This window comes from Helianthus annuus, chromosome 17 (genome assembly GCF_002127325.2).
Source record: "Helianthus annuus cultivar XRQ/B chromosome 17, HanXRQr2.0-SUNRISE, whole genome shotgun sequence".
NCBI classification, from domain to species: Eukaryota; Viridiplantae; Streptophyta; class Magnoliopsida; order Asterales; family Asteraceae; genus Helianthus; species Helianthus annuus.
In genome coordinates, this window is record NC_035449.2 from 121,660,326 (window position 1) to 121,723,652 (window position 63,327).

At 37.1% G+C, this 63,327-nt stretch overlaps 3 protein-coding genes and 2 long non-coding RNA genes across 19 annotated transcripts; all 5 read right to left on the reverse strand.

Moving 5' to 3' along the window:
• Positions 1-20,451: 20,451 nt before the first annotated feature.
• Positions 20,452-23,149, reverse strand: LOC110924868. 2 transcript variants are annotated; one of them, XR_002584405.2, is made up of 7 exons: positions 22,914-23,149; positions 22,158-22,218; positions 21,578-21,662; positions 21,404-21,464; positions 21,153-21,290; positions 20,849-20,953; positions 20,452-20,734 (listed from the first exon to the last, which is right to left on the reverse strand). It is a non-coding gene; the product is annotated as an uncharacterized LOC110924868 (long non-coding RNA). The 2 variants fall into 2 exon arrangements; XR_002584406.2 differs by lacking the exon at positions 21,153-21,290 and having other exon boundaries at positions 22,914-23,146.
• A 2,950-nt stretch (positions 23,150-26,099) lies between these two features.
• On the reverse strand, positions 26,100-30,768 carry LOC110921267 (glycerol-3-phosphate acyltransferase, chloroplastic-like). 14 transcript variants are annotated; one of them, XR_002582321.2, is made up of 11 exons: positions 30,467-30,768; positions 30,316-30,396; positions 29,811-29,871; positions 29,575-29,638; positions 28,200-28,253; positions 27,865-27,909; positions 27,677-27,792; positions 27,445-27,553; positions 26,739-26,817; positions 26,541-26,622; positions 26,100-26,352 (listed from the first exon to the last, which is right to left on the reverse strand). XR_002582321.2 is itself a non-coding variant. In XM_022165557.1 (5 exons), the coding sequence occupies exons 2-5, from the start codon at positions 27,522-27,524 to the stop codon at positions 26,312-26,314; spliced, it is 318 nt and encodes a 105-aa protein (XP_022021249.1). In that variant the 5' UTR covers positions 27,525-27,553; positions 27,677-27,777; the 3' UTR covers positions 26,100-26,311. The 14 variants fall into 14 exon arrangements, 1 of the variants encoding a protein (XP_022021249.1); XR_002582325.2 differs by having other exon boundaries at positions 26,100-26,622; positions 27,865-27,869; positions 28,236-28,253; XR_002582318.2 differs by having other exon boundaries at positions 26,100-26,622; positions 27,677-27,777.
• Positions 30,769-34,526: 3,758 nt separating this feature from the next.
• On the reverse strand, positions 34,527-35,389 carry LOC110924903 (autophagy protein 5-like). The gene is made up of 5 exons (XM_022168877.1): positions 35,315-35,389; positions 35,195-35,224; positions 34,994-35,081; positions 34,755-34,898; positions 34,527-34,657 (listed from the first exon to the last, which is right to left on the reverse strand). Exons 1-5 carry the CDS (start codon positions 35,387-35,389, stop codon positions 34,527-34,529), a joined length of 468 nt encoding a protein of 155 aa, XP_022024569.1.
• A 192-nt stretch (positions 35,390-35,581) lies between these two features.
• On the reverse strand, positions 35,582-37,889 carry LOC110924902 (glutathione reductase, cytosolic-like). The gene is made up of 6 exons (XM_035986305.1): positions 37,801-37,889; positions 37,628-37,709; positions 36,242-36,315; positions 36,059-36,157; positions 35,748-35,863; positions 35,582-35,672 (listed from the first exon to the last, which is right to left on the reverse strand). Exons 1-6 carry the CDS (start codon positions 37,870-37,872, stop codon positions 35,582-35,584), a joined length of 534 nt encoding a protein of 177 aa, XP_035842198.1. The 5' UTR covers positions 37,873-37,889.
• A 427-nt stretch (positions 37,890-38,316) lies between these two features.
• LOC118489182 lies at positions 38,317-39,138 on the reverse strand. Its single transcript, XR_004886634.1, has 3 exons — positions 38,937-39,138; positions 38,762-38,834; positions 38,317-38,358 (listed from the first exon to the last, which is right to left on the reverse strand). It is a non-coding gene; the product is annotated as an uncharacterized LOC118489182 (long non-coding RNA).
• Positions 39,139-63,327: the final 24,189 nt, after the last annotated feature.

Consider the following 63,327-nt stretch of genomic DNA (forward strand, 5'->3'; position numbering starts at 1 on the left):
GTACCAAGTAGCACCAATGCAACACAATTGCCGGCGACCCCAACATTGGAAAATTTCGTAAAAATAAAATAAATAAAAAAGGAAAAAAATAATAGGGAACGAAAAGCAGACGTAAAATCGTTGAACCACACACGCCCGTTGTTGTGTGTTAATGCGAAGAAATGAGACCGAAACATAAAACGTAGAAAAGAATAGCTAAGTCAAACGGGGAAAATAAACGTATTGTGACGAACATGTCAAATAGAAAAAAATATACCAAAAAACGGTGAACCCACACACATATTGCGGCGTGTTAACTTGCAAAATATAGAACGAAACGTAAAATGAATAATTTGTAAAAGATGAAACTTTTAAGGGGCCAAAGATAAAAACAAAAAGTGTTAGGGTTAAAATGCAAAAGAAGAAAAGCATTGTGTTAAAAATGAAAAATCAACTTTTTTTTTGAAAATTTTCCATGCATGAGGTACAACTCTATAAAGCAACATTTTGTTGCTAATTTATAGTTTATAATTTATAGTTTATAATTTATATTTTATAATATGTTTGTATTTAAAAGTATGAATCATCCAAGATTCTTGGAGTGTTTTTGTTGGGCTAAACACAGATTGATTATTTAAGAACGAGGCCTACTTGTTTACTTGTTCATAAAATTGGGCAAGGCTTGGAACAGTTCTTTGGCTAGCGACTTTGAAAGACTCCATCATTTTTATTAGCTTTTCACATTGGGTCTAGTTTTATTTTATCATTTTAAGAGGGTCTGGGTTTAAACGGGCTGTTTCTATCGATCACTTTATGGCCCGGGCCTTAAAAGTTCAGTTGTGGGCAATTTTTAATATTTATAAAAGGGCCGGGAGTACAAGATTATTATATGGGCCAAAAGAAAATATTACAAAGAATAAGGGTAGTGTTGGTGATCAGTGTCAGACGCTGTGAAGGTGACATCAATATCATCTGGTAATCCATCGATAGACTCGGATTTCAGATTCAGATTGAGTGCTTCAGCCACCTTTTCAAAGTGTCGGGGGGTATAGCCATCCCACATTGGATTTGGTACTCTGTTATAATTCAAACCAATTTTCTTACCGGAATTTTCTTCATCTTCTGCATACTTATGAGCTGCAACGGTAGGATAGATGCGATCAATAACATACTCCGAACTTTGATAACTTCGAAGTAAAGTATTCACTTTTTCTGTTTCGATCGTCATTGCTGCCAATTCTTGTTTCAGCCCTGCAATAATCTCAATGTATTTGTTGATTGCAGTTTGCTTTTGAAGAACTGTTGCTTTCAGAAGATTTTTCATCTGGATATCCTCATCACTAGCTCATTTGTACAAGTTCACTTTGCTGCTTAGGAGATCATATAATTCCTTTATGCTTCTCACATTATGCAATAAGTTCTCTTTGAGCTTCTCCAATTCAGCATACTTTGTATCTTTTTACAGCACAATTTTTGCAAGGTACTAAACACTTTGCACAAGGTTTTTCAACCTCTACAATCTTTTCAACTTCAACAATTTTTTCAACTTTGACAATTTTTTCAACTATTTTCTCCACCACCTTTTCAATCACAATCGGTTCTTTTTCAACTTCTATCTTCACTTCATTCTCTTCAACCTCGACCTTCTCTGTCGGTTTTTCTTCAACTTTTGCCTTATCAGCTTCTATCTTAACTTCATTCTTTTCTTCAGCAACCTTTCTTGCTTCCATTTCTCTCTTCAGTCTAGCAGCCCTTTTCTCTTTTAATATCTCGATTTTATCTGCAAAAAACAAATTAAAACTATGAGGATCCAATTGTTTTCTATCTTTATTAATATACTCTTCCTCATCATCAGTGTCTTCATCACTTCCTGAAGATTTAAAAATCGGTTGTCTTCTAGGACTATTCTTAGATTTGATTGATTCTTCTTCCGAGGTTGAATCTTCAAATATTCGAGCAACAAATGCTTTAGAAACTGAAGGTCTAGAAGGATCATAATCATCCCAATTGAACTCTTTCAGAATCATTTCATCTTCTTGGTCTACCAGACCAAAACAAGCTTTACCCTTTGATTCTTCAATAGTACATGAGTGTAAAGATTGTTGTTGAGCAACCTGATGATAAATTGCTTTTCTATGATAATCATTGTTTCCGAAAGGATCTTGTCTTCCGGTTGCTTCTCTGTTTGTACACTCTCGTTTAAAATGCCCTTTTTCTCGGCAACGAAAACAAGTAACCTTCGATTTGTCAAAACCTAGCTGAGATGTTGCAGCTTCACGAAGATCATCTCTTCCAGTGATCTGTTTGAACTTTTATGCTCTTCTCAAAACGCTAGCTAAACACCACTTGATATGCATCAACTCAAGTTCTTCAGAATCAATCTGATAATAATCCTCTTTAGTAAGCATTGGATTTCCGATTCGTCCAGCAACTAAGCTTTCATACGATTCTAACACACTAACAAGAGATGCCATGTGTTGCTTCGCAATATCTGGAGAAAAATTTTGACCATTTTGAATATGTAATGCAACATTACATTACAATACTTGACCAGTAAAATTTGTTGAACTTTGTTGTTGAGAACTCGGTGTCGAGAAATTTGGTTCAAAACTTGAATAAGACGAACAATATCCACTGCTCTGATTTGTATTGTTTGCATTTGTTCCGGAAGAATTTTCAGCACTGAACACAGTTTGAATCTTTGGACTCGGAGTAGTCTCAATCTTGTTTTCTCTGTAGTACAGACTAACATCCTGTAGAGCACCTGGACTTCTCATTGTAGCAGTTTTTCGAATTGATAGCTCATGTTCTTCCAACTTCTAGATAAACATACTCAAATTCATATATTCAAATTGTCGGTTATGCTTTAAAATCAACAGATATGTTCCCCATTCATTCTGTGGTAGCGCATCGGCTAGCTTATCAACCCATTCTTCATCTTCTTTCTTGATGTCCAATCTTTTCATCTCCATGACTAGATGACAATACCTCTCGATAATCTTTCTTGTTGTTTCACCTTCAAAAGCTGTAAACATATCAAATGATTTCTCTAGTAATGCTCGTTTATTTTTGATCATATCTGCACTACCCCTAAACTTTTTAATCAATGCTCTCCAAATTGATCTAGCAATTCCCTCATGTTGAAGCAAAACAAAAATATCTTCTTTTACCGCTTGTTGGAGAATGCTAATCATCAATTTTTCTCTTGTGTATTTTAATTTTTCATCCGGTAAAAATTGACTTAATTGTTTTTCATTTCCAAGTTCATCTTTCGGTAAAGTATAATCTTTCTCTAAAGACACCCATGCATCAAACTTGTTTGCTTGCACCCAGTTTTCAAAACAGTCTTGCCACCCTTTAAAGTCCTCAATGTACATAAGTTTTGGAGGCTTTTGGAAAGTTCCCGTTTCATTCTCGATACCAACAGTTTCAGCAACTGTAACTGGAGCAGCCGGAGCAGTAGCAAAAGCGTTGTAAAATTCGTTGTCCATGTTTCGATGTGAAAGGTATACAAAAACACAATGTTCACGCGAGCTGGAGTTTCAAACGAGCTGAGATCAAACGAACTGGTACTTCACACGAGTTGAGATTTCACACCGTGCGAGCTGGTTCTTTAAAATCTTGGTTCAAACGACCTGGTTCAAACGACCTGAGTCAAACGACTTGGCCCAAACGACTTGATTCAAATGACTTGGCCCAAACGACTTGAACTCAAGCGACCTGGTATTCCTTGTGCGATCTAATACAACAAATTCAAACGACCTAGTTGACAAATTTTGTTCATATAATTCTCCTATTGGTCCTTCATTTCAAAACATTAAATTCAATCAACATTTAATGTGCATCACATGCAATGTATTGATTTATGTAATCAATGGCCGACAATCAATATTACTCAATGAATTCTATTGGACCTCAATATCCACTTAATCAACAACAGCAATCAATTTCAATAAAGCCAAAGTAATCACGTGATGTAATGAATGGAATTTCAACTCGTGCGATCTGATCTAAGTTTCACGTGTCCTGATAAGATTTCAAACGACCTGGCTAATTTTCAAACGACCTGACTCAAATCGTACAACCTGCTATTCAGCTCGTGCGGCCTGAATATTTCTTGAACGATCTGAATGTTTTTCACACGATTTAGTTCAAAATTCAAACGATTTGAATGAATATCCACCTCGTTTGAGAATTCTAAGTCCAAAAGTTCACGATTTTGTCAATTTTTATTAATTTTTAGGTTGAATTTGGTTCTGATTTGTTCACGGATTGTTTAAAACTCAGGTTTACGTGTTATTTGTCAAGATCAGATCATTTTAGCCGTGAAAACATTTTGATTTTGAAGAAAAAGTGTAGAAGAATGAGTAGAAAGCAGTTTTTATCCGTGAAATCAATAAGAAGTCTTCCTCCTGAGCTCTGATACCACTTGTAGGATTGGGATTCGATCAAACGAGTCATTCAGAAGAGTTCTCGATCAATACGAAAGGCGAAATCAGACGTATTAATGTTATAGCAGCTAGATTTGCACTTAGAATCACTTTAACTGTCGATTGTATTGATTTGATAGTGTTTACACGACACTTCGGCAGAGCTTCGCTACCGGAATCAGATTGTTACAAATGAAGACCTGGACTCACTTATTTATAGGAAATCCAGACAGCACGAACCAGACATGCCAGACCGCACGAGCTGGCCAGAAAGCACGAACTGGCCAGACCCCATGAAATTGTCACCTCGTGCGAGATGGCCTAGCCACTTCGTGAGGGGTGGCTGGTTCAGGTCTGTTTCCCGTTTCTTTCGTACAACGCATCCTGGTCTATCTATACTAATTACATGACTCGATACAAGACGAAGTCAACAGACATATGCACTAGCATATGATAAAACCATTGATTCATCATCCATTAAGTAAGTTTGAAAACATCACAACATCATTGTTTTAACATAAACTTCAAATTCAAGTTTTACAAACCATACGAATTGTTTACAAGTTCACTAAGGACTCATCAAAAGATATTAAATAAGACCAAGGTTTGGAAGACGTGTCTCGTCCAGGAATAAGACACCCAACCCAAACCTCAAAACCATGGATGACATCTTTATTCACAATGCAGCATGAAACTTCCAACGCCCGCCAGATCCACTTACTAATTCCCTGAAATACATGTATTTTGAAAACATCAACAAAAGTTGAGCGAGTTTGTGTGTTTGTTTGTGTGTATGTATAAACCTTTGAAACCATCATAAGTATGTAAGTTTGTAAATCCCGGTATGAAAGCAACAAGGAAAAAAAAGAGATCACCAATGGTCTGCAAGGCCATTGATATGTGTGAGGTGATGCAGGAAAGCTCAAACCTAGCAGAGTTGCACCGGGCTTCCGGCTGTAAGACATAGTCTACCCATGGGCCAAACCCTGGTCCAACATGGGCGGGGCTCGTTACACCCAAATAGATCTATCACTCATGTCCCTCGGTCCTATAACGAGGATTGATGGCCTTAAGCGTTGTACCCACCACTCACATGATCTAAGTGTACCCTTCCTTAGCTAACCATACCAAATAATAAGCTTTGTAAACAGTTGTAACATGTACTTCACCCCCGAAGTTATAAAACTGAAAACAGTTAAAAAGAAAGGGGGAACACGAAACTCACAGTCTTGCGTCTTCAACAATTGTAACTCGAACTTCTTCGATGAACACGGCTACCTATAACGTACTAATGTCTATTAGACGAACGGGCCGTGCCTTGACTTAGTATTAGCGTTTCTGAGTTACGTTTCTTTTGATATTATCCCAAGTCACATAATTATTTGTTAAAATAATTAATATTTTAACTTAAATTATATTTATAAATTTTGGAACAATTGTTAAACAATATTTTTATAATAATACTTCCCAAGTATTTATACTTTTATTTCCTTCCCAAGGATGGGGTATCTTATACATGTGTATTTTTGCCAAGTTTTGGTGTCGTATTCCGGTGCTTATTTATACGTACGAGAATACATATTTTTATTGTATTTATTAAGTATCCTCATACTTAATTAATTATTAAACTTTTCGGGATATTATTTCTAATAAAAGTCCACCAACATATATATATTTCCAAAATATATATTTAAGGAGTATTACTTAGAAAAATTATTTATAATTTTTCTTTTGGCAAAAATATTTGTAGTTCCAAAATAATATATTTTCATGTCTAACTTAGAAAATATTTATAAACTTATTTTTATCCAAGAATAATGTATTTCAAGTTTACTCAAGAAAATATATATTTTTCCCAAAAATATTATATCTTCTAGTATTGTCAAAAATGCTATATTTTTCCTTTGTCAAAATATGATATACTCTTGAAGTAATTTGTGAAAATCATATTTTCATTCCTTTGTATCCAAAATATTATTTACCAAAATATACTTTGTGAACATATTTTCCGGAATATTTTGTAAGTTACATTTCTTGTTCAGTTCGCCAATATTTTGTGTGTAACTTGTACGCTTATTCATTGGGATTTTGGTAATATTTTGGATTATAATTCTTGGTGTTTTTGTGAGTTATATTATTTTAAGTCCTAAAATAACATAATTATTACACAAAGTATACAAATAATCACACACATGTGTCTTCTATGTATCTACATATATTCTAAATATATATTTAGCCATTTTTATTTTATAAAACCAACCTCCAATATTTGTATTTTTGTAACCAAAATTTATGGCAAAGTTTATGTAACAATTTATGGTTTAAAATACACTTTGTAGATATTTGTTTGAAAATATTTTTCTAAGTGGTTATATTTTTAGAAAATTTTGCCATAGTTTCCCCTAAAAATGGAGGTTTCCATGCATTCAAGCATATCATTTTCTTTTGTAAAATCATCACAATCAATTCTAAACAACTTATACTTACCAATTTGCCAAAACCATGCTTAATCTACCACCGCATGAACTTGAAAGTGTCACACCCCCAAAATCCACCCGCGGAGTACCACCGCTTGGGAGCGTGACTGACCAGGATCAAGCCATCAATCATATCAAACATAGCATTTAATAATAAAAGTAATTAATGTACATCATCATGACATGATTGATGTTTCAAAACCAACATTGTTTAAGTAGCGGAAGCATAGTATGTAATCTCAAAATAATTATAAGTTCGAATAACATTCATGAATCCAAATCCCACAACGACCTGCTCCTCCCTGTGCAAGCTCCCAGTATACCTAAGGTCCTGCAAGGCATGCAGCAAATAATCAACAAACTAGTTGAGCGAGTTCACAGAAAGTAAGTTCATAACGCAATGTATAAGTATAGCTAGTGGGGGCTTCCCATACTAGTGTGTACTAAAGGTGGGGGCTTCCCAAACCTTGTGTTCATATTACTGGTGGGGGCTTCCCATGTTAATCCTGGCTAATGAGGGCTTCTCATTAACGGTAGTTACTAGACTAACTTCCGACCATGTGTTCTTCTTTACCGAGAACAGGAAAACGTACAGGGTCACGTAGGCTTTACGTGACGTGCCCTTCCCCGAGGACAGTGGTACGCGTGGGGGCTACGTAGGCTTTACGCAGCGTGGCCTTCCGACCTGGAAGCCAGTAGATGGTATTGGGTTACGTAGGCTTTACGTAACGTGTCCTCCCGACCCGGGAGACAAATGGCAAAATACTGGGTTACGTAGGCTTTACGTAACGTGTCCTGACTAACCTGAGGACGATGGTCTATAGTCTAGAGAATGCGTAAGTACGAGTAACTCTTTCAATATTAACATATCCAACCCAATTCCCAACCCGGGAATCCCATGCCTTGGCTGTGTGAACTCACCTTGGTTTGCTCGGCAGATACACAAAGAGTACAGGTAGCAAGTAAATGGTCAACCACGTCCTATCATGGTTATTATGCAAGTCAGGTTCGTATATAGCACGTTTGTATCACTTATGGTATCAAGTATGATCGTGGCAAATCACATAACGTATCAGCAGTTCATATCATGTAACGAGTCCAAGTAGTCGGCCCAATTAACATAAGCAGTCCAATTAGCAGTCAAGAGCACACTTGTGCGTGTTAACCCTGGCCCAACATAACCCGACCCAAATAGTAAACACATGCTGGTCCAATTATCAAACAGTCCACAAATCCAAATCGTTGGGCCCAAATGATTGGACCCGTGACAGTGAAGGCCCAACAGTGTACGTGCATTAACTCGTCTCGAGTCGCAACCGGCGATTACGAGTCGCAACAGCTGGTTGCGAGTCGCAATGGTGATCTCGGTTCATCATGGTCTGGTTACGAGTCGCAACGGGACTCGCAACCGTGGTCTCGGCTGGTGCTGTTTGTGGTCTCGAGTCGAGACGGGGAGGTTTCGACTCGCAATCTGAGTCGCAACCGGCTGTGTAACCTGTTTCCATAAATCCTGTAACAATCACTCCTTGATTCTAGCAAACAACTTAGGCAGTTTCACAATTCAGATCAATTAACAGTTTTTAACAATTTCATAACATCTTTCAAGCATGTTCATATCATCAGTTCATATATTCGACCTTAGTTCACAATAATTACATAAACCTAACCCGTAATCTAATTATAACCGAATTCTAGATCAACCATGCCTTCCCCTAAACATGTTTGCACATTAGAATCATCACAGCCGATTACAAGCACAAGTATACAAACCGATCCAGGGTTACAACAAGAACAATTAGAAACATACCATTCGGTTATCATGCATTCATACAACATATAACCAAATACAAAATATCATCAATCGATCCAACTAGCATGTGATCCGGTTACTAACAAAATCATATAAACACGTCATCATGAACATCATACTAACCGAGATGGGAAGAGAGGAATTCAGATTCAAAAGCTTCGAAGGGTGTTCGGCAGTCTTCGGTTCCGAGCCGAGAGAGAGAGAGAGAGAGCTTGGTGTTTGTGTGTGTTCTTGGTTGCCAAGATTGTGAAAACAAAACCCTAATGAGATACATGTACGTATGGAAAGGAAGTGGGCCGAAACCCCACTTGGGCTATCTCATGGTCTCGAGTCCACTAAATGGACCGAGTGGGTTTGTGTTCGGTTAGGCATTCGGTTCAAGTAGTAACATACACATTCTTATGAAATTATATAGCACATAACATTCGATCACACAACTTAATCACATAATTCACATTAGTTCAATGGTTACACGTAATGTACGAGACGGTAAAGTTCGAGTTGTCACATTATCCCCAACTAATTGGAAATTTCGTCCCGAAATTTGGTATGCACTCACTGAGGAAGCTAGGTAAGTTATAGCGTTCACTGGTTTTCCTGGGGTGTCACATCCTCCCCCCGTTGATCTGGAATTTCGTCCCGAAATTCCGAAGTAGTAGCTTCGGCCTCAGTAGTGGTAGCATTGGTTTCGAATAACTGGGGGTACTTTTCTGTCATCCTGTCTTCGCGTTCCCAGGTGTACTCTGGACCACGCTTGGAGTTCCAACGAACTCGGACAAGAGGGATTCTCTTGTGTTTGAGGACCTTCACATCCCGGTCCGTGATTTCAACTAGTTCCTCGACGAACTGCAACCGCTCGTCGATAGTGAGTTCCTTAAAAGGAATGATGAGGTTTTCATCTGATAGGCACTTCTTTAAGTTCGATACGTGAAATACATTGTGAACTGCCCCGAGTTCAGCTGGTAGGTTCAACTTGTAGGCTACCTTGCCAATCTTTTCTATAATTTCGAATGGTCCGACGTATCGCGGATTCAGTTTACCCCGTTTGCCAAAACGAACCACACCCTTCCAGGGTGAAACTTTCAATAAAACCCGGTCCCCGACCTCAAATTCCAATGGCTTTCTACGCTTGTCCGCGTAGGCTTTCTGACGGTCGCGTGCTGCCGCCATGCGTTGTCGTATCTGTGCAATCTTTTCCGTGGCGTCCACAACAATCTCTGGACCCGTGATCTGACTATCTCCCACCTCTGCCCAACAGAGAGGTGACCGGCATTTACGCCCGTACAATGCCTCGAATGGAGCGGCTTGAATGCTGGTATGGTAACTGTTATTGTATGAGAACTCCACTAAAGGGAGGTGCTTTTCCCAGCCGTTGCCGAAGTCAATAACGCATGCCCGAAGCATGTCTTCAAGCGTTTGGATCGTTCGCTCAGACTGCCCATCCGTCTGAGGGTGGTATGCTGTGCTCATGTCTAACCTTGAGCCGAAAGATCTATGCATTGCTTGCCATAGTTCTGACGTGAATCGTGCGTCGCGATCTGAAATGATGGATGTGGGCACCCCGTGCCTCGAGACAACTTCTTTGAGATATACGTCTGCGAGAGTGGAGAACTTATCCGTTTCCTTTATAGGTAGGAAGTGTGCAGACTTAGTGAGTCGATCCACGATCACCCATATCGTATCGTTCCCACGCTGGGATCTAGGTAGGCCTGTAACGAAATCCATGGAAATTTCTTCCCATTTCCATTGCGGTATCTTAGGCTGCTGAAGTAGGCCAGCTGGTTTCTGATATTCGACCTTGACTCTCGCACAGGTCAAACATTTTCCAACGTACGTAGCAATGTGGGCCTTCATACTAGGCCACCAATAAGTAGTGCTGATGTCGTGGTACATTTTATCCGACCCTGGATGTACCGAATAGCGAGAATTGTGTGCTTCGTCCATCACAAGTTCGCGTAGACCGCCATAAAGTGGGACCCAAATACGCCCCGTTACATAGTAGGCGCCGTCTGCCTTCTGTTCCATCTGTTGTCGTGAGCCGCGTAAGGCTTCAGCCTTGACGTTTTCGGGCTTCAATGCTTCTATCTGAGCATTTCGTATCTGTGCAGGGAGGCTAGACTGAATCGTAAGCTGTAGCGCTCGCACGCGCTTCGGTAAAGTGTCCTTTCGACTAAGGGCATCAGCCACAACATTGGCTTTGCCTGGATGATACTTGATAGCGCATTCGTAGTCGTTAAGTAACTCGACCCATCGTCGTTGACGCATATTCAAATCCTTTTGCTTAAGAATATGCTCGAGACTCCTGTGATCGGTGTAAATCGTGCACCTGGTACCGTACAGGTAGTGTCGCCATATCTTAAGCGCGAAAACAACAGCTCCCAGCTCTAAATCGTGCGTCGTGTAGTTCCGTTCATGAACCTTGAGTTGACGAGAGGCGTAAGCGATAACCTTGTCGCGCTGCATTAACACACATCCAAGTCCCCGAATGGATGCATCACAATATACCACGAATTCGTCTGTGCCCTCCGGCAATGAGAGGATAGGTGCACTGCAAAGTCTATCCTTTAAGTGCTGAAAAGCAGTCTCCTGGGGCTCTCCCCAGCGATAGGTAACACCCTTCTGTGTCAGTAACGTAAGCGGCTGAGCAATCTTCGAAAAGTCTTTGATAAACCGTCTGTAGTAACCTGCCAGACCCAAGAATTGGCGTATTTCTGTCGGCGTACGCGGTGCAGGCCAGTTTCTGATCGAATCTATCTTGGATGGATCGACATGGATCCCATCCTTGTTCACTACGTGGCCTAAGAAGTGGACTTCACGAAGCCAGAAGTCGCATTTAGAAAGCTTGGCGTACAACTGTTCCTTCCGAAGGAGTTCCAATATAAGGCGAAGATGCTGCTCGTGTTCCTCCTGACTCTTGGAGTAAATCAGAATGTCGTCGATGAAAACAATGACGAACTTGTCAAGGTAGGGTTTGCACACCCTGTTCATAAGATCCATGAATACAGCAGGCGCGTTCGTTAACCCGAACGGCATGACAAGAAACTCGTAGTGACCATAACGAGTTCTGAATGCTGTCTTAGAGACGTCCTCCTCCCGGACTCTCAGCTGATGATACCCAGACCTCAAGTCTATCTTCGAATAGTAACACGACCCTTGCAACTGGTCGAACAAGTCGTCTATGCGCGGAAGAGGATAACGGTTCTTCACCGTCACCTTGTTGAGTTCACGGTAGTCGATACACATCCTGAACGTACCGTCTTTCTTTTTCACGAAAAGTACTGGAGCTCCCCAAGGCGAAGAGCTTGGTCGTATGAAACCCTTTTCCAAGAGTTCTTGCAGCTGTTTTGACAGTTCCTCCAATTCTGATGGAGCTAGACGATATGGTGCGCGAGCTATGGGTGCTGCTCCTGGAGCGAGTTCGATCTGAAATTCGACCTGACGATGAGGCGGTAAGCCAGGTAAGTCTTCAGGAAACACCTGAGGGTAATCACGTACGATTGGAATATCCTCCAATTTCTTTTCCTTCGTCGATGCATCCGAAACAAGAGCCAAAATGGCTGTGTGACCCTTACGTAAGCATTTCTGAGCCTTCAAGAAAGAGATGATGCCGACCACTGCACCACTCTTGTCACCTTGAACTTCGAGAGATTCTTGACCCGAACGAGGAATGCGAATAACCTTCTCGCTGCATAAGATTTCTGCCTGGTGTTGGGATAACCAGTCCATCCCAATCACGACATCGAAGCTACCCAAAACTATGGGAATGAGATCGATAGAGAAGACTTGGCCAGCTAAGATAAGATTACAACCCTGAACTACGTGCGTGGCTTCTAGACTTTTACCGTTAGCTAACTCTACTACATGTTTGGTGGGTAAAAGTGTTGGTGCACGTTTTAGCAGTTGACACATTTTCACAGACATATAGCTTGTATCCGCACCCGAATCAAACAAAACAGTAACGTAAATATTGTCGAGAAGAAACTTACCCATAACAACGTTGGGATCGTTCACTGCGTCACCTCGACCTAGCACGAATGCACGACCACGAGCTTCATTGCCGTTGTTTCCCCCGTTGTTGTTATTCCCGTTGCCCTGATTGTTGTTGTTGCGATTCTGGTTCTGGTTCAATTGAGGGCAATCGCGTTTGAAATGACCTTCAGCCCCACACTGGAAACATCCTCGGTTTCCACGCTGTGGCTGCTGTTGCTGCTGCTGGTTCTGTGGAGCGGGTTGCTGAGGCTGCTGATTCCGATTCGCAGGCCGTGGACTCCTACAGTCTTTGGCCTCGTGCCCCATCTTAAGACACCTTTGACAACGACCCTTGTTACACGGGCCGTGGTGATGCCTGTTACAGTTGTGGCACCTAGGTTGACTACCCTGATATCTCCTCTGTTTGTGACTGCCAGAGGATTGCTGACTAGGACTCTGGTAGTGGTCAATCTTCTGCTGCTGAGCTTGAGACTGAACGGATGCTGAGCCTCTGCTGGAATCTCCATCCCACTTTCTTTTACTGTCTCCTGATGTAGCAGGAGTAACTGAGGTGGTGACGTTAGCAGTAGCATTAACACGCTTGGGCAGCTTATTCTGATCCACTGCCTGATCGGCGATGCGATGAGCGAGACGCTGAATTTCCTGGATGTTTTCGAGGTTAGCAGACGTCACGTGGCTCTGAATTTCTGGCGCCAATCCCTTGAGATACAACTCAATGCGCTTGTATGGAGGGTCCACCATAGTTGGACACAGAACGGCCAGCTCGTTCGACCGTTTAGTATACGCTTCGATCTCTGATCCAACCATTCTCAGATTATACAACTCGTCTTCCAGCTTGTGAATGTCTTCACGCGTACAGTACTCACGCTTGATGAGTTCCTTGAAATCGTTCCATGGGGTGGCGTTAGCAGCTGCCAACCCTAAGATTTGAACTTGGGCGTTCCACCAAGTCAGTGCTATTCCTTCCAAAGTGCCGGTGGCAAACTTGACCTTGCGAGCCTCAGGGCACTCGCACATTTCGAATACTGATTCTAGCTTTTCAAACCAATGGAGGAGTCCCACTGCCCCCTCTGTGCCGCTGAACGAGTTTGGACGACAGTCCATGAAGTTCTTAAAAGTGCAAACTTGCTGCGCTGGTTGACCTATTGTGTACGAATAGGACGAAGTTAAATACGAGAGTTAATGTAGGATCTAAAGATCCTAGTGTGTGCCTATACTGCAGGATATACTACCTGCTTGAGCTGCTGCAACTGCCGCAGCAACTTGAGCTTGAACGAGAGCCTCTAACTGGGCTTGTGTCATGTTGATTCGTCCAGACATGATCTTCATTGTAACAAGTAGCATACGTAAGAATGGTTCGCGAGTAGGGCGATGACAGAAAAGTGTAAGCACGTAGGGATTCTCATGTTATAGTATCGTGTGTATCTAATCGTAATGCGAGCAATGTTCTAAGCAGTTCTAGCAAACAGGCAATAAACATAAACCTTATTACCTAGGATGTCGAGTCTTGCACGTGGAGCGAAGCGTCGTTGTGGATCGTTGAGAGCACTGTTCTGGTTATAGTCCGGTTTTAATAAAAACGTTTTCCCATATTAAAACCAAGTTCTCTATAACCAATGGCTCTGATACCAATCTGTCACACCCCCAAAATCCACCCGCGGAGTACCACCGCTTGGGAGCGTGACTGACCAGGATCAAGCCCTCAATCATATCAAACATAGCATTTAATAATAAAAGTAATTAATGTACATCATCATGACATGATTGATGTTTCAAAACCAACATTGTTTAAGTAGCGGAAGCATAGTATGTAATCTCAAAATAATTATAAGTTCGAATAACATTCATGAATCCAAATCCCACAACGACCTGCTCCTCCCTGTGCAAGCTCCCAGTATACCTAAGGTCCTGCAAGGCATGCAGCAAATAATCAACAAACTAGTTGAGCGAGTTCACAGAAAGTAAGTTCATAACGCAATGTATAAGTATAGCTAGTGGGGGCTTCCCATACTAGTGTGTACTAAAGGTGGGGGCTTCCCAAACCTTGTGTTCATATTACTGGTGGGGGCTTCCCATGTTAATCCTGGCTAATGAGGGCTTCTCATTAACGGTAGTTACTAGACTAACTTCCGACCATGTGTTCTTCTTTACCGAGAACAGGAAAACGTACAGGGTCACGTAGGCTTTACGTGACGTGCCCTTCCCCGAGGACAGTGGTACGCGTGGGGGCTACGTAGGCTTTACGCAGCGTGGCCTTCCGACCTGGAAGCCAGTAGATGGTATTGGGTTACGTAGGCTTTACGTAACGTGTCCTCCCGACCCGGGAGACAAATGGCAAAATACTGGGTTACGTAGGCTTTACGTAACGTGTCCTGACTAACCTGAGGACGATGGTCTATAGTCTAGAGAATGCGTAAGTACGAGTAACTCTTTCAATATTAACATATCCAACCCAATTCCCAACCCGGGAATCCCATGCCTTGGCTGTGTGAACTCACCTTGGTTTGCTCGGCAGATACACAAAGAGTACAGGTAGCAAGTAAATGGTCAACCACGTCCTATCATGGTTATTATGCAAGTCAGGTTCGTATATAGCACGTTTGTATCACTTATGGTATCAAGTATGATCATGGCAAATCACATAACGTATCAGCAGTTCATATCATGTAACGAGTCCAAGTAGTCGGCCCAATTAACATAAGCAGTCCAATTAGCAGTCAAGAGCACACTTGTGCGTGTTAACCCTGGCCCAACATAACCCGGCCCAAATAGTAAACACATGCTGGTCCAATTATCAAACAGTCCACAAATCCAAATCGTTGGGCCCAAATGATTGGACCCGTGACAGTGAAGGCCCAACAGTGTACGTGCATTAACTCGTCTCGAGTCGCAACCGGCGATTACGAGTCGCAACAGCTGGTTGCGAGTCGCAATGGTGATCTCGGTTCATCATGGTCTGGTTACGAGTCGCAACGGGACTCGCAACCGTGGTCTCGGCTGGTGCTGTTTGTGGTCTCGAGTCGAGACGGGGAGGTTTCGACTCGCAATCTGAGTCGCAACCGGCTGTGTAACCTGTTTCCATAAATCCTGTAACAATCACTCCGTGATTCTAGCAAACAACTTAGGCAGTTTCACAATTCAGATCAATTAACAGTTTTTAACAATTTCATAACATCTTTCAAGCATGTTCATATCATCAGTTCATATATTCGACCTTAGTTCACAATAATTACATAAACCTAACCCGTAATCTAATTATAACCGAATTCTAGATCAACCATGCCTTCCCCTAAACATGTTTGCACATTAGAATCATCACAGCCGATTACAAGCACAAGTATACAAACCGATCCAGGGTTACAACAAGAACAATTAGAAACATACCATTCGGTTATCATGCATTCATACAACATATAACCAAATACAAAATATCATCAATCGATCCAACTAGCATGTGATCCGGTTACTAACAAAATCATATAAACACGTCATCATGAACATCATACTAACCGAGATGGGAAGAGAGGAATTCAGATTCAAAAGCTTCGAAGGGTGTTCGGCAGTCTTTGGTTCCGAGCCGAGAGAGAGAGAGAGAGCTTGGTGTTTGTGTGTGTTCTTGGTTGCCAAGATTGTGAAAACAAAACCCTAATGAGATACATGTACGTATGGAAAGGAAGTGGGCCGAAACCCCACTTGGGCTATCTCATGGTCTCGAGTCCACTAAATGGACCGAGTGGGTTTGTGTTCGGTTGGGCATTCGGTTCAAGTAGTAACATACACATTCTTATGAAATTATATAGCACATAACATTCGATCACACAACTTAATCACATAATTCACATTAGTTCAATGGTTACACGTAATGTACGAGACGGTAAAGTTCGAGTTGTCACAGAAAGTTTATGAAAATCTGTAGTAACTTGGAAGTGTTTTTTAGTAAGTTTAGTTACCCTTTAAAGTGTGGTTGTTTATTTAAAAACTTCATTGTTAAAGGATTTACATGTTTACAACTTGTAATCATGTTTTCTAAAAATGTTTCTTTAGGAAATCTTCTTGTTACACAAGTGTTTCTACACTTGTTTATCCACCAAAAAATAGTGTTTGTTCATGTAAGAACCAAGTTTTAACAAAACTTATATTTTAACTTGGTTTCTTTAGAATAATCCATGAAATATTTAGATCTACAAGATTAACAATATACTTTGATCATTACTTACAAGAAAACATTATGTTTCTTTCAAGTTCATGCTTTATGTGTGGATGATCCATCATCCTACAACAATTTCTATTCTCACATCTTGCTAGATTATGTTTTCAATCATGATCTAGCAAGATCATATGATGATCAACATCATCTCTACAAACAATCAATGATCAACAAGCATAACAACTCATATTCATCAAGATTACTTCACATTTTAAGCTTATGTTCATCTTTACTTCTCATGATCTTTAGTGTTCTTCAAGATTAGTTACTTGTAACATCTTTTAACCTACTAAAATAGAAGTAAAATGGAGTGTTTAAGGATCTTACCACTAGCTCAAGGCTAGGGATGGTTCTAGTGTAGAAAGTGAGTGGATAAAAGCAAGCAAGAGAGGTCCTTCAAGCTCCAAAGCCACCAAGCTTCCTTATACACCTTCTAGCACCTTGGTATGTATGGGAAATGGATGAATGAAGTTGGATGATGATGGTGGCGGTTGTGGTGGCTCACGGCCGAGAACACAAGGAGAGGGAGAGAGGAGTTGTGTGTGTTTTGGTGTGTGTAGTAATGAGCTCTCAACCCTTCATGTTCTTCTTATAACCATCTTAATCCTCTAACTCTTGTGTAATATGTTCAAAGTTAAGAGACAAGATCTAATAAACAATTGATAGAAAACCAAGAGTGGGGCCCTTGTATGGGCCGTCCACTAGGTGGGGGGGGGGTTATAGGCTAGGTGCTAACCATTTAGTTACTTAATAGTTCAATTCCAAGTATCGGTTACGTGTTTCAGTTATTAGATATTTTTAGGAGGTGTTATGATGTCCGGGGACCATAACTAGCTTGAAAACATTAAAACAGTGCTTCTAGTGAAATTTTGATGTTTCGGGTAGTGTCCGGTTGTTCGGTTGGATACTGGTTTGTTAAAGTGCTACACTTGCAGTTTACTGTTCTTTATGTACCCTTTTGTGACACTTTTAATTCTCGACACTTAGGAAAGCATTCAGGACCATTTAACCATGTTTCTGCATATTATTGGAGTGTTTAAATGCTGAATTTTGCTGAATTCAGCACTTTATGTGGGTTTTAGGCACTTTCCGGCACTTAAACTATCACTTGAAAGGCAGTTTTGTGATCCTTACTTTCCTACACACTATACTAGCGTAGTACTTAGTTTCTGGCTCATTCTGTGTCTCAACACACTGTCTATCTATGTACTGAACTCCATCAGCATATTCCTGATTTATCAGATAACTATGCTGACTGTACTTAATGCATCATTTGAGGCAATATAGCTTTCATGCAATATTGGTATGACATATGACAATGTATGATGCACATGTTTGTGTATGGCAGTAATCAGAATGCAGTTAATTGTAATTTTAGCATAGTCATTAAGCACTAATCAAGATTAATTAATTGTACGGATACCTGGATTTTTGACAATTGTCACACATTGCGCAGTCTTTGACGCTCTTAACTCAGAAGGACAAGAAGTTTGAGTGGGGAGAGGAACAAGAGGCAACTTTTCAGTTATTAAAGCACAAGTTACGCAATGCCCCGATTCTTACCCTACCGAAAGGAAATGAAGATTTTGTAGTTTATTGCGATGCGTCTTGCAAAGGTTTAGGATGTGTGTTAATGCAAAGAAGTAAAGTAATTGCTTATGCCTCTAGACAACTTAAGATACAAGAAAAGAATCATACTACGCATGACTTAGTGCTTGGAGCCATGATTTTTGCACTTAAGATATGGCGACACTACTTGTATGGTACTAAGTGCACTATCTACACGGACCCTAAGAGTTTACAGCACATTTTTGACCAGAAAATGTTAAACATGAGGTAAAGGAGGTGGGTAGAATTATTGAATGATTATGATTGTGAGATTAAGTATCACCCGGGTAAGGCCAATGTAGTGGCAGACGCATTAACAAGAATGGAACGTATAAAACCGCTTCGAGTACGTGCTTTAGGAATGATTAACGAGTCTCAAGGAACAGATTCGTGCGGCCCAATGTAAAGCTTTGGGTGAAACTCAGTTAGTGAATAAGGAGTTACATGGGAACGAGAAGAATTTTGAGGTTAAGACTGATCAAGTGTGTTATTTCAAGGATCGGATATGGATCCCAAAATGTCACCATTTACGGGATTTGATTATGGATGAAGCACATAAGGCTAAGTATTCGATTCATCCAGGTACTGACAAGATGTACCATGATCTAAAGGAGTTTTATTGGTGGCTTGGTATGAAGAAGGATATGGCGATATAGTTTAGTATGTGCTTGACTTCTGCCCGAATCAAGGTAGAATATCAAAAACCACCCGGAATGTTACATCAACCTGAGATTCCCCAATGGAAGTGGGAACAAATTGTCACACCCCAAAAACGTCGCAGCGGAAATACAAACGTAGTGTTGACAGAAGTTGGTGCCCATAAATATCTTGGTGAACTATGCATTGTTAATGTTGGACATTCAACTTAATTAAAACATATTTTAAAACTTAAAGTTTAAAGCACACCACAACCATAACATAGTTAGGTTGTCATGATCCTTATGGATCTTAATACATAGGTCCCAAAAGTTTTAAAAGTTCTCCAAAACATTTATTTAAACAAGATATGCATCAACAACCACAAGATACACCAAAATTCCTGAAGCCGAACTCAAGTACCTGAAGAACACGTTACAATCAAATGTCAACACAAAGGAGGGTGAGTTCACATATCCAAATTATAAACAATTTGATCCAAGGAAAACTTTCTAATTATGTGTTTATTATTAAAACATCCATATAAAAGACATGCATCAACAACCACAAGATAGACCAAAATTCCCGAAGCCGAACTCAAGTACCTGAAGAACACGTTAAAATCAAGTGTCAACACAAAGGAGGGTGAGTTCACATATCCAAATTATAAACAATTAGATCCAAATAGAGCTTTCTAATTATGTGTTTATTATCAAAACATCCACATAATTTTAAGAAAGTCATTTTATTTCCTTAATAAAAATCCGAGGGTCAGCCGTCGCAAGCGTTTACCAAAAACCTTCGAACAAAAGCATCTTCCCAAGTTTACATATTAAATTGATAGCATCAAATGTTCAGATTCGTAAGTTTGCAAGACATTACGAGCTATATATTAACAATGAAGGTATAATCAAAGCTAGACTATAACAGAATATCAATTCGTCGCTTGACTTGACACGAAGCTACCGGTCACGACGGGGTGGTCAACCCGATATATCCACTACAAAAAAATTGCCATCTAGTGGCACACAAAAAGTGCCACAAAAAACCAAAAAAATGCCACTAAAGACCATTGTTGGAATGTGCGGCACACAAAAAAAGGGCCACTAGAAGCGCTGATGCTAAAGCCTTTTAATGGCACTTTTTTTATCTGCTGCTACAAACTTTTGGGCTTTTAGTGGCACTTTTTTGTTTGCCACTATATAGTTTTGAGCTTTTAGTTATACAAATTAAATGCCACTATAGACATTTATCATATTAGTTTTGATTAATTAAAATCATTATTTATTTACAATATAAAATAAAAATAAAATATAGAAAGCATAATATCATAACTTCGATTATCTTCCAAATATCTAACAAGTGTAACATTAAGTCTAAATATCTAACATATAAAACAAAAACCTAACAAATATTTAAATAAAAACTCGAAACTTCAATGTGCTCATAAATAATATCCTCATCAATTGTGTCATGGTTGATGGTTATCACTGACTCCTTTTATGCAAAGTTTCATATCCTCTTCACCATTTGGTCCTTCACCCTCCATACATTGGTTTGCGACAGATGACATCCATACTGCTAAACCAACAGCTCCCTGATTGGAACATTGAAGACAAAAAGTATTATTTCTAAATTCCAGATGCACAAGTAAAACTTTTAAAAAGTTTAAAAGAATTAATAGCAACAAGCTTTTTCAAGTGAAATTTACCATGAGAGGAAGCAAGATTCTATAATAATTTGCCAATTGAAACAAAAGTGGAACTAAGGTCAAGGGTACATAATTAACTTAAGCAATAGTAGTAGCCATTCCACCCTGTCATGTAAAATCAAAGACACAATTAGTTGCAGAGAGCAAAAATTTTAACATGTGAAAGTTGAAATTAGAGTTAGCCATTTTAGCCCATTTAATAAAGAACTAGCAAGTGCACCCGCGCGTTGAGCTGGGCTCGTGCTATTTGTAAAGTTCAAATCTATCTATGATTAGCCAACTTTGAGAATAAAGTAGTACTAACTGTAACCATGACGACTCTGAACGGTACCAGTATTCTGGTTACTTTAACGGTAAATATTGGTACCGAACTGTAACCATGACGGTTATTTTTTGTTCCAGAACCGGTACTCATTTTTCGGTATCGGTACAACGCTCATCCCTAGAATAAAGCATTAGAATAAATTTTAATAACATAAGCTTTTGCATTTACACCATAAGATGCATAATCAATTGCTAAATAAAAGAAGATAATATTGTACTCTTGATATTTACCAATAACTTTCACACAGTTCATCAACTTTCTATAAGTACCAGTTTATATTGCCAAATAGACCTGAAAAAGAACATTATACAAACCAACAAATATATTCACTAAAAGTACATGTAAATAATACATCATTCCATGCTAAATTATTAGAATAATGCTAAGTACCTAAAGTCACTTACCGTATAATTAAAAAGTAGACTGTCAGATTTTTCCCTTATATATGCTATGTCCCAGCATCCATTTTTTGCTGGCTTCTTATGTGAGCTGCAAATAAGACTCATAAATAACAAATTAAATAAGTTGAACTAAATGAGCTGCAAAACTTATCACATTAATCAGATATTAGAAACTTATAAACAATGATGGTTTATGCCTAGATAGTTAAAAAAGCAGGATGTGGGAATGAAGTTCATCAGTTTCACATTGCTAAAGTTTATCACACCAAAAAAGGCAAAACAAATACCACGCAAACACATATAAGCATAAAAAAAAAACCATGACCTGATGCCAAATGATAATCATGTATATGTGTTTTGACTATACTCAGATGCATGGTTTAGCTTCTGTAGAAAGCCCACATGGAGTTTTCGAGATTTGCTCTTATCCTAGCATTGGCATTAAAAATGCAATAAGGTGGTGGTTCTGTTTCTTTTGACACATGATATGATCTTTACAAATGTTTAATTAGTGTTTTAATGAGACCTTCATATGATATAAAACAAGTATAAATAACTTTGTTGTTAAAGCTAAGCATTTCACCTGAGCATTGGCTTCAGAATCAGACCCACTGCTTGCATGATCTAGGAAAGCCTTTTTGTACCTGCATTAACAACAAAACATTCATCACTTAGTTACTTATTTTTATAAACCAGATCTTTTTCAAAGCATTAAACGTGCCCCTGTAAACCAGAAACTTCTATTTTATGCATTGTGCTTGCTGGTAACAAGAGCACATAAACACAAGAAAACCATGTGATGTGACAGTGCAACTAAACAAGCAAAATATAAATAACTAGTAAATTTCCCCTAGGAATTTAGTTTCAATTTATATCATTCCGGTAGGTTAAGTCACCGGTACAGCCATATAGCAATCGCAACCAAATTAAAGTATAAAAATTGGAGACAAGCAATCTCAAACCACATGTTAAAAAATTCACCTAGAAATAATAATCACAATAAATTATGGTGAATTGCAAGCATATATGTTGTTGAAGTCTCTCTATATACCAACTAATGAAGTATTTTTCTAAGTCTGCTCAAAACCTAAATAGCATGTGACCAATAAAGCCTTTTAGTGAGAATTTTGATTACAACCATATAAAGCGTGATATTTAAACTACAAAAAAAGGCTTGGATATCACAACAACCTTCTAATACTTAATCATGTAATGAAAAGCAAATGAAACTGATATCATATGTCTATCTACCATTCTACCTAAATAAGCATAAATGAAAGGGGGGAAACATAGTTGAAATCCATTACGACTAAATTGCTTAATAGCAACATCCAAATACCGATTGCCATGGTGAGCTTCATCGATGACGCCGACGGCGTTAATAACTTCTCTATGAACACAACTGAATCATCCTCCACCGATCACAAGCAATTGATTGAACCCCTAATCGTGTGACTTCTGATATTAGAGGGAGGGAAATTAGATTAGGGTTTGTAAAGGGACAAAGGCGTGGGAGCAGAGTTAGGTGGAATATGAATGAGCGATTGATTTTGAGACTGTATTCAAAACCCCAATATGTTGAGAGCCAAAATATTCGCCCGCCCACTCAAATCGTATCCCGCTTAATTATTTATTTATTTTTCACACGTTGCCACCGCTAAAACGGTGGCAATTCAAACATACCATTTAATTTTTTTATTTGTCACGATTTAGCCACCTAATTTGTAAAGCGGGTTTAATTTACATTTTGGTGAGAAATCGGTCCCTAAATTTGCTATCGTTTTTTCTCGGTAGCAAATTCTTGTGACAATTGCCCATTATTCTAGTAGTGAAAATAAAGTACATTAGAGTGGGGGAATATGGTTTTTTTGTGACAATGAGAGGGAAATCGATGTGGGGTTAGGGGAATGAGCGGGAATATGAAATGATTTGGGGAGGGAATTTGATTTTTGGTGAAAGAGAAGAAGAAATTTCTAGGGAAATTTTTAGGTTTCAAAGAGGGAAATAGTGAAAATTTAAACGAGTTGTTCAAACATTTTTGTGGCACAGGCAAAGTGCCACTAAAACATATTGAAAATTTTGGTGGCATATGCAAAATGCCACTAAAAGCCTTGATTAGTGACATAAAATTTAAATGCCACTAAATGTATGTGTTAAATACCTAAAGTGCCATTAAAAACAAAAATTAGTGGCACAAAACTTAAATGCCATTAAAAATGTGTGCCACTAGATGGCTTTTTTTTTTTTTTGTAGTGATCTATCAACAATTCCACGCGTGCAATACTTAAATGATTAAACGACAATACTTGCGCATGCGCCCATAACGGGCCATCTATAATGCCTGCCTCATGAACAATATATATATCCTACTAATACTGATAAATTTAATATATAGTGTTGTACAAATTTCCCGAAGTCCCCACCGAGACATAAGCCTATATCCGATACTTATTCTCTTCATCTCTTGAGATCAAGCAAATTCGTCCCAACTTTAGATTTAAGCATTTTTAAATCTACACGGTTGTTTTCTCTCAAACACCATAATAATCCCCGTTTCTCCCCGAAACATATTTATTCATCAAATTCGTTTCTACCCGAAACGTATTTATTCATCAAAACCATCTATTTTCCATGAAAATATACATTTAATATAATCAAAAGGTATGTTTTATACAAAAACATCTTTAATCCTTTTTAAGGCATGTTCTTCTCCCAAAACATATACAAAACAGTAAAAAGAGGGGGGGTTAGTGACACTCACCTTTGGGTGCGTATTATAATAGCGCAATCCCGCAAATTGATTCTACACGTCCTAATATACATAGGAACGATTTATCAATCAATATTTCACAAAATTCCTAAGTTTCTCCAAATCTTAGAATTTTCACATAACTTTGAGATTTTCTTGAAAAGTCTTATTTTTTTTCATTATGTTGGCATATTTATATATATATATATATAGGGCCATGATCATTTCAGAACCATAAATATTTACAGAACTCGCAGAACTCCTAATAAACAATCTTTTTATATATATATTTTTATGTTTAGGATAATTTTATCATTTATTATGTGTATTTTTACGATTACATACATGTTAAAGAGTAATTTTATCATTTTTTATATATAATTTTATAATTACACATATGTAAACTAGTTCTTTTACATATATGTAATTAGTTATGACACATATATATATAATTTTCGCAATTAAACATATGTAAACTACTTTTAACATGTATGTAATCAAAGAAATACATATAGTAGATGATAAAAAGATCCTAAATACAAAAACTTATATGTAAAATGATTGTTTATTAGGAGTTCTGAAAGTTCTGTAGTTATTTAGAGTTCTGAAATGAACTCAACCATATATATATATATATATATATATACTAGCCATTTACCCGCGCGATGCAGCGGGAGTGGCGATAATTTTCAACACGGTACTCATTTTCTATTAGTTTATCAGTTCTCTCGCGATATATCGTAGCGTATGTTGTCTGTGGTCTAATAGTTTTCTTATTCGTAGCATCGATGTGGTCTACCTATACTGCGATGTGGTCTATCTATACTTTACGTAACTCATTTAAATTATACCAAACCCACATGGTGCTTTAAAAATGGTGCTTTTAACATGCTAAAGCACAACTTAAGTACCCAATTCCCTGTTCTCATTATATTATTGAGTAAATACGGTTATAATGGTTATAAAATGTATTTTATGAGAAAAGAAATACAGCATTAAGGTAGTAGAAAAACAAAGTTTACAACTTGATTAGTGTTTGTATATTTATAGTTTTGAGGTGTTAATATGAAAAACATAAACAAACAGTTACACGAACGGTGTTCATGTCCACTCAATACATATGTGGCGTTTTGGTTCAGATGTACGCACGACGCAAAGTGATTATGTATTTTATTTTATATATCCATAGGTTTTTAGCATATCCCTCACCTATGTGATTTAGCTAAAATTTACTTTATCTATTTTTTAAAATGAAAAAAAAAACATAAGTGTACAACAAAAAAAGCTTGTTGTACAACACTCGGCTGCAAAAAAAAAAGCCATGCACAATGGGTGCTCGCCTCACCTACGCCGGGTCAAATTTTACCCTAAAAAGCTCACCTGCGCCTTTTGTACATTGTTTGCCTTACATTGTCAGGGCGCATTTTTAAACCAAGTATAGTATAGTAGTTTTGTTAAAAAGCTCACCTGCGCCTTTTGTAAATTTTACCCTAAAAAGCTCACCGACATTTTTTTATTGGTTATTTCCGTAGTCAAATTTAGAACATTTTAAAACTATGATTATCACATAAAAGGTTGAATCATGAAATGACTACCCATTAAAAAATAAGATCAATCATCACCAGCTTTAAAACTCAAGTGGGCTCATGCTACAAATGACATGGGTCAGGCTTTAATGATCAAAATTGACCAAAATGCCCTTATGTTCGGATGCTAAAAGGCTAGATTTTGATAACGACATAATATAAACAAGATTATCAAAAGAAACAAACAACATTAGCCAAAGTCAACATATACGAAAACGTAAACGACCACGAAATACATTTTAGTACATCTTTCACAAAAGGACAAGTCAATAACAATGTACATCTATTACAAAAGAAACGACTATAACATCTATTACATCTGCTCCTCGCTAACAAAAATAGCATCCGCAAGAAAAAAACTGCATTGCTTACAAAATGGCAGCATTATAACTGATTCAAAGGTCACCAGAACTTACCACATTTGCTGTAAGCGACCCAACAGCCTTCAAGTAACATCAGGAAAAAAATGAAATCTAAACCTGAGTAATCGAACCATTTCCACTTAAATTGAGTTTAAATTCAGAAAGAATGAGACAGAATGCAAATTTTTTTCACAGGCTAAGCCTTTCAAAACAATTCAGAGTAACCATGTGACGTGATGAAAAAAATGAAATCTAAAAACGTAATAAACCTGAGTAATCGAACCATTTCCAGATCTGAAGCAGTTCTGAAGCGGATCTCATGTTGTCCACAGCAGAGGCATCAAATGGCACCTATACATCAGGCAATTAAAAAACACTAATAAATAATCCTATGTTTATATAGAATTGTCAACAGTATTGTCAAAGGTGGTTCTTTTTTGGCGTCCATTTACAACGAAATATCTTACCGGAGACCACTGATTTGTGATTGGATCGGGCCTGTCCCTGCCGCCACTTGCTGCAATCCATATTAGCTTAGATCCACCCCTAATTATGAACAGACAAGATTGATAAGATAATGCGATGACACCATTTAGTACGCAAAGCGTGTAGAGTAAATTTAGAAGTATCAACACAACATAAAGTCCGGCCTCTAGGAGGGTAAAACAGGTAAAAGGGTGCTTCAAATATAAAGAAAAATGCCATTTTCGTCCTTGAGGTTTGGCCAGTTTTGCGACTTTCGTCTGAAGGTTTGTTTTTCGCATCCGGATACAAAAGGTTTGAAATCTTGCCATTTTCATCCGGCTTGTTTGTTAACTCCATCCGTTTTCTCCGCTAAGTCAGGGGTATTTTCGTCTTTTTTGTTAACCTAAAGGGCAATTCAGTCTTTTTCACTTTATGTACAAGCATTTAGCATAATGTAAAAGTATTCAAAATACCCTTCCTAAAGTGAAAAAGACCGAATTGTCCATTAAAGCTAACAAAAAAGACGGAAATACCTGTGGCTCAAAGGAGAAAAATGGATGGATTCAACGAGCCGGATGAAATTGGCAAGATCACAAACCTTTTGGATCCAGATGCGGAATTACAAACCTTTGGACGAAAGTCGCAAAACTGGCCAAATCTCAGGGACGAAAATGGCATTTTACTCATTGAGCTATAATAGCATGATACCTCAAAAGCAAAGCCATCTCCTTTAAACTTCTTGTGTTTGCTCTCCTTTTCATCTCAGCAAGCTCAAGAACATCATTCATATGTTTTTTTTAATACACATAACAAATTCCTAAAAAAGCATAAGGTTAAAAGTGTGAATTACATTAAAGATTTAGGGAGAAAAGTGCAGAAAAGAATTGTTATAACCGGAAAAAAAGTATATACCTGCCCATGCAGAAGATTATGAACTAACCTGAAGATTAAAGGCGTGAGGCGCACTCGGAGCGATTTGTTGGGCCCGGGACTTTATTTGCGCCTGGGCGCTCGCTTTAAGAACTATGATTTTATATGTATCTATCACCATGTATTCTATAAAACAAAGAAACATATCAAAATTTGAATACAGATTGCCAAATAAAGGGACTTAAGATCAAAAATAACCTTAGCTGTCAGAAAGTAGTTCTTGAGACAAATGAGGTATTGCCACTGCCAACATAATATAAATATTAAATTAATAAAACTGATCATTGAGAGAGGGACCCTAGAGTACAGAAAAGCTCTTATGATTTATAAAATGGCTTCTCTTACGATATCGTCAGGCCAACCAAAGCCTAAGTTTATTACCGGCAATCTAATTTCTTAAGTAAAACTGATATACTTTGGGTAACTTTTGACCAAATTGACCTCTTTCTACTTTCGATAGTTCTTCAAAAAGTTAGCCATTTAACCCATCGCAAATAAAATAAAGTTACATAGCTCATGAATATTGTAGATACCTGGAGAAAAAAAGCAACTGTATAGGCAATAATCACCTTATCTAATCATTCAGGCTGCAAGAAACACAGCTATATTAATCGTAGTTTCCGTGCAAAAATTCAACCCAAGGTCCGAGTGAGTCACTTTGACAAAAGGTCAAACAGGTTCATATTAACATTAACGATTACTTCTTTCTATCTATGTATGAAATTTATATTAAAACTTAATCTGTATCAGAGGTTATTAAGTTTTGGATGATACTATTGGTTGATCGTCACACTCATGATCAAGTTATAACCCTAATTCAATTGGTACATACATTCAGCTCCATCTAATTGCAACCATAGTTATCAAAAGCGGTTGCTTTTGGCGCCTAAGCGATATTTCTGGGCGAAGCGAGTTGAATGCGCTCCTACTTCCTAGGTGTTTTGAGCGCATTGATAATTAATCTTTTTTTTTATTTGTAAATTCCTCATTATCTGCAGTATTTGTAGGACTATTGGCAACTGTTTATATTTGAATTCGGTATGCTGAATTGATCATTACTACTCACAGAAACTGCATATCCTAAATATATGGGTAGCTACTTTTATCCTATTTTTTTGCACGGCTAAAAAACTTTCATTAGAATCCGGCAAACAAATACAACAGAGCTAGCAAGTTACTCTTATCCTAAATACATTAACAGCAGTTTTTTGTTCTCTGATTTAGTTCTGTATTTTCCAGTATTTATTTTTAATTAGTTAATTCTGAATTAGTTCTCTAAGTTCTAGTTTTTGTTCTCTGATTTAATTCTGAATTCTGTTGTCACATTATTGTTTTGGTTTTGAGTACTTTATTCCCTTAATGAACTTTTTTATTTTTTTATTTAAGTGCGCTTTTTTTTTCTCGGGCCCACACTTTTTTTGCGCCTATCGCCTAGGCCCTAATCGGAGCTAATGCGCCTAGAGTGCGCTTCGCGCCTTTAATAACTATGATTGCAACATTTTCGGAAATCCAAATCAATAAAATCTCTTTTGTTCAGTCGTGGACCTAATTTAATTACATGTCAGGTTAGTCCAAAATATATAGATTAAAAGAACAGTATCTCAACTGGGATTAACAAGGACATGACCAGCACCATACAACCATATACAACACCCACATCAACAATTTTAAAATAGTTCTCGTTTGATTGTTCCAATGAAACCACAACATGATCTGAAGTGGAGAATGTGACTACTTCAGACAGCTTAGATACATTCAATTTTCAAATTAAGTATCGAAAAATAGTATTAACCTAATCGTAGTTCAGATAGCATTCAAAGGTTATACCAAAATAACACTATAGCGACATGCCGACATCAATGTAGAAGAAAATTTGGAAAATTTGTTAATTAAAGAAACAGGTCTTACCTTTTAAAAGGCCGCTAGAAATAGCTGCTCGAGCACATGTACCATTTGATAGAGTAGTATCCACCTACAATACATAAATTAGCATCCAAATTATAGGAAAAGAATATTATCAGTTATCATACTTTAAATCAACACAAAACACCATTTCTAGGTATAAGTTAATTTGAAACTCAACCCAGTTTTGGTCTAATTTGTAATAGAAAACAAAAAACCCAGTTTTGGGTATTTGTACACACCTTCCTACAACGTCAGGCAAGAACAATTGATTCAAGGATTGCAGTATACTTCTTCCGGGTGCTATAGAACAAGGGGTTTTATAAATATGCAGATTCGACATATAAAATAAGACAAACAACAAATATCATACTACAATCTGTCTACAAGCACAATCTAATCTACTACATTCAAATCAGAAACAGCTAGCATCAAATCATCATAAAACCTAAAACTTCAAATCCATCTATCACTTTAATTAACTGAAAAACCAATTGAATCACAAAAAATGAATATTGAATAAGTATATAATCACAGCTACAACTCAAGTAGAGTTCACTAAACTTTAATGCAAACACAACACTTACATATTACTGTTTATCGTAAATTAAAGTCTAATATATATAACATTTACAAACCGTATGCAAAAATACATCACATATTAAATCAAATCACTCCTGAAACACCGTGAATAATTAGATAACATCACAATTCACAACTGGTAACTTGAAATCACAAAAACCGAACCTGATGAGAGGAAATCAGCCGAATCTGAAAATGTTGCAAAGTTTCCCCCAAAGTGAAAACCCTAATTCATTGTCACACTAACTGCACACAGATTAAGACCAAACAATATGAAATACAAAAGCATAACCAGTTATAAAGAACATATACGCACCTGTGATGGTATGAGGTGAAGAGAAAGGAGGTGAAAAAAAGATTTCGTAACCCTAGATCTGGCGATGTGCATCTTAAAAACCCTAAAATCGAATTCGAACCCTTCACCACCTTCAAACTCAGTCAATTTGGTGTCGTATAGAGAGAGATTCATTGATCTGGTGTCATTGAGAAAGCCAGATCTTGCTTCGCCAAGAGAAACCCTAGTTCTCCTTTTGAATCGCCTGGAGAGAAAGCAGCTCTATGGGGCGGATAAAATGCTACGAGAATGAGAAACCCTAAAATTGATTTGTGTACCCGTGTGTTTTTTTTAGTGAAGGGTATAATTGAGATTGTAAATTATATTGTGCTTTAGAGGGTTGTATATTATGCTTTAAAAGTGTTTTAAGGAAATTTCAATGACATTAAGAAGTCCTTTGGATATGTATATTATATATAGTATAGATATAGATAAATTGCAATTCTAGTTAACTTAACTATGCCAAAAGGATATTTAAATGACTAAGTATACTTTAATTGAACTGACATTTATGGATTACATAAAAAAAACTAAAAAATTAATATATGCTAGTTGCATTTTTTTGTCACGTTTTATAATCGTTTATCACTCATTTTTTACCACATATCATTCATTTTATAATCTGTAAAGTTAATTATTTTGTGCAACACTTAAATTAGTAGAATGAATTTTACTGTGAATTGTTTATCTACTTTTTTTTTGTAGATGAGATGTACTTGCTAAATATACAATGAGGATTGAATAGGCAGGCAGGCAATTAAAAGATTTTTTGGACTAAAATAGTCAATTAAATGCATGGGATGGGATTCATGTAATGTAACAAAGGAGGAATAACTGATAATGGGCCAAATATAAATTATTTGGGCTAATTTATAAGGTGATTGGGTAGGCCGACAACGACTATTGATTGGTGGTCCAGTTTACACAAATTTGTGATCCATTTGTTTGAACGGTCTGTTTGCTTGACATTTACATAAAGTTTAAAAAAAATAGTGTGATTTAAAACTAAACCGGATTAGCACAAGCAAACAATGTTACAAGAGTAAATACGATGTGTCACAATTACAAGGTTAACTTGCAGTTCTTAATCTAGTGTTGAAATAAGAAGTTTCAAGTAATCTCAAACTTTATATTAAAAAGAGCTTATTTCAAACAGTAGATAAACCTTAACACTATAGCATTTTAAATATTAGTACAAAACCAACAAGATGTTGGTTTCTTGTTTAAAACCAACAAATTTGTGATATAAAATGATATAAATTATTTTGGGCTAATTTATAAGGTGATTGGGTAGGCCCACAACGACTATTGATTGGTGGTCCAATTTACACAAATTTGTGATCCATTTGTTTGAACGGTCTGTTTGCTTGACATTTACATAAAGTTTAAAAAAAATAGTGTGATTTAAAACTAAACCGGATTAGCACAAGCAAACAATGTTACAAGAGTAAATACGATGTGTCACAATTTTAAGTATTGAATATTCAAGATAAACATAGATAATGAGGCCGTAACCGTTGTCCAGATCATAGAAAATGAAATATTTATGCTTTCGTGAGGAGGTACCAACTATACATACCAAGTAAGTAAATGAATGACATCAAAATAAAACAGTCCATAAGTCTCAACAACTAAAATAGTGTAAGATTTTTACAATCGGTGTATCAAACATTGTTATCACTATGTAAGAGTACAACACACATACAAAATAAACAGTCGAAATGTGAGAAATACTTACCACAACGCATAACCAAGATGTTAAAAATAGAGAAATAATGCAAGAATCAAATGTATAGAGGTGAGAAACAATGGAAGACCCAGATGAAAATAGTGTTCTGAAATGAAATAAAACACAATTTGTTAGAAATACAAATATAACAAAACTGAGCTTTAAAAGTAGCGTTAAGTTAAACTGACACTAACTTGCAATTAGACGGTTGAATTGATTTTATAAATGTTGTTCATACTATGTAGCAGCAAACTGAAGGTGAAGATGAAGGTGGGTGTGTAGTGTTTGTAGAAAGTTGGATAGAGTTTATGAAGCTTAAATCTACTATATATAATGTCAAAAGTAGTTGTACTTTTGACATCTACTTTTTAAACCTGAATATATAATGTTAAAAATAGTAAACATCTACTTTTTAACCCAACCCAGCTGTAAGTTGACCAAAAAAAGCTGTAAATTGAAAAAAAATAAGTAGATGTACAGACTGAATTCTGACCACTCACCTCTTTTCAGCAGCATTCAGCAGCAGACTGCTGAAGTCTGACCACGGTTCACCTCTTTTCAGCATACCAACCACTGTTGACCACTATTCCCTCTTTTCAACCTAGCTGTTAAACCTCTTTTCAGCAGCAGACTGCTGAAGTCTGACCATAGTTCACCTCTTTTCAGCATACCAACCACTGTTGACCACTATTCCCTCTTTTCAACCTAGCTGTACACCTCTTTTCAACCTGTGCACATAACATCTTTTAGTTGGGCTTGTTCAAATATTAGTACAAAACCAACAAGATGTTGGTTTCTTGTTTAAAACCAACAAGATGAAGTATATCTTCTTAACGAACATTTTAAAACCAGCAAGTTTTGGCTTACACTAATGTTTTACAGCCACTTTTATAAAGTAGTATAGATGATTCCTTCTTTGACTTACACTAATGTTTTACAGCCACTTTCATGTAAAAAAATGAGCAATGAAAGTGTAATAGAAGTGTTTATTTTTCTTTTTATCTATTTAGTATAGTACTCATTTGATCCATTTTATATCAAACAACCTAAAACATTCAGATTTTTATGTTGAAATGGTGAATAATGATACAAAGGTAATGCACGAGTACGTAATAAATCTACAAGACTACAAGTACAAATTTCTAGAAGATGTAACTTTTGTAACAAAAAAGCGTTTGAGTTCAATACTTCAATTCAGCCTAACCCATTTCAACCCCTACCAGAAACTACATGTTTTGACCCGTTATTGTAGATATCAGTAGTCAGTAACTTACATACGAGCAAGAAGCTTTTCAATAGCATCATCAATTGCATCTTCAAATGAGGAATTGATTGAGAGCAAAGTGATAACAACCACAAAATCTTGCCATTCGGGATGTAACTTGAGTTGTACTCCCCACAAAAAAGATTAAAAAGATAATTATTAACATATTACAAGGTTAACTTGCAGTTCTTAATCTAGTGTTGAAATAAGAAGTTTCAAGTAATCTCAAACTTTATATTAAAAAGAGCTTATTTCAAACAGTAGATAAACCTTAACACTATAGCATTTTAAATATTAGTACAAAACCAACAAGATGTTGGTTTCTTGTTTAAAACCAACAAGATGAAGTATATCTTCTTAACGAACATTTTAAAACCAGCAAGTTTTGGCTTACACTAATGTTTTACAGCCACTTTTATAAAGTAGTATAGATGATTCCTTCTTTGACTTACACTAATGTTTTACAGCCACTTTCATGTAAAAAAATGAGCAATGAAAGTGTAATAGAAGTGTTTATTTTTCTTTTTATCTATTTAGTATAGTACTCATTTGATCCATTTTATATCAAACAACCTAAAACAACCCTTTCTTAAGAAGATGCGTCATAACTGGCACATCTAACCAAAAAACACACCTGCATCAATAAAGCCCCTAAAGCCGCACAGGAAGCATCATCAGTGACGGATCCAATCCAGAACTGTAAAGAGGCACAGTCGACAAAGGCAAATCCAAATGCAGTTGTACCGTCAGCAAGATCACTTGTACCCTGTACAAAAAGGTAAAAGCAAAGTGGCATAAGTAAATGCCACAATATCTTCATAGTATACACTACATAGACATATGATAGTTATAATATCGCGTGCAAGATGTAAAGCAGTACCTCCTTTAGAGAAAGAAGATGAACAGCTTGAGGCCCAATATTACCATGAATCAACGTTGATGGTGTAAGCACCTGTACCAATTTCCTTTGAATTACCTGTGAATGTTTAAAAAAATATATATAATTAATATTTGAATGACAACAATATATATAAATGCTCAATTGCAAATTAACAGTAGTAGCATTCAACAGGCCGGTTTATGTAAGAAACTTGGTCCCACCTATCAAAATTTGGTGCTTCTTCTAAATCGTCAAAATCTTTATCGACAATCCAGAGATACAAGCGAACAGGGACCCTACCTAATAACACGGCACGAAATAAGAAAAGCTGTTGCGGTGAAAACATTTAAAGAACAAACTACACGTATTCTTAAAACATTATAGAACATGGACATACTTGCTTTCCGTGCAGCAGTTGCCTCTGTATCATTAACACCCTGCTGACCTTTCAAAGGAGACAGGTTCGGTTTTCCAGAAAATTCGTCTCCAATTATTCCAAGTTTTAGCTTAGATGAAATACGATTGTATGTCTCAAGTTTACCTGTAAACACGCATGATACCATGAAACAAAAACACAAAATATCTAGAAAGTCAAATAAAATATAATACACAATTCCAAATCATTTGATAGCATACCGTTCATAACAGAACGCCACAGCTCAACTTGATCAGGATGAGACATGTTCATAACATTCTTGCTGCTTCCATGAATTATATATGTGGCCTGAATAAAATAAAGTGGTCACGCGTGTATAGTTATAAATAATTTTATTAGAAACTATAATAAGCATATGCTAAATAAACATTCGCAAACCTCTTTTAGTGAATTTATATAACTCCATCAGTATGATCAGCATTAATGTTTTCCTGAAATAATAATAGCAAACCAAAATTTGAAACACATTTTATCAAACAAGATTTTTGCAAATGAACAGTGTATGATGCATTGATGCAAACCTTAGCGTTTTTTTTCACATATGCAGACCTTACTCCGGCCGCCGTGTGTACGGCAGAGATAATGTATGAAAACATGCTGAAATATTCCCTTGAGAGAGAAAAGGACTCAGATCTGAGCTTAAAAAACGTAAGATGCTAACATTTAAGACATCCATTCGGGATGTAACCTAATCACAACAAATAGGTGATTATATAAAACTCAAAACTGCACCCCTGTATCCGATAACTTTACCGATTAAAACATGACTAATGGAATTTTTATGGACTTTAAGAAGTCCTTTGGATAACTTTACCGAGAGTCCGGATATGTACACTCAGGTAATCATCACCCGGGGCAGACGTAATGGAAAATAGGTGCCTGTTGACATGTATCAAGTGTTACGATATTGAAATGAATCGGACATTATGGACATATTTTGAAGGTACAGCTCACCATTCAAATGGGGGGACACCGCCACAGTTAACAAACATGTATTGACCACTCCTGTATTTGAACCCTTGTGGCTTTGACATATGAAGTGCCAACACATTTCCAGAATAAACAGCCACCTTTTAAGTAACACACCAATATTATTAGAAAATCTCATCTTATTTCCTAATTAACAAAAATAAACTAACAAATATATATGTAGAAAGATGGACGTGTCAGTCAGTTTGGGTAACTTGTCAAAATTGGAACAGCTCCGGGTCGAAAAGGCAAAACAAATGAAGAACAGAACTCGTAAAAAGGCTGAAATCACATACAGCAAACATAGATCCTTCCATCAACGCAACAGGAGTAAGATTCATCCGGTTTGTAACATCACCTATGGCCCAAATACTGGTTCGAGAATATTCCTCAACCTGCATAAATTTAATCCAAATTCTTGTTACTTGCATTCCAAGCATCGTTAAAAAACCAAAGGGAAAAAAAAGTAAAAAGGGAACCTTCACTGCTCCTATTTTGTCAACTTCAACACCCACAGCTTGCAAATTTAATCTCTTTGTATTAGGGACCCGTCCTGTGACCAACAAAAAAATGTAAGAATTGGGATGAATATATTTAAGACTAAAATGCCATTTTTGTCCCTGAGGTTTGGCCAGTTTTGCGACTTTGTCCAAAGGTTTGTTTTTTTCGCATATGGATCCAAAAGGTTTGAAATCTTGCCATTTCCATCCGGCTCGTTAACTCCATCCATTTTTCCACATTAAATCAGGGGTATTTTCGTCTTTTTTGTTTACTCCATCCAATTCAGTCTTTAGAATACTTGTACATTATGCTAAATGCTTGTACATAAAGTGAAAAAGACCGAATTGCCCTTTTGACAAAAAAGACGGAAATACTCCTGACTTAACGGAGAAAAATGGATGGAGTTAATAAGCCGGATGAAAATGGTAAGATTTTAAATCTTTTGGATCTAGATGCGGAAAAACAAACATTTGGACGAAAGACGCAAAACTAACCAAACCTCAGGGACGAAAATGGCATTTTACTCTATATTTAATGATTAAGGATACAATTTAGGAGCATCATGTAATATTTTAAAGCAACTAATTTTTATAAAAAAAAGGTTCAAGTTTTAATTAACATGACTATCTTTTATGAAGGCCCAAAATTACCAGTGGCGAAAAGTACAACATCTGCCATTAGCTCTTCACCATGATCTGTAGTAACTTTAATACCATCCTCTGTTTTAACCAACTGAAATATAATCTCTTTGTATTAGGGACCCGTCCTGTGACCAACAAAAAATGTAAGAATTGGGATGAATATATTTAAGACTAAAATGCCATTTTTGTCCCTGAGGTTTGGCCAGTTTTGCGACTTTGTCCAAAGGTTTGTTTTTTTCGCATATGGATCCAAAAGGTTTGAAATCTTGCCATTTCCATCCGGCTCGTTAACTCCATCCATTTTTCCACATTAAATCAGGGGTATTTTTGTCTTTTTTGTTTACTCCATCCAATTCAGTCTTTAGAATAGTTGTACATTATGCTAAATGCTTGTACATAAAGTGAAAAAGACCGAATTGCCCTTTTGACAAAAAAGACGGAAATACTCCTGACTTAACGGAGAAAAATGGATGGAGTTAATAAGCCGGATGAAAATGGTAAGATTTTAAATCTTTTGGATCTAGATGCGGAAAAACAAACATTTGGACGAAAGACGCAAAACTAACCAAACCTCAGGGACGAAAATGGCATTTTACTCTATATTTAATGATTAAGGATACAATTTAGGAGCATCATGTAATATTTTAAAGCAACTAAATTTTTATAAAAAAAAGGTTCAAGTTTTAATTAACATGACTATCTTTTATGAAGGCCCAAAATTACCAGTGGCGAAAAGTACAACATCTGCCATTAGCTCTTCACCATGATCTTTAGTAACTTTAATACCATCCTCTGTTTTAACCAACTGAAATATACGTATATAATTTTAACCAACTGAAGATTCAAGACAGTAAATCGGTATAAATATATCAAATAATTAATTATACAAAAATTACCTTTGTCAAATTTGTTTGTGGGTGCAAAATAATGCCTCTTCCTTCGAGATTTGTTGCAACCAACGCTCTCATTTCATCGTCAAAACCAAACCTCTGAAATGATTAATATTTCACTGAAATTGCGGTTTTGGAAAGGTTTACTGAAAATGTCGATTCTCATATATAAATAAAAAAGTTATATCCACAATGGAAGTTCCTTTCTGAAACATAGATTCACGGTGGAACCCATCCCCACGCCAAATTGAAGCGAACTCCACGGCAATATACCTGGTCGGGTACAAAGATTTTCAGTGTGTGTGAACGTTAAACTAAAAATTTAAAGACGTTCCAAGATGAAAACGAAATGAACGAACAAAAACGGTTACACAGCGACAAAATTCAACCGGAAATTCAACCGGAAATCACCAGATTGAGTTTAAAGATTTAACCTTTATTTGATGCTTTGGAAAACACCAAATCAGCAGAAGTAATCATCAACAAAGCCAAATCCAACCATCTACCAGCAATCATGAACCCATGAGCCTCCAAACACAAGCTACTCACTTGTTGTTCAGCCACCTGAGCCAAAATTCACAAAATTCAAACACAAATTAACCAAAAAAACTCACCAAATCCACAACAAACATATCAGAAACGGTTTTCAGTATAGTTTCAACTTGCATAACCGTTAATTAACAAATCCACTTACATAACACTCAACGTTTTCAGTACAGTTTCAACTTGCTTTACCGTTAATTAACAACAAATCCACTTACATAACAGTCAAATTTCACAAATTCAAACACAATAACTTAAAACACTCATCAAATCCACGAAAAACATATCTGAAACAGTTTGTAGTACAGTTGCAACTCTCATAACCATTAATTAACAACAATCCACATGAATAACACTCAAATTCACATATTCAAAGTTCAAACACAAAATCATTAGCTCAAACTATATACAGTTAAACGATTACCATTATTAAAGCCAGATCTGAACAGAAGAAGATGAGGATTAACACGAGCAGCAACGGATCTCGAAGAAGTTAACTGCCAGTTAGTCGAACCCTAGCCTTTAGTTCTCTGGATCAACAAAAAACAACAGATTCAACAACAGATACAAAGTAAACTAAAGCTATATTAAACGATTACCGGTATTAAAACCAGATCTGAACAGAAGACCATGAGGATTAACATAAGCAGCAGCCGATCTCAGAGAAGATGGTTTAAAACGGTACCTAGAGGTCAACCCCAGTGGATCTTCTGTGGGATAGAGAGAAAATCAACGATTCGATGTCATTGAAACCCTAGATCTGGAAATCGCCTGGGAGAGAGAAAGCAGCTCGGGATGGGGGCGGATAAAATGGTATTAGAATGAGAAACCCTAAAATCGATTTGTGTATTACCGTGTGTTTTTTTTGAGTGAAGGGTATAATTGGAAGTGTAAATTAGATTGTGCTTTTGAGGGTTGTACATCATGCTTTAAGGGTGTTTTAATGGAATTTTTCTGGACTTTAAGAAGTCCTTTGGATATGTTTTATAAAGTAGTATATATATATATATATATATATATATTAAGATTTTTGCGACTTGAACGATTTTATTGGTGACCCTTATTATGTAAATCCATTTTCACACCCGTTTATAAGTAATATATCTACGATTTGCGCGTCGTAACATATATTTAATATCGTAATATGCGTAATCTTGTCAACTTATATACTTTATCATTTTTAAAGAATTTATACATGAAATAACTTATTAAGTTAACATATGTATTATTTTCATGCTCGACAAATAAATTACACATTTAACGCGACTTTACCGATATTACCGCTTTAAACACACAAGTGTACATGCATAGTCTAAATTCCCACTATCATGTTAACACTTAACATATCATCATACACATATTCTAAATCACATAACACATTGTAACACATAAGGTTCACCCATGAACAACCCATTCTAGTGTACATTGAAAAACACATATTTTAGTGATTCAGTAACGTTTTCGGGCGTCGAAAGTCACGTATGACTAACCAAACACCAAGTAAACTTAATATAAGTTAAAATACTTATATTTATATCAAAAATATCAGTTTACTTACTGATCTAAAACAGTTTTATAAAAATCATCCGAAAAGCCGATTTTTAACCGTTTTACCGCATAGTTTGCCATCAAACGTCACTATAACCATCCCAAATCGTAATGACTTGATATTTTAACATAATCTATGTTATTTACAGAATAAAATGATGGTTATACTCATGATAGTGCAGGTCTCACATAAGACACACAAATTACATCATTTCACCCATTTTATAACTTTCTAAGCCCCATGTACAACATGTAAAGCTAGTAAACCTAAGACAAATTTTCATGCCATTTTAACACACCAAATAACATTATTTCTACTTTTTATAATCTGATTAAAATCACCTTTGTCATACCATAAAATTTTCATCATTTCATGACCATTTAATCAACATGCATGCTTATGCACAAGCATCTAATGCACCCATATCATATCATCATCATCTTACATGAACTTAAATGCATCCAAAGATATATTTAATTCATGTTCATATAATCCAAAACATGTTCATCACATCATCATCTAATCATGTTTACATAAATTCAATATATACTTTCATTTATGAACATATGACAAAAACCCACATGCATGTGTATATATACATATATACATGACACATATATACATATACGTAAACTCCCAAAGTTTCACTTTTCACATGTCCATCTCAAATCATAAAACCTTTTTAGAACATTCTTTTGATCACACATGCATTTCACTTTACAAGAATCATGTCAAACAAGAATCCATCAAAAGTCAAAACTCAATCTCTAATATATACAAATACATATATACGGCTATATATACACACACATACTCTTCCATTTTTTTTTATTAAAAATCTCATTCGTTATTAGTTTCAAGTTAGTGAATCATCCAAGAACCTTGAGAAACTTTCATCATCATCAATATCATCAAAGATCAAGAACAAGGATTTCAAAGTAAATTTTATACCTGTAAGATGTTGATGGGTTTTTGACAAAGTGTGATGATATGGAGCTTGGTTCTTGCTTGAAACACCTTGTAATCGCCTTTGGATCTTCAAAAGTGCTTGAAACAAACTTGAAATGGCCTTGAATCTTCAAGAACAAGCTTGAATTTTTAAAAATGGTGAAGTAAGAAGGGTGTTCAGCCGTAGCTTTTCAGAGAGAGAGAGTGTGATTTTGTGGGTGTTGGAATTAGCATGATATGGAAGATCTTGTAGTTTTAATCATTACTCACACATCTCAAGTTCCAATAAGTGTCAAATGGAAGCAAAAGAAAAAGAGGTGGGCACCCCTATGGGCCGCCACCTTGGTCCCTCTCTCACATATACATATGATGACACACACACACACATATATATATATATATATTAGACTTTAAACTGGTATTTTATTGATCACCGGGTATTTTAACTAGCGTTTTAATCCCGTTTTATGGCGTTTTAAATTATTTTTATCACTCTATAAAAATAAACTCGCCAAATTATTACTGAAATAATTATTAGTTGCCTTGACTGGCTGCGTTGACAATATTTTGTCAGATACGCGCTGTATCGCGCGGTACACGCTTAAACTCGAAAAATAGAGTTTCTTAGCGTTTTAATTTATTTTTCCTCATGAACATGACTAAAAATACCATTTTAGTCATAACGAAATATTTTTAGGATTATAACATTAATCGGGCAGTCACCGACGTTCGTTTCGCATTTTGTTCATTATGTGATAAGCTTTTATCTTATTATTGCCAACATAATTTTAACCATGTTTGGATTTACCAACATATCAAATACCACACATAAACATCAATATCAATAAAATATAGCCTTTTATTTATTCATGACACATGTTACATTTGTACAGTACAGCTCAAAATAGTTGGGTGTCACACAAATCACCATGGATTTTGTAACTCCTTTACCAAAAACACCTCTAGGTCATGATGCTCTCTGGGTAGTCGTGGATAGGCTAACCAAATCTGCGTACTTCATACCCATTCATACCAACTACAAAATGGAAAAGTTGGCAGAACTTTACATGAATGAAATTGCGGCTAGGCATGGCGTACCTGTTACTATTATTTCGGACTGTGGTAGTCGCTTCTCATCTCACTTCTGGGAGGAATTACAGGAAGGTTTAGGGACTCGGTGTAACAACTGCCACTAAAATCAATAATTAGGATAATAATTAATCGATAAGAAAACCCTAATTGAGACACCCAAGTAATTTTGCACTAACCCTAATATTTTCAGAATAATCGGAATCAGGATTAGGGCCCCTAAAACTCAAGGGGGTTAAACCCTAAATTGATAATTATCTCGAAAACGCGTGTACAAACTGAAAATTAACGAACTGGCAACTCAGCAGACCTATACCCACGACAAGGCTACTCTAGGCTAGATGTGCACCCCAGGCGAGTCGCGACAGGGGTCACGACTTCTTCCGCGACACGCGGGGGAGTCCAATTTCACCTATAAATACTAGGCCTTGGAACTTGAAATTTGTCTTTGGAACGACGGAAATTCGAGTTACGTAGACTGAGTTATTACAGAAACATCCAACACACACACACTAATCACGAGGTGCTGCCACAATCAGGGTAATAACTCGATCGCTATTACGATTCAACGTCCGATCGATTATAACTATCCAACAATAATCCGGGTGCTGCTCAATTGAGCTTGTACTTTGATTATTCATCGTGATTTCGAGTTGAATATTAGAGTGCTGTTCGAATTCGGACTATGCTCTGTTATTCGTTGTGAATCCGATTGAATTATCAAGTATTGCACTGATTAATCGTTGTGAGGGTTTAATCTCGTGAATTGACGTAACTGCTGTATTAGTTACTAACCTGCCTGTGTGTGCATTGTGTTAAATTAGGTTTAATCAAGGCTAATCAGTAGGCTTATATCCTGCTCGTTAATCTGCAATGTGAGTCATTCTTCTTTTTAAACTGTTTTCTCACAGTTTGTGAGTAAGTATTACAAAACTCCAAGTTATTTCCAAAGGTTATAATTACAGGGATTAAGTCTATGTAATCACCATATTACAGCCGGTATGTGGGGTTTTGTATACATTACTTATTTCCCGTCACACTTGGACAAACGGGTGGCCAAGGGGTGATCTGACCACAGTCACAGACACCATTGGACAAATGGGCTAGCCAATGGTTGGTCGAGTGACAAATACTGTGGGTAGTTGGTTTGATATCAGAAACATTGTAATTCCCCTTAATACTGTAATTTATAACTAACGGGTCGTTTTAGAAAACAGAATGATTCACTCAGTATTTCCCCGCTGACAAAACCTTTTTCAAACATGTTTCAGGTGATCTGTGTGATCCAGGAAAAGTGCAGTAAAGCACTACAAGCTCAGAGAAGTGGCTCATTGTGAATAAATAAATAAAACATGTTTTGGAAAATAATGATTTCTGTGTGAAATCAACTGATTGTAAATTATGGGAATTTATCCCTAAAACTGTGTATAATATATTAAACGAGTATTTTACGGCGAAAAGACCCTGTAATAAAAGACTTCCGCTGCCGCATAAATCAGATACCACGGGTACCACTGGACTGCTCGCGGCTCCCGATTCCGTCCAGGGTGGGTCGGGGGTCGTGACAGAAGGTGGTATCAGAGCTAATAGTTAATAATTAATAACTATTGAGCCACTGATCGAGCCACTGATTTAAGCCTATTTACGGAATTAAGTATTTGACAAAATACTTAATCCTACTAGTTATCATTCTGTGATTATTTGTTGTATTAACTGATTAATTGTTAGTTACAGTATGGGTAAACAAAAGCTGTCTGCTATCTACCACAAATTAGATATTGTATCTTCTTTTAAAAACCCAGTAAACCTAGAAGAAGGAATCTTTGTCCGCAAGGCAAACTATGAGAATCCTCTTTCCCTAGAGAAAAGGGATTCGATACTTAAAAAGAGTCAGGAGAAAAAGAAACCCCGAACCAAGAAAGTTAGGTTTAACCCAGAAGTCCAAGAGTTGGGTAATAGTACACCTTGGGAAGATAAAATAGACAAGAAATGGGCAAATCTCTATATGCTAGCTACAGTAGCAGAAAATGCCAACCTCTAAATATCCGATAAGTTGAGTCTAGTAAGAGAAATCACAATCCAGTAAATAAATAAAGTCCTAGTGTGTTTTTTGTATAAATTAGTATGCAATAAAACTTCAGTGTTTGTTTGTTAAACTTTGTTCCAAAGTTTTAACATTGCATTCTTGTATTTTGCATATATACTATGCAGCATGAATGAGATATCGGAAGCATTCCAGAATCTCAACTTATATCCAGTGCCTATCGAAGTCTCTTACGACTTTACTGGTTACATTGCTGACATAGAAGAACCTGTGGAATTCAAAGCTCCACCGCTGGAAAAAGCCAAACCTAAAAAGAAAAGAAGATACGTAGGGTGGAGGAAAGTACGCCGTAGGAAACCAGCCACTAGGAGACTTCCTAAAATAGAAAATCCTGTGAGCATGAACAAGGGAAAGGAAATAGAAACTGGAGAAAGTTCAAAACCACCAGAAAAGGAATTAGGAATAGACCTAAAGCAAAAGGGAATAGAGATCGGAGAAAGCTCTAAACAGTCTGAGGAAATCACGTTCCAGGACGAAATAGACCGCCTACTGGATAATTGTGATATTTTAGAGCCTATCAACGATAATCTCTTCTCTTATCCTGCTACAGCCCAATTCCCACTAAACCTAGGACCAGCTATTCCAGACCCACTAGTTCACACCAGACCATTAGGCCAAATGGAGGAATGGTGGACTAATGACTGACAATTCCAAAATGTAGTTAATAGTCCCTATAGTTTTCTCCCACAGTTTGATCCAGAACCTATCCCTAATCCGCCAATAAGCTATGAAAATTTAGCTGAGTTACGTCAGTTCGGTGAAGAACTGATAGGCACCGGGAATAGGATCCGGGAAATGGGGGAGCAGATCTCTTGGAAGTACGACGAGAGGGAGCGTCGTTACTGAAACTGCCAGTGGACCAAAAGATAGGAAGGGCTGGAAAAAGTTTTCTGTATTATAACTAATATAGTAAAACTGATTCTGTAAAATGGGCAATAAAACCTTGTAAGATATGGTGTGTACGGAGGCATATACAATATACAATAACAAAATGAAAGTCGAGAAATCAACAATTTTGGTTATGTTTGTATATTGTAGTAATTTATGTGTTCATCTGTGCTAAATTTGTTATTAATAAGTTAGACACTAATAAATTCCTACTAATTAGCAGATGGAAAACGCTAACAATGAACCAATTAATGAAGTAAATCAATCTGAGCAAGAACCAGAAGATCAATATATAACCCGACAAGATATTGAGCACTTTATCGCCCAAGGAATAGCCCATGCTATTCCAGAAATTGTGGCTGCTGTTCAAAAACCTGCCGAACCACAATTAATTCCTAGTAAACGTATTCCGGAAGATAACGGCAGTAACAGCATAAATGGAGGCGGCAATCATGACGATCATGATCCGCAACAGGCCCCACTCCCTAAGAGAATAAAAGCTGCAACGCCTGGTTGCACTTACAAAGAATTTCTTGCTTGCAAACCCGCAGAATTTCCAGGTAATGAAGGGGCAACTGCAACACTGCGTTGGTTAGAGAAAACCGAGGCAGTAATTGCAATAAGCAAATGTGCCGAAGAGGATCAAGTGATGTATGCATCAAATCTGTTCAAAGAAGGAGCACTAGAATGGTGGAACACGGTCCTCCAGGCAAAAGGGAGAAGGATAGCCTATGCTATGAGTTGGGAAGAATTTAAGAATCTTGTAGAAAGAAAATTCAGTCCCGAATATGAAAAAGATCAAATGGCAAACAAATTCCTAAGTCACCGCATGACAGGGGTAGATTGCCGGGGCTATACTTCGACATTCTTTGAATACGCAAGGGTGGTGCCAACACTGGCTTCGCCAGAACCGGTACTCATTTCCCGTTACATCTGGGGGTTAATTAGTGAAATCCGAAACATCGTTAAAGCTGTGAGACCTCGTACCATTGACGATGCTGTAGAATTAGCTAATACCCTAACAGATGAATTGGTACGCACAAGAGTGGAAGACCGGAAGAAGGAAATAGCTCAAAAGATTACCCAAGGGTTTCGTATGAGTAATATCAAGAAAAGAGGAACAGGGCAATCCTCATCACCTCCTTTCTGCAGAAATTGCAAAAAGAAGCATTATGGACAATGCAATATAGTTTGCAATTTTTGCAAGGCAAAAGGACATCGTGAAGAAGACTGCAGGAAGAAAACAAGAATTTGTTATAATTGCAGAGAAAGGGGACATTTTCAATCCGAATGTCCTAAGTTAGCTAAACTAGTAGACAACAAAGCTAAACCAGCTGAAGGAGCAACCAAGAAGAATGTACGTGCATTCCAGCTAACCACTCAAGAGGCCGAACTCATTCCAGATGTGATAGCTGGTACGTTCCTAGTACATGACGTATTTGCAAAAGTATTATTTGACTCTGGTGCGAACCAAAGTTTTATTAATACTTCATTTTGTCAAGCTCTTAAGTTACCGTTAACCACTCTTAGGCAAATTTTCACAGTTGAAACCGCAGAAGGAAATTCTGTAAACATAGATAAAATCTGGCAAGAAGGAAAAATAGAACTATTAGGCCATAAGTTTTCTGCAAATCTGTTACCAATGAATTTAGCCGGGTTCGATGTAGTATTAGGAATGGATTGGTTAATAGCCAACCATGCACGAATCCTATGTGACAAAAATGCAGTAGAAATTCAAACCCCTTCAGGAGAAGTAATTGTAATTACTGGAAATAAACCTCGAAAGCCACTGAAATTTATCTCAGTAATGAAATTGGCAAGCTATTCGAGAAAGCAGGAAATGGTGTGTATGATTTCAGTAATCATTAACACTAAAGATAAGGAACTTCAGGATATTCCAATAGTCTCAGAATACCCAGACGTTTTTCCAGAAGAATTACCTGGATTACCACCTGATAGAGAAGTAGAGTTTAGAATTCATTTAATTCCAGGTACTGCACCAATAGCCAAAGCACCATATAGATTAGCACCTACTGAAATGCTAGAATTGAAAAAGCAATTAGATGAATTATTAAGCAAAGGATTCATACAACCGAGTTCATCCCCTTGGGGTGCACCAGTACTGTTTGTGAAAAAGAAAGATGGATCGATGAGAATGTGTATCGATTATAGAGAATTGAATAAGGTTACGATTAAGAATCGATACCCACTACCTAGGATTGATGATCTTTTTGATCAATTGCAAGGAGCTAGGTATTTCTCTAAGATAGATTTAAGATCTGGATATCATCAGTTGAAGGTACAAGAAGAAGACATACCTAAAACTGCCTTCAGAACTAGGTATGGTCATTATGAGTTTACACTCATGCCCTTTGGATTCACAAATGCCCCAGCAGCATTCATGGACATGATGAATCGAATCTGTAAACCATACTTGGATAAATTTGTGATCGTTTTCATCGACGATATACTTATTTACTCCAAAAGCCAAAAAGAACATTGTGAACACTTACACGTTCTCTTAACTTTGTTAAGAAAAGAAAGGCTTTATGCCAAATTCTCAAAGGGTGAATTTTGGCTGCAAGAAGTACAATTTTTAGGTCATGTGGTAAATCATGAAGGTATCCATGTAGATCCTGCTAAGATAGAAGCAATTACAAAGTGGAAAGTCCCACAAACAGCTATGGAGATAAGAAGTTTTCTAGGCATAGCTGGATACTATAGACGATTTATCAAAGATTTTTCTAAGATAGCCGTACCATTAACTAAGTTAACCTGTAAAGCTGCTAAGTTTGAATGGGGACCAAGACAAGAAGAAGCCTTTAAGATTTTAAAGCATAGATTGACGAATGCATCAATCTTAGCTTTACCAGAAGGAACAGAAGATTTTGAAGTATATTGTGATGCTTCAAAATTAGGCTATGGATGTGTGTTAATGCAACGCAAGAAGGTAATTGCGTATGCTTCTAGACAATTGAAAAAGCACGAAGAAAATTATACGACTCATGATCTAGAATTAGGAGCCATAATTTTTGCCCTTAAGATATGGAGACATTATTTGTATGGAAGTAAGTTTACTGTTTATACAGATCATAAGAGTTTAAGATATATATTTGGGCAAAAAGAGTTAAACATGAGGCAAAGAAGATGGATGGAGATGCTAAGCGATTACGACTGTGATATCCAATATCATGAAGGAAAGGCAAATGTAATTGCAGATGCCTTAAGTCGTAAGTACCATGAGAAACAGAAACGAGTCCGTGCTCTGAGGATAAATCTACAAGTAGATTTAATGGCACAAATCAAAGAAGTTCAGAAAACAGCAATCCAAGATGATGCTGAAGGAATGAAAGGTTACCTAAAAGAACTAGAACAAGGAAATGATGGAATTTGGAAATTCCATAAGAAACGAATTTGGGTACCTAAGCGAGGAGAGTTAAGAAATAAGATTTTAGAAGAAGCTCATAAATCTAGGTATACCATGCACCCAAGAAACAATAAAATGTATCAAGATTTAAGGAAGAATTTCTGGTGGATATGAATGAAAAAGGATATAGCCGAATACGTATCCAAGTGCTTAACTTGTTCACAAGTTAAAGCTGAACACCAGAAACCTTCAGGACTACTACAACAGTTAGAAATGCCTGTATGGAAATGGGAACTCATAACAATGGATTTTGTTACCAAGTTACCCAGAACCAGAAAAGGTAATGATGCGATTTGGGTAATCGTAGACCGATTAACCAAGTCAGCTCATTTCCTACCAATGAAAGAAACCTTTAGCATGGAAAGGTTAGCACAACTGTACGTGGACGAAGTAGTATCCCTACATGGAGTCCCACTCTCTATTGTATCAGATAGAGATAGTCGTTTTACTTCTCATTTCTGGACAAGTTTTCAGAACGCAATGGGAACTCGACTAAATCTAAGTACTGCTTATCATCCACAAACAGACGGACAGAGTGAAAGGACAATACAAACTCTAGAAGACATGCTCCGAGCATGTGTAATTGACTTTGGTGGCAATTGGGATAGCCATTTGCCATTAATTGTACGGACGTAAGTGCAGAACTCCAGTATGTTGGGCAGAAATCGGAGAAAGTCAATTATCAGGTCCTGAAATTGTACAAGAAACTACTGACAAGATAACTCAGATCAAGGAAAGATTGAAAACGGCTCGAGATCGTCAGAAAAGCTATGCAGACAATCGTCGCAAGCCACTCGAATTCCAAGTAAGAGATAAAGTACTTTTAAAAGTCTCTCCTTGGAAAGGAGTAGTACGGTTCAGAAAGAAAGGAAAGCTAAGTCCAAGGTACGTTGGACCATTCCCCGTGATTCAACGAATAGGACCAGTAGCTTATCGTTTACAACTACCAGAAGAGTTAGCTGGAGTACATGATGTATTTCATGTATCCAATCTCAAGAAATGTTTATCAAACGAATCCCTAGTAGTACCTCTTCAAGATATAGAGGTAAATGAAAAGCTGAAATTCGTAGAGAAACCTCTACAAATAGAAGACCGGAAGATCAAGTTTCTCAAAGCACAAACGACTAGTGCTAGTAAAAGTCAAATGGGAATCCAAGAGAGGACCAGAGTACACTTGGGAACTGGAATCGGAAGTGAAGCGAAAGTACCCTCATCTATTTCAGTAAATCTCGAGGACGAGATTTTTCTCAAGGTGGGGAGGATGTAACAACTGCCACTAAAATCAATAATTAGGACAATAATTAATCAATAAGAAAACCCTAATTGAGACACCCAAGTAATTTTGCACTAACCCTAATATTTTCAGAATAATCGGAATCAGGATTAGGGCCCCTAAAACTCAAGGGGGTTAAACCCTAAATTGATAATTATCTCGAAAACGCGTGTACAAACTGAAAATTAACGAACTGGCAACTCAGCAGACCTATACCCACGACAAGGCTACTCTAGGCTAGATGTGCACCCCAGGCGAGTCGCGACAGGGGTCACGACTTCTTCCGCGACACGCGGGGGAGTCCAATTTCACCTATAAATACTAGGCCTTGGAACTTGAAATCTGTCTTTGGAACGACGGAAATTCGAGTTACGTAGACTGAGTTATTACAGAAACATCCAACACACACATACTAATCACGAGGTGCTGCCACAATCAGGGTAATAACTCGATCGCTATTACGATTCAACGTCCGATCGATTATAACTATCCAACAATAATCCGGGTGCTGCTCAATTGAGCTTGTACTTTGATTATTCGTCGTGATTTCGACTTGAATATTAGAGTGCTGTTCGAATTCGGACTATGCTCTGTTATTCGTTGTGAATCCGATTGAATTATCAAGTATTGCACTGATTAATCGTTGTGAGGGTTTAATCTCGTGAATTGACGTAACTGCTGTATTAGTTACTAACCTGCCTGTGTGTGCATTGTGTTAAATTAGGTTTAATCAAGGCTAATCAGTAGGCTTATATCCTGCTCGTTAATCTGCAATGTGAGTCATTCTTCTTTTTAAACTGTTTTCTCACAGTTTGTGAGTAAGTATTACAAAACTCCAAGTTATTTCCAAAGGTTATAATTACAGGGATTAAGTCTATGTAATCACCATATTACAGCCGGTATGTGGGGTTTTGTATACATTACTTATTTCCCGTCACACTTGGACAAACGGGTGGCCAAGGGGTGATCTGACCACAATCACTGACACCATTGGACAAATGGGCTAGCCAATGGTTGGTCGAGTGACAAATACTGTGGGTAGTTGGTTTGATATCAGAAACATTGTAATTCCCCTTAATACTGTAATTTATAACTAACGGGTCGTTTTAGAAAACAGAATGATTCACTCAGTATTTCCCCGCTGACAAAACCTTTTTCAAACATGTTTCAGGTGATCTGTGTGATCCAGGAAAAGTGCAGTAAAGCACTACAAGCTCAGAGAAGTGGCTCATTGTGAATAAATAAATAAAACATGTTTTGGAAAATAATGATTTCTGTGTGAAATCAACTGATTGTAAATTATGGGAATTTATCCCTAAAACTGTGTATAATATATTAAACGAGTATTTTACGGCGAAAAGATCCTGTAATAAAAGACTTCCGCTGCCGCATAAATCAGATACCACGGGTACCACTGGACTGCTCGCGGCTCCCGATTCCGTCCAGGGTGGGTCGGGGGTCGTGACACTCGGATAGATTTAAGTACAGCTTATCATCCTCAGACCGATGGACAGTCTGAGAGAACCATTCATACATTGGAGGATTTACTTAGAGCATGTGTCTTAGACTTCGGAGGAAGTTGGGATAGACACTTACCTCTTATTGAATTCTCCTATAACAATAGTTATCATACAAATATTAAAGCAACACCTGGTCGAAAGTGCAGATCTCCATTGTGTTGGCCAGAAACTCGTGATAAGCAGATTACGGGAACTGAGTTAATTCAAGAAACAACGGATAAGGTGTATAAGATCCAGAATAGGCTAAAGGCAGCATGAGATCGACAAAAGAGTTATATTGATCGTCGTAGGAAACCTCTACAGTTCAATATTGAAGATAAAGTATTTCTGAAAGTATCGCCTTGGAAAGGCGTGATCATATTTGGGAAGGCTGGAATATTGGACCTTATGAAATGGTGGCTAAAGTTGGCCTGGTTGCATACAAGTTAAACCTACCACAAGAGCTATGTAGTATTCATAATTTTTTCCACGTATCTAGCTTAAAGAAATGCCTTACCAATGATGCGGAAATTGTGCCCTTGAATGACATACATGTAGACGATAAGCTTCATTTCGTAGAAGAACTGGTAGAGATTGTAGACGGGAAAATTAAGAGGTTGAGAAACAATAAGATTGCCATAGTCAAGGTCCGTTGGAGGTCACAACAAGGACCTGAATTTACCTGGGAAAGAAAAGATCAATTCTAAAAAAATATCCACAGCTCTTCCCCAACAAAAGGAAGTTTAGTAATTGAATTTTGAGGATGAAATTGCTTAACTGGGAGAGAATGTGACATTCGCCACGAAACCAAGTAAACCCTAATCACAGTAACCAGTTTACATGATTAACAAACCGATGTTGATTATGCCTCGGTTGAATCCAAAGGCATGTTATACATAACATATGAGAAACAGGACCAAAAACAATTACATTGGGGCCATTGAATTCAGAAAATTGATTAAATCGAAGAAATTCGGATAACCGGGTTTTAACGGTTTAAAAGTGTCGTAGGTGCCATAAGCGAACCTAGGAGTACAGCAATGCCTAAGTATGATCCGTATACTATAACAGAGGATCATGAATGCTTTATTGGGTAGAAAACGCGTTAAATAAAGCAGCTTCCGGTTAGCGGAACACCTTTAAATTTAACGCGCACTGTACAATCCAAACATGCATTTTATCATTAGTTAAGCCCAAAAAGACTTATATAATATAAATATAAGGTGTTGTGTGTAGTAACGTTCAAGTGTTTGAGTTTTTTTGTCGGTTGGGTTTGTTTTAATTTCTACACAAAAACGCCTATAAAAACATTTCGCTTTGCCATTTTTTACCATACCTAGGGAGCGTTTAAGACCCGAGAACGACCCCATGCTTAAAAATAGGCTTGGACTTATCATATATGTTGAAGAAAGGTCCTTTGACTAGTCAAAGGAGGACAAAAAGTCCTCCCTTGTTTACAATCAAGCCACATAACCCAACCAAACACACACACACCTGCATCATCACTTTTATAACCACTTGTTTTAGCTACCCTTCATTATAAAACAACCTTAAGCTCATTTGGAGCAGAAATTTTGGACCAACAAGCTCAAGAACACAAGGCTTTGTATGTTTTTTTTCATTCTATTATTTTCTACTTTAATCTATCATAAATATGTCTAATTTGATCCGAACAAGACCAATATTATGTCCATATAACATGTTTTAAGAGTTATTTGTTTATTAAAAAGTTTTACAAGTGGTTTGATTGAAAAAAATGGAGTTTTGGATAAAAAACGACATTATACGACACCAAAATCGCTTAATGAAAACTAATAGAAAAAGAATACTAATCGGGCTTAATTAATGATTCAAATTACATGATCGTGTTGTACATATTGTGTAGGTACTATACGTAGAAAATCGTCACAAACGGATCTTGGAATCTTGGCCTAACAAGCGATACGCGGAAAGGTATACTTTTTAGGTGAAATTTAATAGTTTATAGAAATTGTTTTAGTTGTCTCTTATGACGTGATTACTATTTGGTAAAAAAAACTTTAGGATATGGTTTAGGATAGTAGAAAGATGACCCTTGCAAAATTTGAGATTTTTCAGACAAACGAGGAATATTTGACAAATTCATTACTTTTTAATACAATTAAATCAGGAAAATAAGTTAACTGTATTCAATAAATCTGGAATTTTTGCAAAAAAAAAAAGTCTTATATATCATAGGTGTGTCCTACACCAAAATTTGGGATCATCGGATAACCCGAGCTATAATTTTAAATCGCACATTTTACGAGGTTTACGGTATTTTAAAACCTGGTCTAGAAAATTCGGATGAATCTCAAATTTTTACAAGGAGTTTATTGACAAAGTAGAAGTGTTCAGTAAAACATTTAGAACTTTTATAGTTCGGATGGGTTGGATCGCCAATTAAACGATTTATATACGTTATAAAATATATTTATTAAAATTAATAAATAATGTTTAAAAATTTTATAATTTTTTTTCTGAAAAATACATATCATAAAGAAGTTTTAAAAAATTATTGGAATTTTATAAATTATGGGATAATTTTAGAAAATTACGCATTTTAATTACTAATTTTAACGATAATGGACGAATATAAACGCGTAACCAACTCGCCAAAATTTTTATACAACCCAAGTGCAAATTGGCGATAATTGGGAGTTCGGAAATAAATCCCCACCCTTCTAGACTAAATTGGGATAAAACGGGTATATTACATGCTTATCTGGTAATTACCCGACTGTAAATACGGAAACACTTAGTTGAGCGACCTAGACCTTTCAAACGTCCGAACTACCTTAATATGAAACTAATCATTTTTATATACTATACAATGATACACTTTGTTTAAACATATTATTTCCCGAATACCTAGAACATGCTGGTGCATATTTTGTATGTCCGTCACTGTGCAAATAGGCTAGATAGAGCGTGTGTTTAATATTGAATTGACTAGTGTGAAAAGGGCCGGAGAGTATGTGTTGAAGGCCTTTCGCACGAAAGAGTCTTTCGTGCGAAAGGACCAAACTGCCCTTTCTTACGAGAGGAACCCTGTCGTCCCTGGTGATTTCGTGCGAGAGGCACTGCATATAAATATGGGACTTGGGTTCTCTCATTTGAAGGTTTTGGTTCCCAGGGAATTTCGCTAACTTGTAAAAGATGTAAACTCTTCTGGTATGAATGATGCATTCAACTTATGGACAACTATTTTACTTCTACTCCATTCTTAGTAATAATATTCTACCGAATTAGTTCTATCGAGGCCAAACTTCCGTCTAAGCCTGCCGGATCCTGGACTCTCAATTGGTATTAGAGCGACGATACTGATTCAATCAATCCAACTGTTGATTGAATCACCTACGCTCATGAATTATGGGTTTTTAGGGGGTTTTAGATGTAAAACATCAAATTGAAGGTTCAATTCACAGATGGATGTTGAAATTGAAGACATCATTAAATTCGGAATTGATTTTCGTTCATATTTGTGAAGTTTCATTAGGAAATTCGCAGAAAAAAAGATTTTGTATCGAAAAATTTGATCGGAAGTGTTCGAACAACAGAAACAGTCGCGCGAAGATCCCCTTTCGCATGAAAGGATTAGCCTTTCGCATAAAAGGATTCCCCATTTGCACGAACGGTATCCCATTCGCACGAACGGATATGTCATGTCCTTCAAAAGGTCTTTTGTTCTAAAATCAGCTCATTCTCACTAAGGGACCTACTCCATTCGCATGAATGAGCCAAATACCTAGAAAAATAAAAAAAATAAAAGGCATTTTTTGATCGCAATGACGATACGAGTGTCAAGAAAAAATTTGGTGATTGAAAATTTTTTCGAGTTTGTACCGACAAATACGGGTTGTTCGGGGACACCGTCAGGAGCTTCAGAGAATAGATTTGATAATGCGATCACATAATGTTGAAGATAGTGGGGTAGTCATGATAACTACGCAGAATGTTTATCATCTGGGTTATCTGACTATTTATGGGCCTTAAAGAAAAATCCGCATTGATAAAAAACTGACTTTTGTGGGCCAAAATGACACATTTTCGGCAAAGTTGAGTTTTTCAGAGATAAGAGAGGACTGAATTGCCAAGTTTGAGGGGGGAATTCAGTGATAAGTTTAGAGAAGTCAGAATTTGCAAAATGAGGGGGAATAAAAATTTCATAGAATATATTGAAATTTTGGCATTTTTGAAATTCGTGACATGCAACAACATTCGGGTGGTTCCGACTTCAGATTGTCCGGGAATGCATAGGATATGGACTCGTGAGTTCGTGATCATAGGAAGTTCAGATTCTACATATCATGATCAGATTGATGTCTTAGGGTTTGAGTCCTGGGTCTTCGTCAAGTCGGTCAGCAGGATTAACATCAGGAGATGTAACTGTATTGTGGATACTTATAAGATATCACAGCTTTGTGATAGTCTAAAGTGTCAGAATGGTTAATCTTTGAGCAGAGGAATTGTTTTTCGGACTAACCGCCGGGGAATGACGATGTTTGTTGATTAAGTTGCTGACGGAACTAACGAAGAAGACTATATATCTGTTATCGTGACTGAAAAGGATGAATGTGAATCTGATCGTGGAAGAGTGTTTCTGAGATCTGAATGTGTTACCAGATGATTTGTAATCCGATGAAGATTTGCTGATTGTGGAGATTACCGTTTTCACTGATTAATCATTCAGGAGTATGCTTAAAGGTGATTACGGAAAATGGTATTTCATATTTTTGTGGGTATTCATAGATTTGAAGTTTACCGATGTGGTGATTCGAAGTTTCTATTAATTGCCAGTTTGGTTTTTAAAGATCAGAGGATCAAGTGGGCGGAATGCGCTAAAACCGATCGCAGAGGTGGTTAAAGCCGAAACAGAGATGTTGCATTGATCAGTTTCAAGTTGGTGATTATTCGTGAAGATTGCAGTACAACAAATCAGAGGATGTTGGAACCATGCAAACAAAGCTTTGAAGATTAATTTCAGGGGGAATTTATGCATAGTGAAGATAATGCAAGCCCGAGTCATCAATCAAGGGGGAATCAATTGAAGATATCAAGATGCCTGATTGAAGTTGCAGAATATTCAAACATGGCTCGCGTTTTCAAAGATCAAGATTCGACAGTAACGGCCAAGGCGGAATTTGTTGGTCCATATTTTGTATGTCCGTCACTGTGTGAATAGTATAACACCCGTACTATTAAATGACGCTTTTCGTATAAATTACGAAAATAAACATGTAATTATGATTACATATACGTTGAAAAATACGGGTAAATTAAAACTTTTACAATTTAAAATAATACAACATAATGTGATTGAATTCATCGTAAAAAAATAACGACGAAACAACTTGCGGAAGCTTCATTTTCATGTGTTCGGTTCTTGTACGTCGCTTGATCTTCATCCGGGTACTCCTGATATTCACCTATGATCAAAACCAACTTAAAAGTTAGTTTTGATAACTTAAAAATAAGAATAAACAAGTTCGTAGTATTGAACCATAATTTTTCGGACTAGTGCCTCTCGCGCCACGCGAGAGGCTTCCCTTGTCCTTTCGCGTGCCGCGACGCCTATCGCGAGTCGCGCTGATGTCACAGTGTCCCCTCGCGTGCCGCGGGGGAGACCAGTTTCCAGCAGGTTCATGTCTGGGACCTGCATATCAGCCCAGCTATGTTTTTAATCGAAAATCAAACTTTAAAGTGTTATAACTTTTTATCTACTTATTCGATTTGCATGATTCTTTTTCCTACGCGTTCGTAATTTGATTCCCCATCACATGGAGTTAAAATCCGATATCCGGATTTACAATTTTCTAGGTTTTAGGCCTTCGGCTTAATTTTAATTATTAAACTTTTAACAACGCTTTTGACCTGTTTATGCTATCATCAAACCAACTTGTTTGTTACACCCTAATTCTCGTGGATATCATATTTTAAGGTTTCCTATCACACGAGGTTCAAGTCACAGGTTATTATACATCATTAACCCGTTTATACTTATGCTCTTGTTTTGACCCGTTAAGGGTATCTAAGCGCTTTTACGTACAAGCCATACTCATTTATTTTTAACTTCGTATTCCCATATTTTAATATCTACTTATATTCCGCCACCACTATTTTCGTGGTGGATTTAACATATTGAACCCATTATCCTAAGTTTTACCATTCGGTTAGTCATTTTACGCTAATGACCCATTTTTTAGGCATTTGAACCACGAAAGTTTATGCCTATAACTCTTATACATGTCTAAGGGTTACGAAATCACAATACATGTTCCTAAACAACCTCTAAGGGTCGTTTACCCGGTTTACCCACCAAAGGCTTTTTGGTCAATTTTAGTCCCTCATTTTACGACGAAGGACTTTTACTAATTATTTAACCAAAATCGCATTTTTTTAACTATAAACTTATTTATGTGTACCTGGCTCGGATCAACATATTGGCCCGTTTTAATACCTTGTCTCAATAATCGCTAATTCATAGAATCGCTAATTCATAAGCCGATTTACCCTGTGTGCATAAAACTCCACAAACACTTATTAGTCGTTAATTGTCAAATGGTATCAACATTACCATTTGACCCGTTTGGTCTAAACGACCAAACATTTTGCGCTTATATTTGACTAGATCACCATTTACCTTTTTTATTCGTTTAGGCTTACTTAGAAAGTAGTCATTCAAAAACTCATTTTTATTTATGTCATCCCATGACCCAATTACCATTTCACCCATTTTTACCATTAAACATGGTTTTTCGTCTTTTGATACGTTCCGACCCGTATCTTTTCATGTCAAAATCATATTTTGAATATAACCTTATCGTATTTATAATCTATAAATAAATACATATCTTACGATAAAGATGTAAGCTTTACTTACCTCGCGTCCACGCAAACATTCTTTGCATCCATCATCCGTTTGACCCGTTCCTTTCCAAGCTCCCACCTAGCTTGTTTAGAGTCAAACTATATCTAAACATCCATAAGATGGTTAGATTGGTCATTCTATACAATGGCCATCACCCTATGGTCTCTCTTTTTTTTACACACTTATCAATCAAAACATGCTATATATTCAACAACTAGTTTTATACCATAAATCTTTTTATTCACTAACCGTTTGACCCGTTAGTGAAGTTACTTATACAAACTAGTTAGTAAGTGATTTTAAACACTTTATGTCACACACCCGAAAATACCCCAAGCGGAAACCCCCACGAGGCGTGTGACGTACCAGGATCTAGCCACCAATCACATTGAACTCATACAAGATTTTGGATGAAAACTTTCTTTCATTAAATAAAGTACATCATAACCATATTATAAATTCAACATATTCAGCGAAAGTGTAATACAAGGTTTAATCAGTTTAAAGCCCAAGTGTATGCAACCAATTAGTCTAGTCTTGCGTTTCCAAGTATCGCGACCCATGACCACTCCAGCTTCCCAGGCAGCAAGTTACACATCCAAATACCTATAACCTGTGAGCATGCAACAAGTGTGTCAGACAACGCTGGTGAGTTCATAGTTTTACAAAAACGTTGATTACCAAGTGTTTAGTTAATCCATTGAGGTTAATTCCGAAAGTAATGTAGATAATATCTCGATACTGAACAAGACGGCTCCTGATGTATGTTTTGCCCGTTCCCCAGTGCTCCTATCAAAGCACTGGGCCCGACTGGGTCATTAGTTCACACCCGCCCTCTCTCAGGAACGGGGTGAGGGTGCCAAACCTAAATAGCGCTACCAATTAATACCCCGCTACCACCCACGATAGCAAAAGATGGGACTTAAAAGATAGAAAGTGAGAATATTATCCAACATCCCAGTTTTACCCAAAAGATTTATCCCTCCCCGGGATACCCACTGACTGTCCCAACCACCGGGACGCATGCTCAAAAGTAATGAACTCACCTTAGATTGCTCGGTATGTTACGTTACACTACCCATTCGAAGTTGGTCAACCAAACCCTACCGTGGTTACCAAAGACAATCAGTTTATATGCACATAAATCACATATTCCGCATTCACATTACCCAAGTAACATACACACATCATCATATGAGTTGTAACAATTGTTCATGTACTCCAACAGTAACATATGTCATACTATCACAAAATTAATGAATTGCACACCATGCACCTCATCCAGTAACACATATCTGATATTTGGCACGTATACAGAGGACTGTGCGGCCCCTGATGTGTTGCAAATGTATCTTACTTTCCTTGTGTATTTTGTATATTATTGTAACAGTTTAGAGTCATTTTTAGAATATTCAGACATATTTTATTATCATTTATTATTACATGTCCTAGTGTAAAAGGAATTAAAAATAAGCTTAAACGATTAATAAACGAAGAAACAAGACTAAAACTGAATAAAGCTGAAAGTTGTTTAAAAATAGTTGTTGAAAGTCAAGGGACTAAAAGTAGCAAGAGGCTAAAACTTAATTAATTATATGTCACTACATGACAAAAATAATACAATTCGTATTCCATGCATATGTTTTCTAATTTTTAGTGTTGACTAAACCTTTAAGCAGTTGACCGATTTCTTCTGTTACCTTAATTGTATCCTTCTTTATGGGTTTTCCTTTTTCAACTTATAATAATTTACCAATCAACAGTAGGTTACGAGCAATTCACAGGTTACCATATCATTGCATATAATTCGATTTATACAACTTTACCATCAATAACTAATATTGGGTCATCGATTATCATCATAGGTTAGTTTTAGTCTCATGCTAACAGTTTATCCCTCACAATAAGCCATTGAATTCTCTAATGTTTTCATGACAGTTATTACCATACAAACTTCAGTTTTATCATGCAATATTCAAACACACCACCGATTGATCTAAACTTGTTAATCATCGTTAATTTACGTACCAAGGGCCCTAAATCCTTCATGACAACAACCAGCACATTCTAGGTTGATCACACAGTTAGTTATGACATTTTTTTCATCGAGGTTCCTACCATAATATCATCCAAATCAATATTCGATCTCATGTAAATCAACACGAATCAACACTTTAACATGTAATTAAAACGATAGGAAAAACAAGCCAAATCGATGACGACATACTAACCGAGGAGAGCGTAGAGTGCAGCCTCGAATGAGCGAGGAGGGCTTCGGAATGGCCGACTAAAGTAGGGCGCCTTCCTGCTGTCATCGGGTGAAGAAAGGGAAGAAGGAGAGTAGGGTTTGATATCTTATGTGGGTTTGAGAATGTGAATGTCGTGCACATGAATATGTGCGTTTGTAATTTCCTATTAAGGGCTGGGTTGGGCTCGGTTTGATGTGGGCTTGCATTAAAAGGAATCAGGATGTGTGTGTGAATATGATTACCCAAAAAGGTCGGCCCAACCTCCCAACTTGTTTGAGCTTCCTCGAATCATACATTAACAGGTCAAGGGGTGTTGGTTTGGCCGAGTACAAGTCTATAATAAAAAGGGGGGGGGGTCTTGCAAGTGCAAGAGGGTGTTCGACCCCTATGCGAAGCACCAACATCTAGTAATTCATAATGTTATGATAAGACCAATCACCTCATATACTTCGTAGCACATACACGTAATGACATACAACTTATAACTTTCATGTAATCTTATAAACACAACTAAGGTAAAGCTTCATATATAACACATCACATATACATGCATATCACAGTTTCCATAATGAGTCTCGCAAAACTTGTTCATACATGTAATCGTACCTAAATCATATCATTGTGCAACAAGTTGTTATTATTGTTATATTTATATAACATAAACATAACTCCCATTTATGAGAAAAGTTAGCGCGGCCGAGTATTGAGTTTAACTGGACTAGAAAAATAATAACAATAATAAGGAAACAGTGGAAATCTGAAAGTGCGGGTTGTCACATCATCCCCAACTAGAAAGAAATTTCGTCCCGAAATTTGACAAGTAAACACAGAGGAGTGAAGTGAGAAATCAAGATTGTTGCGGATTCCGCTCAGGTGCCACATCATCCCCAACTAGAAAGGGAATTTCATCCTCGAAATTCACCAGTTGCATCAGAATTGATTCAGCAGATTCGTACGATTGCAGATACTTAGTTTCGAGTTCCAACGAACTCTCAAAATTGGAATTTAAGAGTGCTCGCAACCTTTAACCTCCTGGGGCTTGATTTCAATAGGCACCTTGACAATTGCAACTTGTCGTTAGCCTCAGACTCTAAGAAGGCATCACAAGCGTTACGCCGGACAAACACTGTTTTAAACTCGCGACATAAATGACATCATGAACGTTACCCAATTCGTCGGGTAACTCGAGTTTGTAGGTTACGGTACCGATTCTTCCCAGGCTATTGAATGGTCCATTGTGACATCAGTTAAGTTCGCCATTCTTCCCAAGCATTTTACACCCTCCCATGGTGAGATTTTCGACACGATACGATCGCCTACAGCGATCTTCCAGCGTTTCCCAAATTTATCAGCTTTCATGACGGTCACGCGTTGCCGCCAGCGATTTCCGAACTAAACAATCTTCCCAAGTGATTCAAGTACGATCCTGGATCTGTGATTAGGTTGTCACCCGCCTTAGTCCAACAAGGAGATTAGTGTTACTGTCCAAGCAATGCCTCAACAGAGTTGTCTGAATACTGGTGATGTGCAGAATGTGGTCTATAAAAAACTACTAACCTAATCTAGACACCCTAGTTTTAAATTTATAAACTAAGACTCTCTAAATGCTAGACCACTGACAGGAAAGTGTACCTATCGTACGTAGTAAAGCCTAATGAAGTCCGAGTATCGAACCCACGAGACACTAGCGACGCTAACTAGACTCTGACTCAACTAATTACTTAAATGGTTTATTTGATTTGATTGGATTTTGGGGGTTTAACTAATTAAACTAAAGGAATTAACTAAGACGAACTAGACTACCTAGACGCACGTTGAAGGCTACTAAGGTGAAATCAAGGATGGGAAAGTACTACCCAGGTTTGGAATCCTATTCGTGACTATCGGTTTTCTCTCGGCAATGGTAACTATGATGGAAGCAGCTTCTAATAATACGACACTCTAAGACTAAAGATAAGTTGAATCTCCTCCCGGTCTCATCAACTTCTCCTAAGGTTTAAAGGTCAAATAAAGCTCACTGGTATGGGTTGGATCACCTCCCGGTCTCTCCAACAATACTAAAGTACCCTAAAACTAGATCTCCTCCCGGTCTCACTAATCACAATACACCCTAGAGTGTACGGGGTAACCTAAAAACTCTTGACAAGACTTAGGAAAACAAATAATACTAGGGAACTTAGACAGATCTCCTCCCGATCTCACTGCACGTAAATATCTAGCACCAAAGACAATCCTAACTATCTATCTCCTCACAGTCTCAAGAATAGGAGAACACTAAACTCCTCTAAATTATCAAACAAAGTTCCTATGGGATACGAGCTCGGTAAACCATAAACTAGTTACAAACACAAAGTAGGTAACCTAACATGCATCTATACATGAAAGACATTCACAAAGACGAATGAGGAACAATTATAAGATAGTAAATTAGAGTAAAGTATGCAAACACATCAAGCCAAAAATAATTAGGTCTCTTACTTTAATATTAAACCACCAAGTATATTACCAAAACTGAGATATTACCGATTATCAACAAACATTTATCACAAACCCGGGTAGAAAAATATCTAGCCAAGAATCATAATCAAGAACAAGAAACAAATATCAAACCATAAAAAATCCATAGTATCAAGTTTGAAAAACACAAAGTAAAAACAAACTGAATAACTAACGGATTGTAGTTGACCCGATTCTTCGATAAAGCTTGATTCTTGATCCGTATGATTTTTCCCTCCTAAATCGCTCTTTGTAGCTTTCTGCTCGTAACAACCGCTGCTGTCAAAAAAAATCTCCTGGAGCCGTCATCTGATGTGACTAAAACACAATTTTTTTCCATGTGGGCTTCATCTAGCGGGTTTCAAAAAAACGTTTGGGCCATGGTAGCAACACATGATGCGGTCCAAAGCAACTGATGTCCAATTCTCCTTTATATATTCTGTTTTTTAATCTTGTCGCCCTAATTCAGAATTCACGTATGAATTCTTGTTTGCATGTGATGTTAGAATTAATTTGAGGTTTCATATAATGTGCGCTTTAGCCCCCTTAAGTTTCATTAACTATTTTTTAAAGAACTTT

Bases quoted from the DNA above. Each gene is read 5' to 3' on its own strand.
- LOC110924902 (XM_035986305.1), bottom strand. From the start codon at position 37,872: ATGAGAGCGTTGGTTGCAACAAATCTCGAAGGAAGAGGCATTATTTTG. The intron at 37,710-37,800 runs GTAATTTTTGTA...CGTATATTTCAG, and splicing joins CACAAACAAATTTGACAAAG to TTGGTTAAAACAGAGGATGG. The intron at 36,158-36,241 runs GTTCCCTTTTTA...AAATTTATGCAG, and splicing joins ACAAAATAGGAGCAGTGAAG to GTTGAGGAATATTCTCGAAC.
- LOC110924903 (XM_022168877.1), bottom strand. From the start codon at position 35,389: ATGTTTTCATACATTATCTCTGCCGTACACACGGCGGCCGGAGTAAGG. The intron at 34,899-34,993 runs GTATGCTATCAA...GCGTGTTTACAG, and splicing joins GTGGCGTTCTGTTATGAACG to GTAAACTTGAGACATACAAT. The intron at 34,658-34,754 runs GTATGTCCATGT...CCGTGTTATTAG, and splicing joins AACTGCTGCACGGAAAGCAA to GTAGGGTCCCTGTTCGCTTG.
- LOC110921267 (XM_022165557.1), bottom strand. From the start codon at position 27,524: ATGAATGATGTTCTTGAGCTTGCTGAGATGAAAAGGAGAGCAAACACA. The intron at 26,623-26,738 runs GTAAGATATTTC...CCTGATGTATAG, and splicing joins TCACAAATCAGTGGTCTCCG to GTGCCATTTGATGCCTCTGC. The intron at 26,389-26,540 runs GTTTATTACGTT...TCGATTACTCAG, and splicing joins GAAATGGTTCGATTACTCAG to GTTTAGATTTCATTTTTTTC.